General features: G+C 39.0%; 3 protein-coding genes and 1 long non-coding RNA gene across 5 annotated transcripts in view; all 4 read left to right on the top strand.

The window, feature by feature from the left end:
• Nucleotides 1-24,090: 24,090 nt before the first annotated feature.
• Nucleotides 24,091-25,650, top strand: LOC139136240 (uncharacterized). Its single transcript, XR_011553165.1, has 3 exons — nucleotides 24,091-24,313; nucleotides 24,839-25,107; nucleotides 25,373-25,650. It is a non-coding gene; the product is annotated as an uncharacterized lncRNA (long non-coding RNA).
• A 10,012-nt stretch (nucleotides 25,651-35,662) lies between these two features.
• Nucleotides 35,663-37,551, top strand: LOC139136239 (circumsporozoite protein-like). 2 transcript variants are annotated; one of them, XM_070703975.1, is made up of 2 exons: nucleotides 35,663-36,126; nucleotides 36,721-37,551. In XM_070703975.1, the coding sequence occupies exons 1-2, from the start codon at nucleotides 36,111-36,113 to the stop codon at nucleotides 37,128-37,130; spliced, it is 426 nt and encodes a 141-aa protein (XP_070560076.1). In that variant the 5' UTR covers nucleotides 35,663-36,110; the 3' UTR covers nucleotides 37,131-37,551. The 2 variants fall into 2 exon arrangements, with proteins under 2 accessions (XP_070560076.1, XP_070560078.1); XM_070703977.1 differs by having other exon boundaries at nucleotides 35,721-36,070.
• A 5,756-nt stretch (nucleotides 37,552-43,307) lies between these two features.
• Nucleotides 43,308-45,361, top strand: LOC139137573 (uncharacterized). The gene is made up of 2 exons (XM_070705750.1): nucleotides 43,308-43,394; nucleotides 44,160-45,361. Exon 2 carries the CDS (start codon nucleotides 44,171-44,173, stop codon nucleotides 44,840-44,842), a length of 672 nt encoding a protein of 223 aa, XP_070561851.1. The 5' UTR covers nucleotides 43,308-43,394; nucleotides 44,160-44,170; the 3' UTR covers nucleotides 44,843-45,361.
• A 15,877-nt stretch (nucleotides 45,362-61,238) lies between these two features.
• The window catches only part of LOC139137582 (uncharacterized), a gene marked incomplete at its 3' end in the record, with an annotated part of 51,024 nt that continues 40,173 nt past the window's right edge, over nucleotides 61,239-72,089 (top strand). The window contains 2 exon segments of the mRNA XM_070705761.1: nucleotides 61,239-61,616; nucleotides 61,896-62,236. Of these exon segments, the coding sequence (XP_070561862.1) occupies nucleotides 61,589-61,616; nucleotides 61,896-62,236 (369 nt within the window).

Below are 72,089 nucleotides of genomic sequence, written 5' to 3'. Positions count from 1 at the left end.
TGATGTTACTCTGTGCCCCCGATCACCGCGCGTCATTTCAAGAACCTGCGCGGCACGGCTTTTACTGGGGGGGGGGGGGGTTACACCTACTCAGTAGTAGAGCCAGTATCCCGTTTAAATTTTAAAAAGTGCTAAAAAGAAAACGGAAGTATTATGAAGCCAGTGATAAAGTACAATAACTGTTGCATCAACAGTGCCAAACCAGCATTGTTTGCATGCATGCTCTCATAATGTGTCTATTTATTTTTTATTTGTTTTTTACACTTTTATAGCCAGAGAGCGGCCGAATTACTGGTAAAGTAATTTTCATGGGGGCTCATAAATACATCAATGAAAGTAAAAGATTAAATACAACGAAAGCAAATGATAAAGGCACGTTGCTTTTGACATATTCTTTGCGTCGTATTCAATGTGGATCGTAACATTTCGCCTTTAACAGTCCGGGTCAGCTCCAAAATTGGAGACTCATTATGATAATGTATTCCGGCATTCAGCCAATCATCGACCAGATTACATCATTAATAAAGTACAGGTCACGCTGGGTCACAAATTACCCACCAAGTGTGATCGGCAGTTTTGGGCCGCTTATTAAGCCCCTGTCTTGTGAATTTCGACGAATTTCGACAGTCAACATAATCCACGTGTTCTGCAGAAGGTCATGTCCAACAAGGAGTCCGATTAGTGAACAAATATTCGAAATATTGACGATTCATTTCTACCCCAGTTTATCGATTTCGCTCAAGTACCGAGAATCATTTTGTGGATGTTCGTCATCTCTATTAGAAATACTGTTATAAAGGTTATTGTGTAGGTACGCGTATAACATTTTGCAAGGAAGAAGAGCAATGTCAGAGCTTTAAAACGATACCTGTTTTGTAGTTGTCAAACGCAGACTAAAAATGGTACGCGATTTTGAAAATGTGTTGACAGAGTGGCCACACAACTGTTCCCCATACGGTAGAATTTGTATCGCTGCCATCACCGATACAAATGGGGTATTCTGAACGATCTGTGTAGGTACACGATTTATATTTCGCAGGACTTCAAGCCAGAGTCTAGGAATCACAGCGATATATGGGGTTTGGTTGTCTTAGCCAGAATAAAACTGGTACGCGCTTTTGAAATTGTGTTTTGACAGAGAGGCCACACAACTGTTCGACATTATGACAGAATACGGCGCGGGAGTTCGACACAGTATGGCGTACGTAACGAAGGACGCATGTGGAGGTTGCCAGGAAATACAATTTTTACTGATGGCGCGCTGGCCGCTGATTGGCTAATGAGAGTGGGGAAATATTATGGTATAGCGCTCCAATTTTGGAGCTGACCCGGACTGTTTAAGAAGGGGTTGAGTCGCTCGAAGGAAGTCGAGCTTGGCCGTCTATGTAAGCTTGCTCCGCAATTAGACAAATCTATAGTCTATTTTCAGAAGTTGTTGCCAAACTAAGAAATCAAACATTCTCCCAATTGCCATTCAACATCTGAGCCATTCAAATAGGTAAGAAACAACTCCTGTATTTTCACCATACTGTCACTTAGTATTTTCTCCGACATGTAACTTTTGTACGAAAAATATCACTGTAACTTACTCCGTGTTGAAACTTTTTGATCTGTAGCACCTGAGGAAGTCCTACTTTAGGACGAAACGTTGTGGAGATATAATAAACTATTTGAACCGAAGTATACAGATGTTCTCGTGGGAAATTACAGTGCTCGATGCTTATAAATAAATAAATATATATATATATATATATATATATATATATATATATATATATATATATATATATATATATATATATATAGATAGATAGATAGATAGATAGATATATTATATATATATATATATATATATATATATATATATAGATAGATATAGATATATATACACACACACACAAAGTACTAGTATGCGCTTCGACTTGTCCGATACAAAGTGCTCAATAAAAAGTAGAGCGAGGTACACCGTTTAAGTCCTGGTTATTTTATAACAGAGTAGAACAAAAAGCAAAGGTGTTTAAGTTACTCTTCAGATGTTGATTTGACAAAGCTTGCTAAAGTTGGATAATAGGCCTGCTTACAGAAATGTAACCCGTAGTCTTGTCTTCAAAAAACTAAGTTCTTCAACACCAAGTTTCTTATGATCGGTTATATCATTTTTATTGTTTTTGTAAATATAGCTTAATGCACCAAACGCCTTTGGGCTATCTTACCTGCCTGTCAATGCTATACTTTACGTAATTGTACATTTCCAAGGACCGGCATACAATTTCAACTTACTCTTCGTCTGAATTTGTAGATCTCAAAAATGTCACGATCAATGCCTTGAAGCAGTCTCCACATAAAAAACATATCTCGTGTAAATTTCATTATGGTCCTATGAATTCGACCATTGAATTATTTAGCGGTGTTAATTTCCGATGAATTCGATGATTTGAAATCGTAAATATTTTTTCGGGTAGAAAAATTTAGATGGTTTCTATATAGTAGTTCTGTAGAAGAAACGATCGGAAATAGCGGAGTATAAAGGAAATGGACTTAGATCATGTGTGCGAAATGTTTTTGAAAGGAAGCTATGTCCTTGAGTTGGATAACTACGTCTTCTTCGGCCATAACAGAAAATTCATTTCAAGAAGAGCTGTACGTGGCTCGGGAGGTGTTGGCATATTTGTGCATATGCGTTTACTGAACCTATACGATGTAACTGTAATAATATGGAAGGTATCTTGTGGCTTAAACTCAAACACAAGCTTTCTGAAGGCTCTTTTACCGTATGTTGTTGTTACCTACAACCTTAAAGTTCTCCACGGGGAGATATTAGCAATGAATTCTTTGAATATCTCACGAAGATTGTGTCGACTTTCACGTTTTGTGAGGTGACTTCAACGCCAGATGCGGAATTGCAGGACTATGTGACAGATTTACTTGATGTACCACCGAGATCCGTTGTAGATGAGGTAAAAAATTCCTACGGTGATTTGCTGATTGACTTTTGCAAAGATAATAACATGTGCATGTGAAATGGGCGTGGCAATCATCAATATCATGGTTTTACCTCAGTATCAACTTCCTCAATGTCACTGGAAGTTTCCTTGCGCATGCGGCCGAATTACATGCACGTCGCCGGTATGACCTATTTACGCTGCAGTCTGGAACGTTCGTCGTCTCTCTACGTAGAGTTAGTATATGGAAACTCTGCTCCTGTATTTCCAGGCGATTTTGGCATTTCATAGAAACAAGCCTCGGCGTGAAAGCCATCACATTAATTTTGTGATTTTCTGTGAATTAAATTGCAAAATGCTTCTTATTTCTGACAAAGTCGAAGTCGTCGATCGTTTGATCTGCATTGTATCTGCTTCAGTTCGATAAGCCAAAAAAAAAAAATTGTGTGTTTCCTGTAACATGCTCTTCAGAAATAGGGTAGGTAGGTAGGAAAAAAATTTTTTTTTTTGGTAATTTTTTTTTCTCTACAAAAAAGAAAATGTGAAAGTTTTAATACCCTTCGACAAGGGTCAAGGCATCGTCATTGTCAACACAAAAGATTACATACACGAATGCAAAAGACAATTACGCAACACTCAGTATTATACACAACTAGACAGTGACGACACAGAACAAACAGTAAACAAAAGTACACGAACTATTAAACAAAATGTACGAGAACAAACACATCGACCATGATACTTATAAGTATCTCGATCCAAAAAACATAAAAATCCGTACCCCGCATTGGTACTTATTGCCTAAAATTCACAATCGCCGCCTGAAAACTCAACGTTTGCAGGGAGACCAATATTTAGTGGCTGCTCCGGTCCCACTAACAGAATTTCAGAATTCCTGGATTATTTCATAAAACCACTGGTCCAGCAACAACCGTCAAATATAAAAGACACAACAAACTTCATACAAGAAATAGAAAAAACAAATTTCCCCAACATGCATTTCTTGTAACACTCGACGTGGTGTCGATGGACACAAACACAATTTACGACGAAGCGATTCGGCTAGTCAGTGAAACATTAAACTCACAAACCTCGCTTCAAACAAATTACGGCATCAAAAACCACCCACGGAAGACTTAATAGAAATGCTTTCACTAATTCTAAAACACAACAGTTTTGAATTTAACAAGCAATATTTCCGCCAAAACCCGGGGCTGCAGCATGGGATCGAATGCCTCGCCAGAGATAGCAGACATTGCTTTTCATGAACTTGAAAAGACAATAATCGTAAACAACCACACAACAACATTCACTTCTGGAAAAGATTCAGAGATGGTGTCTTTGCAATCTTTCTGGAACACAAACCGAACTCACTAACTTCACTCAAAAATCCACACAATGCACCCAACGTTTAAGTTTTCATACGAAAACTCAACACAAGAAATTACATTCCTAGATGTAGTAGTTTTCAAAGGTGCAAGATACCACAAAGAAAATATCCTCGACATCAAAACACATATTAAACCAACAGACACATTCCAATTTCTACATAGAGAATCGTGTCACCCGACAGCAACATTTAATGGCTTTATCAAAGGTGAAATCCTTAGATACGCTCGCACTTGAAACAACAATGACGACTTTACTAAAAAAGTCGCTTTCTTTAGAAACAAACTACTCGACAGAGAATACAAAAACAATGAAATCACGAATATAACAGAAAAAATAAACCACAGTATTCGTAATACACTAACAAACTTTACAAGTACACGTAAAGAAGCAACAAACAAACTCATCTTCAGTACAACATACAGCCCTTACATAAAAACAAAAGATCTTAAGGGAAGTCTTTTGAAACATTGGGTTGAACTGGAGAAGGACTCAACACTATAAGGAATCTATTCCCAGAAACACCAATCATTGCTTACAAGAGAAACAAAACCTAAAAGACACACTAGTCAAACAAAATTTACAGAAGTAAAGAAACAAAAACAAACAACCAGACCACCAAACGGACTCACAATGAGACCCAAACATTGATATTCTTGCCTCGCTATTCGAAGAGCAAGACCACTAAAATAAAATACATTAAAACAAACACAAACTAACGAAAGAATCTACATTGCGACTGATGAGAAACCACACTCGGGTTTCGAAACGCAAGCGTCAAAGGGCCACTCATCAACTTTGTAACACCATAGGTCCGGCTGCGTCTCGCCATAAGCTTTCCCCACACAAACAAAACATTACCGTACACACTAATCCAAACTTCCCTACAAATATCCGAGGCGAAACAAACATTTTCATTAACACAAAAAATCGGATAAAAATGTAGGAACACATTTTTGAAACGAATCAAACACAAACTCGACACAAAAACATTTTGGATAGTTAGGTGGGGAGCCTCTTTCACACTTTTTACAATCGCCATAAGCTTTCCCCACACAAACAAAACATTACCGTACACACTAGGGGCCTAATCCAAACTTCCCTACAAATATCCGAGGTGAAACAAACATTTTCATTAACACAAAAAATCTGATAAGAATATAGGAACACATTTTTGAAACGAATTAAACACAAACTCGACACAAAAACATTTGGATAGTTAGGTGGGGAGCCTCTCACACTTTTTACATTTTTTCTTGAACGTGATCGCATTTCTCACATGTTACGGAAAACACGCTTGCACAAGCAGTCGCTATTGTTGTTTAATGACGTCATGAAATCACGCGTGATTTAAAACTTTTCCCAGCCAATCTCGCGGGATTTGTTTTCAACGTCCAAAAAAAGTTTAGGGTCGGGGGGTTTGAACTAGGGTAGGTCGGGTTACCGGAAACACACAATTTTTTTTTTTAGGCCTAACCATATGACAGCCCTGATTTTGTGGAGGGACCGTGCCTGATGTTATACTAGCGTACTTTGACAAGACCAAATTCTTTAAAGTATGACAAAAACTCAGATATTACGTTTACATATTACAAGTTTCAATTTGATTGAACTTTTGTAATAAGTTAGGCTATCCATGGATGTAAGCAAACAGCCCAACACCATTGGTCTGGCTGGAGCTGGCCCCTTGCTAGTAACACAATGATCTTTGACAGTTCCCCATGATATTTGATAGCTGTTCTTTCCTTGTCATCATTTATTCTTTAATAAAAAAATTGTCCAACGTACATAAGTTTTGGCTTAACTTTAACTGTATGAACATGATTCCTTTCTCAGGGGTGAGCAAATCATGTGTTGAGTCACAAGCCCCCATAGTCAAGATATTTACTAATAGCAGGCCCGCCAGTGACTCGTCAAATGTTGTAAGGTCCATTCTTTCACTGCCTGCTCACAAAATTGCAAACTATGAGGGAAAAAATTGTGTTTGTATATGTGTGTTTGCCATGAGGATTTTTGCCTAAGTTAACGAAACTCCTGAACCCCAAAATATGGCAAGATACCAATCAGTTCTTTTTAGCGTAATACAAGGCCGTCCTTACGCGCATACATGATAAGCTTATGACTGCACTGTGATACTTTTTTATTGCTAACTACTTCCATGTGATATTTCGGTAACCTCAAGTACTCTCTGCAATAGAAGCATTCTGTCTTTTGATCATACGCATGTATTAATTTTGGAAATGGATGAAATTACAGAAAAATATCACAAATAGCATCGCATACACTATGTTTCAAATTGGTGTCGATTCCGATTTCATATTCGCCACAGTTGTCAATGCAAGTCCAGTCGATCATTCTCTCTTGACACGAGCGATTTCATCGCTCACAGCATGGTCCAAATGAATGATTTTTTTTTTATTTCGAAGACTTATATTGATGAATACAACGAATTTAACAGCAATGTTGTTTTTATTCTGATCTTTGAAAGATCTTTTTTTTCATGCTGCAATTTACACACTCTACATAATACTTGATCAAAAGATGATTTTTCACGTAGATGCTTAACGTTTTCATGCATAACTTTGTCGTTTTTTTCGAAAAGAGGCATTCTGTTCCTAGATATCCATGTATCAATTGTGGAAATAGATGTAATTACAACAAAAAATCACACAAAATAGCATCGCATACACGATCTTTCAAAGTGATGTCGATCCCCATGTCATATCCGCCATAATGCCAGTCCAGCTATCTTATCTCAACTGCCGATCATTTTCTCTTTTCGGACACGAGCGATTTCATCGCTCACAGCATGGTCAAAATGAATGACTTTTTTATTTCGAAGAGTTATACTGATGAATACAACGAATTTCACAGCAATATTGTCTTTATTGTGATCTCTGAAAGATCAGTTTTTTGATGCTGCAATTTACCTACTCCGCATAATACATGATTTTTTACGTGGATGCTTGCCATTTTCATGCATAATTTTGTTGTATTTTTGAGATAAAGTTCAAGCTGTAATTTCTGATAACTACTTTTTTACCCCAGAATTGCATGATTTCTTTTGTTTTGATCCTTTGAGAAGAATATTACGTCAGTTAGGCTTGGCACAGCTATGAATCCACAGCTACGATCGCCACAGCTAGGACGTTGGCAAGGCGACTTCCGCAGCTGAATTAGGTCAAATCGCCATGCAAATGATATAATGTTAATTTAACTTCCGGTTGAATGAGGAAAAGGTCTATTAAAGGTTCTGCTGTAGTTGACTATTGTTTATTACCAGCCCTTGATCTGAATACATTAAAAAAATTCCAAGTGTGGTATAATGCACGAATTTGTGATTAGCTCGGTATTTTTTCCTACCGGCACTGCACTCGACCATTGTGTGGTCACTTGGAATATTTGTGTAGAATTTGATGGCGAAAACAAGGTTTCTGTATCGTATGGAAATCCGGTCACGACATGCGACCTGCGACTTCAAAACTGCGACCTGCGTCCTGCGAGTTTGAAACATACGACCTGCGACTTCGGCATTTAGACCAAGGTGTAACCAGCGACTTCACAACAGCGACCTGCGCCCTGTTTGTCAGACTGCGACATCAGTCTTGATTTGTTCGCACCATTGCTCTGAACACGAGCCTGAAACACACGAGGGACACCATTGCACTGTATTAAAACAGCCGGTTTACCGCATTCTCGCGACCAGAGCATAATTTTCGCACCGCTGGCCTACGCAAAAATCGGCCAGCGAAAGAATTCAACCAGCTATAGAAGTGCACGAAGGCGTGACGTTAAAGAATTCCACAAACGAAGAGCACAAATTTATTTTCCTTCTTACGAAAGGCAAACTGATCTAAAATAATGCAATAGCAATAGGGTTTTAAACGTCTACATCAGAATTAGTTTCTGGAACTTTTCTGCCAACATGATCTAAATTGTTATATACACACACAAAATAATATGTACATATAGTATGTACATATTGGGCTTAAACACTGAAAATAGGATTGTAGGAGGGTTTAATGATGTCCTGTTTTACAGTTTTAACTCGCGTTATCTATTAAGAAAGTCGGTCACTGGCCATTCATGGTTAGCAATTATGTTTGGATTGCACTTCTGTTAATATCAGTATTATATTAACTGCTTTACTTTGCATATGTTATTTGTGTAGACAAATGTAGTCCGAAGTAAACCAGTAAGAATATTTTTATTTTTCCAACTGTACAAAAGTTGGATCAATTCGATTTTTTGACGAAAACGTAAAAATGAAATTAGACGAAAAGATGGCAACATCCGATGATCAATCACTGGACAATTGGAACAAAATTGGAAATGTTAGAAAATGAACGACAATAACTTAAAATTCTAATGTTTGCAATGACACTGACGCAGTTATGATACAGGGGGGACAACTGATGAATTAAACAGACAGCTAGATGGTTATACCACAGTGAAATGAGGATAAATACAAGAGATATCTAATAATCAAAAGGTTTGTCGATAACATAAGGAAAGAAGCGAGGTAAGGCAGACGAAGAATATCTAAAATAATTTGAAATTATAATATAAACATATAAATGCCTATCACGTAGCATATTATCCATGCATTGACACGGACTGTCAATATTTCCGTCATAAAATTATATCTCCAGATGAAAATGAGTGAACTGGTGTGTACATGAATTGAGTTTTGCCAGACATGGTGAACGATTTACCAAAGCGAAAGCAATGGCTTATTAATTGATCGATGTTGAACGTTAAATCTCCATTCTACGTTTTACCCTTTGAGCGCTGTAATTTTCTCCCACCAAAATTTTAGTGCAAAATTTTACCAATTGTATAAATTTTCTGTAATTTTTTGATAATTTTGGACCAAATCGACATCACATTTCATTGGCTACAGGTTTTTCCCAAACTTTTTGCAAAAATTGGAGAAAAATTGACACGGGTTTATTATATAAAGGGGACAAAAATAGACTTTGGCGCTCAAAGGATTAAAGTTCACGCAAGACGCCTCCAATCTAATACCGAGGAAAACACCATGAAATGTTACGTGTTGTTGTCGCATGTTGCAGTTGTGAAGTCGCAGGTCGCAGTTTGACAAATACGCAGGACGCAGGTCGCTGTTGTGAAGTCGCAGGTTACACATAGGTCTAAATGCCGAAGTCGCAGGTCGCATGTTTCAAACTCGCAGGACGCAGGTCGCAGTTTGGAAGTCGCAGGTCGCAGGTCGCATGTCGTGACCGGATTTCCATCGCGCTCCAGTGGCTGTAGAAACGTTGCACCAAAAACAAAACGGGTTTATAGTTCGACCATATTTCAGATGAATTTATGTGCAACCACAACACTCGTATTCATGTCACTAAAATCTTTGAAAATCTCGAACGAGCTCAATTGAAACAATCGGATGTTGACGCTATGTACAATGATATGTGAACTTTCAAAAGTGAGATGGATACGCATCTAGAGTTCAAAGATATATCGTTGAGAACCACGGAACGTCGCAGGAAAAATAAACCATGGTGGTCAACAATACTCTCAGACTTGTAGAAATCAGCTTGTCAAAAAGAGAAACTAAAGGCCCATCTAGGCTTTAAATCAAGACTGAGACAATCATTTATTGAAGCTAGACGGTTGTTTGATTATGAATTAAGGAAAGTCAAACGAAGGTACAATAAATCACAACAACAGAAATTGCTGGATGTGCAGGCCGAGGGGACAAATTTCTGGAAAGACTTTAATGACATATTTTCATCAATCAAACGTATATACGTAAACAACCGATACCAATGGAAATTGTAAATGAGGGTGTGTCATTTACAGATCCTATGGCTGTTGATCAGGTATAAAAACGATTTTGCAAAGTTATTCAGCACGAATGAACTTACATTAAAAGATGACTCCGAAGAGTTTTGTTTTGATGATGAACACCTGTGTGCAATAATGAATAAAGTAAAGCAATTTGACAGCGAGTATGATGACCTGAAACCTTCAAATATATGCTATCCAGACATTTCAGAGTTAAATAAACCAATCACAATTGCAGAAACTGAAAGGGCCATCCAAATAGCAAAATGTGGTAAAGCGACAGGTTTGGATAAAAAACAAAACGAAATTCTCAAGAACAAAGCCTCCACAAAATTACTGCACGGTTTTAAAGACTATTTCACCTTTCGTGAACGTTGCTAGCGACATATGATTAACACGCATGGCCATGGAAATCACACATCCTTCAAGCGACATCATGTCCGATATTTACCAGATGTATGAAACGTGCTTTTCCGAGCATGAATAATACCTCCAGCCTGTGGTAACCGACCATTGCCGAATAATGCCAGATCAACAGAGTTGTATTTTGAGTATGGCTGCTTGATCGATCTCGACTGTTGATAGGAATGCCGACATGCCGTCGTTGAAAACGTTGTTTTCGTGCAGCATTGTGATCGAGTCTGAAGCAAAGAATTACGTCATCTCATTATTTGAAACACGACGGCGCCGATGTTGCAAATTGTAAACACTATCTCACAGGTGCCGTACTGCACCGTTTGACGTTTAGACGTATCAGATGATCCATTGGGTTTTGTTCTTGCAAACTGTCAGATATTCAACTTCCTTGCAGAAAATACGCGATACATGTATCATCGAGGTGGAAAATCAAGTGTACAAATCGAGGTTACGTACACTAAAAACATGAATTAGCCCGGCCCAACATAATACGAAAATTTCTTCAAATTCGTGACATTCAGGCTTGCCCAGCAACCCCTGACACGTTTGTGCGGGAAATTTTATAACTGACAACCTACTTTGACGAAGATTGTTTTTATTGAAGAATATGAATGAATTCCAAACTGACGTATTTTTACTATGCAAGAATTATCTATTGTGTGTACACGGAGCTTCGAGTGTTTTCCAACACGTATTTGTTCGTTTTGAAATCTAGCAGTGAACTGCCTCAGAATCAGTCACAACATTTTTCATTTGCGGTCAAAAGACTTAATTGTTTTCGGATGTTGTCATGACAAAGAAAGATCCTGTCACTGTCGATCTCGTTACTAGAAACATGAGAAAATATTATGTGAAACTTTTTATTGATCTTAGTCTGTAGTACGTCCATGATCTTAGATACGAGTAACCCATGTGTTTTCGTGCCCTGGCTCGTCATTGTCTTCGTCATCGGGATGATGCATTGCTTTTTTATGTGATAGCCCTGCGAACGGATGCTGTTTGTTCCCGGTGTTATACGGCCTGCAACCGAGGCCGTCCGCCGGGAACACACAGCATCGTATACGCAAAGCAATGTTTGTGATAGAGTGGCCTGTATGTCTCGTTGTTGTTGTATCATTTTACATCGCGTCGGTAACTGTTTGTTTCGTGTCCCGGCGTATCGTTGTTCCGCAATTAGATGATAAACTTAGTCGGAGTATTGGGATTAGGAAAAGTCTTTGCCAAATAAACTGAGTTTACCGAAATTGACAAGAACTGCTTCATTAATATCCAATAGTGCTCATTCAAATGAGAGGCGGAGACCAGTGACAAAACAGTGGGTTTCAAAACTATGGCTTTAAGGAAGGCTACAGAACAATTATCCAAAAATACTAGTGTAAACGGTTTTTTTGTAATGTTCGTTCTTTCATCTTGGTCCTTGTTTCTTTAGTCAGATACTTTCTTCTCATGAGTTATAGTTCTCAGCGCACCAAGAAAATGTCTTTACACAGGTTACGTTTTTGTCCGTAAGGTACTCTTTTGTCTCTTGAGTAGATTTAGCTTAGTTTATTTTTCTGGCGCTTTCAAAGTTCGAACAGTTGGTCGGGTGTCCTGTCTGCATTGGTTTGATTTTTTAGTGACCGCGGTTGGTTGATTCCCTTTCAGTAATTCTGTTCAGTGATCTCGTCTTTTTGAAAGTTTTCTCACAGCAATAACATACGAACGCAAGTTTGAAATGACAATATAATCAAGAAAATTGAAATTTCAAAAACCACATACTCAGAAATTTCATTCTTTCACAATTCCAACCCACTTGTCACGTGTTACATTTTCGAAACGCATTCCATGTGTGTAGTAGGCTCGAACATTTGCTATGTGTTGCATTGTCGTAGGTATGCGATTTGAAACATAATAATAGTTTTAAAAATAAACGAGCCTTTTAAAATGAAAGAGAAGACAGAAAACGTGTTCTTGTTTATCCTGTTACTCGAAAATGTAATCATATTAAACAAACGTAACACTGTAAATTTCAAACTTACGGATCCCATCCGCGTCAATAGTAGTGTAGTTTCCGTCTCCAAGGAGTCCTTTATCGGGGAAATACTTGATGTGAATCGGTATTTTCGGAGTAGACATCCTCAAAGTCGGAAAGTTGAGCTGACTTCCGGGAACTTGTACGTGGGCAAAATATCATTTATCGGGAATTGCTCGATGTGAATCTTTGTATTTTCTATACGGAAAGTTGAGGTGACTTCGGGAACTCGCTCGTCGGCAAATTAGCTGGATTGGCAACAGTAGCTTTCGTGCTTCAAGGAAATAGTGTCTATGCATCTCGCTTGGTGACGAGAGATGACGGACAACCCCAAATCTATCTTCACACTTGGTTTGGTATCTCCACCAACGGTCAATCAACACAATGTCGTAACATTGAAAGATGGTGGAACTAACGACGATTGATGATGTAGAACTTGAACTTGTTATTGAATACGGAACCATTCCTAGGCCTCACGGCCCAGCTACTGATACACCAGTCAATGAGTCTGCCTGTGAGTGTCTAGCTGCGTGATTGAGTCCTGTCTCCCTTGCCTGAGTTAGTCCTAGTTATAGTGTGTGTATGTCCATTTAGACAGTATCTTGGGCATGTCGGTTACAAACACCATAACAATAAGTTGACATAACAATACAATGTTAATAACAGCTGAATATTACATACAAGTGGTTGAAATACAACGGAAAATAGGGGTAATACGCAGAATACCTACACGAGAGAGATAGGTTACTGGCTGAATTTGTAAATGTGTAAACCAGTAAGACAATGTTGTCGAAACACTGCTGGTATTTAGTGACGCCAGTATTATAAGTTCCAATTCGAGAAGAATTGCGCAGGTTTTATCGTGTCGAAAAACGATAACGTATCGCGAGGGTAAATAATTAATTCCTTTGCGCCAATTTGGAAAGACTATGACAATTTCAGGCGGAAAATGCTCGAGTAATTTCTTAAGAATTTATAAAAACACTCTGTAACCTTTTGTTTGGTTACTTGAATTATCATGAAGAAAACGTCCACACACGCTCACCCCTCTTCTCCAATTTTCGAAAAATAAATCTCTAGAATAGGTTAGAAAACACTTAACCCTTCTCCAATTTTCAAAAAGAAAAACACTTCTAGTCTCGGTTACACGTCGTAACAAGCTACACTCTAGCTGTCTCTCTGGCGAGTAAAAAGTGACCATCTTACAGCCCATTACACCTCGCTACACTTCGTTACGTTCGCTACACCCCCTTCTCCAATTTTCACAAATTTTACTCCTAGACTTGGTTACACCTCGCTACACGTTCTTAACTACGCTACAAGATTGGTGTCTTTCTGGCGAGAAAAAGTGACCATCTTACAGCCCATTACACCTCGCTACACTTCGTTACGTTCGCTACACCCCCTTCTCCAATTTTCACAAAATTTTACTCCTAGACTTGGTTACACCTCGCTACACGTTCTTAACTACGCTACAAGATTGGTGTCTCTCTGGCGAGTAAAAAGTGACCATCTTACAGCCCATTACACCTCGCTACACTTCGTTACGTTCGCTACACCCCCTTCTCCAATTTTCACAAAATTTTACTTCTAGACTTGGTTACACCTCGCTACACGTTCTTAACTACGCTACAAGATTGGTGTCTCTCTGGCGAGTAAAAAGTGACCATCTTACAGCCCCTAACACCTCGCTATACTTCGTTAAGTTCGCTACACCCCATTCTCCAATTTTCACAAAATTTTACTCCTAGACTGGGTTACACCTCGCTACACGTTCTTAACTACGCTACAAGATGGTGTCTCTCTGGCGAGTAAAAGTGACCATCTTACAGCCCTTACACCTCGCTACACTTCGTTACGTTCGCTACACCCCCTTCTCCAATTTTCACAAAATTTACATCTAGACTTGGTTACACCTCGCTACACGTTCTTAACTACGCTACAAGATGGGTGTCTCTCTGGCGAGTAAAAAGTGACCATCTTACAGCCTATTACACCTCGCTACACTTCGTTACGTTCGCTACACCTCCTTCTCCAATTTTCACAAAATTTTACTCCTAGACTTGGTTACACCTCGCTACACGTTCTTAACTACGCTACAAGATTGATGTCTCTCTGGCGAGTAACGACGCGACTGCTCTTTACAACTTTACTGTTGTATTCCATACTTAATAGTCGCGCCAGCGGCTTACTGACTACGCATGCGCTTATTCATAATATACTATGCGAGTAACCGGAAGTGTACCCTTCTTTCATGGGCGCCGCCATGTTTTTTTTGAGTACTCGTAAATAAAAAAAAACGAAACAAATTACTATTATATAACATGCCTTTTATAAAATATACCTCTTTTATTAGCCAGTAAATGTTATTATGCACCTTGTCGCTGATACAAAATATCGTTAATATAGATAAAGGGAGAAAACTGTCGTGCATATGAACGGGGGCATACGCAAAGAATGCTGGGATTGAATTATAGAAGAGCGCCCCCTGTGTCAATAATTAGATTCAAAAATTGCCAGTTTTTAGACGGAACGCTATAGTTTTCAGCTTGCAAGTGGAAGGTGGCGAGTGCGGTTACCATTGAAATGATAATGATTGCATAATACGTCCCTTGTTTATCGCAATAGGCTGTTATCATTGTAAAAATTGCCAATTTATGTCCAAAATATTTACACGCTACAGAAAATCTATACCTGCCCTGCTGCAGGGGTTGACGTTGTGTACGTACGTGAACTTCTTTCATCAGAGGCAAACTGGGCATAGTTGTCATATAAACGTTTATGAAGTAACAATTACAGTTTATCATGAATCAATACAAATAACATTGCCAATCTTTAATAACCCCTGGCGCGACACCAAGGGCTGAGCCCTATATAATATTATCTACATGCATCATCTCAACATATCTTGAAAATTATCATGTTTTAGCTAGCATCCATCGCCAACGTACCCTAGTATAGTTTTTATATTATTTGTAGGGGTCCCTGGTCCTTCAGACGAAGTTCCGGTGACCCTCTCTCTTTACTTCTCTCAACTTTCTTTCTCTTGTGAAAGGAATAATTATTCACGATATGTAAGTCGATGGGAAGATCGAACTGTTCCATACAAGACACCCTATGTGAAAATAGTCCATCTTAAACAGGCTGCGCATTGATATATTTCCCTGTAATTAGACTTCTTTTCCTAGCCTTCGCTACACTCGCAACACCTAAATACGTAGCGAAGGGGTAGTTATAAAAAGTTTGCACCTCGGATCTTGCAGTGTATAAATTTTGAACAAACCTTCAAGCTCAGGAAGGTATATATTTATTAGGTGTATTCGATTTATTAGCATTATTTATGTATATTGAATACAAATTAGGGTAAATACAGGTTGGATTTCCGCTACCATTGTTGAATATTACATGCACGTTTAAACAAATCGAGTGAAAAAGCAGTTTCTTCCTTCTTTAAACTTCTTTGCAAAACGCTCATTTAAACTCCATTTATGGTCCGGGATTTATGATAATACCAGTCATCCATTTTGAAAACATGTGATATTAATCCAAGCATTATCAATCTACTCCGACCGTATTACCTCTCTTTAAAATACAATAAGGTGAGAGGACAATTTGCGTCTGGAATTTGAAAGCTGTAAACTTTCGCTGATACTTGACTGAAGGGAACTTTAACTATTCTCTGTCAAACACTGGAGTAAAAATCACAGAACATCGTGCAAAATTCAGGATTAGAATAACAAATTACCTTAAGGTAGTGACTCAGTTTCGTTGACACATATTTTCAATCAAAGTTTCACATAGAAAACAGGGTCTCACACCCAACATGTGGTACATTTTCTAATAGGTCTATATTTGAAGAAGGTAAAAATTTTGTTTAGTTGTCAAAACATGCATTGGTATGTTTGCTTAAGTCAAAAACATGTGATTTTGAATTTTTTCACTTAAAAGAGTATAAGTAAGAATTGGCAGCACCCCTAAGTGATCTGTTAACGGCACTAGACAGCTGGATATACAGGGGGAAAAACCGTGTTTTGGATTTTTGAAATTCGCTTTTGTTTCTGCACAGTGAGCCTTGGAAGTGTGAACTGTCGGATTTTCGCATAAATTATCGGCTTTTGTTCACGTTTGTCAAGTTATCGCCACTTCAGGGGGGTTATCAAAAATCTAAGACACGGTTTTTCAGGTCTATTCATGAAGTGTTAGCATGCGAAGAATCGGGGAAATCCGCCCACGCGTCGCCGACTTACACTCATTTGAAAGTGCGTATACATAGCAAAAATCGGAACTGAGAAAATCGACGATTTGTGTAAACGTCCCATTTTTCACACAAAATCGCCGAAAAAAGTCGGATTTTTGTGCGTTTCAAAAAAAAATCATTCGATCTGGGTCTAGGTTAATATTGGGCATCAGGTTAGAGAATTTCTGACAAGTCCTAAACATTAGTTCGCCTGAAAATGATGAAAATTGTGTGTAGAAACGTGAGGCTGGTCATCGTAAGCGGTGGGTACTATTTACACGATAAACACTAGAAAGATAATTCAGGGCATAATCTGTTTGTCAAATACGTATCTAGCTTATAATTATATTAACTGTACACTGTTTGGTAACGGTTAGAGTCTGGTTGCAAGACAAGAAAAGTTTAAAAAAATCATACAGCCGGACTGGTTTACAGGTCTGCGTTCTGCCGACGACGCGCGCTCGCTTTCTCGCAAGCTCCGGTCTCACAGCCCGTAATTTATGCACGTACCAAGTGTGAAATGGTTGCCTAGTTCATTTTAGTGCCGATTTTTGTGCCCATAGTACAAGGCGTCACTTGCTTGCTTTCCGGAGATGAGACGACCAACTCTCGATGCTCAAAAAAATTCTGTAGTTGAGAAGTTCAAGGAATACGGGCAAGTCGCACTTGTTTACGTAGTTTTCACATGTGATCTGCTGCAGTCTTTTTGCTCACCATCAGGAATGATACCGGGTTTTTCGTGGGCTATTTCGCTTTCGACTGTGACATGTACTATTATGGTCCCGGGTATGAAACCAAAATCAACTTCAGTTACACGTAAAAGCGATTCTTCATGACATAAAATAAACGACTGAGGCGATACTCGACAGATTCACTGATTGTAAAATTGAAACGGCGACGTATCGCCTCACCCAGCGACACTCTCTTGACCACAGATAGAAACAGACCGGCACCGATCGTGAAGGGCATCGTGAAGCGACGTTTCGCGTAAGTTGCTGTGCTCTAAACCGACATAACAGTGTCGGATTGACAATTTAAATACTAAGTCCAAAAGATGGGCTGCTGTTTTAGAACGATATTTTCCAGTGAAGATTAAATAGAGTCTCGTGGGGCGGCAGTGTAATCTACAGTGCTGTACGTTCGCGTGTGTATGGAGTCCGGGTATGGAACTATAGCTCGCGATTGTGCAATACCTTAGTCCAAGCTTAGCCATGAAGCTTGGCGGCGAAGCCCAGAAAAATGGTGAGCCCAAGGTTAGCTGAAGCTTATCCTTGCACACCTTTGTTGAAGCTTAGGGCAAACTAACCTTTATACAAGCTTCCAAATATTGTTCTGAGCTTGGGCAGTAACCTTGGGCCGAACTTTACGGATAAGCTTTTTATCGTCCTCGTTTCCACTATAGCATTTGGGTCCCTTGACCCATCCAGCATTTGACCTCAGCATTTTTGCTTACTTTAGGGAGCCGATTTTGCTGCCGAGTCTTGGCAAATTATTGATTTGAAAGTTATGACCCGCTTTTAAGTATAAAATATAGACCAGTAAGCGGGTTTTGGATACAATAAACACGAACGCGTTAAAATTTTGCGTTGAGACCGACATCTCGACAGGAACACCTCTTATCATCATGGTCCCTCTTTGTCTGCACAGCTGAAGAGTGCTGCTTGATCGACTGCATCACGACTTTTATGAATGAACCGCTATATGACAAGTTTCTTGTTGACAAGGTTTAATACCGATGTACTGAATTATATCGAGTATAGCCATAAATGAGCCACGAAAATCCGGCTACACTTCTGAAAATACACGACAGCGAAGAGATGCACACACCACACTTTACGATTCATAGCGACTCAGAAAGTTCGTGATCCTGTTCCTTGTAAGTTTTTGACACAAATCATATTTCTAGTAAAGATACTCCCAAGAAAGACAAAACTTAAATGTAGGTCGTTTAAACAAGTTTAGTCATCATATTTAGGTAAGCCAGTGACAAAAATATACGAGCAGACGATGTATATTTGAAATGATTTATTCGTATATTGACAAAATGTATACACAGTATACAAGTTACGAAGAAGTACTGCACTCACTTCAAGTATTCCTAATCCGCTCACAAATTCCTTTCTAAGATGGTAAATTCAGCATATTGGCGGGTAAGGAAGGGCATGGATCATTCTTGAAGATGAACTGACTGGCACAAGTAATATTAAATGTACATCCGCGTTGCACTCGTACATGCGGCCGTACAGATTTCTGTAGGTTTTCCTCCGGGAGCTGCGCGAGGTCGATTTTGACCGGATTTTTGGTGGGCCTCGTAACTTTCATGAAGGGCTGTGAGTATTTGTCAGAGCTGAAAAATTTCTCACTTTACACACTCCAGCCTATGTTTCACATTTAATGCGGTACTTCACATAAATATAAACATCCTTCAAATTATGGAAACCCGGATTGACATCTTTATAATTAAATTGTTTAATTTGAAATTTTACCACAACCACCCAGTGAAGTGAAATATCCCAAAAGCGGAATAATATCAACAAGTGAAACGGTTGCCATCACTCCTTCGCAAACAACTTACTATATGAGTACAGCGCGAATAATGAATAAACAAGGCCTATTTCTGTCGATTTCCTCGCCAGGGAAATGGTAATAATATGTATGCATGTATGATAAAGGGGTTATTACATATAATGCGTCTGCATTTTGGGTACAACAGTCTAATTTTTACATCCATGCTCGAATACAACGCGATATCGACCAAACTGCGTGTCTGCCTTTTCCGGTCATACGTAACAGCTCCGTTGTTTGTCCTTAGGTGAAGGTTAAAATGCCAAGCTTCACTGAAGCTTAATCCCAGGTACGCTTGATTTAAGATTTGGCAATAACCCTGTTCCAAGCTTTGGACAAAATCCTTATCTCAAGATTTGCAAACAAGATTGGATTAATCTTTATCGACATCAAGCTTGGCCGAAGAGCATTGGCAAACCTTCACCCAAGCTCAGAGTACCGCCAAGCTTGTAAGTTGTAGTAGTAGCAGGAGGATAATCGCGTGCTCAACATGATCACGCGTGCAACCATGTTACCATAGTACCAACAAATGTTTCAATGGCAGTTGTGGTATGAGCTAAGTTCAGAAAGTTTCAAATCGGTCCCAACGCTCGCGTCCATCAGCTTTCCATTTTGCTTCTTTGGCCCCCGTTTACGTTTTCTACACCGCTAGCTGCCATGTTGGAATAGCGTCTTTATGAAGACGTGCGCGCATGCGCAACATAGTGCGTAAAATTTACATAATCTCCTTCAAGGTATAACGATAACGCTGACAGTAATCCGGACCGTTAAAACAAAAAGAAAATAATAACTCGCGCAGTGGTTAGAAGGCCGTGTTTTCACTAAAATTTCAGACCTTTTTTAGTATAATGTTACCTCACAGTTTTCTCTAATAGAAAAATCATATTTCAAGGGTTCAGAAGATGAAACAATCACAAAATTGCTAAAATTGACCAACAAACCTGAGTCACTACCTTAATTTACCAGTACTGAAATTCAAAATATTAGGTAACCCTGCTTTTAACTATACAAGAATATCATAAATAAATTTTCGATTTTTACAAAAAGAAGACTGTGAAACTTCTCCTACTCAACAGGCTTAAAATGAGATTACTAAAGCAGTTTAGGCCATGAGAGTACCCTATGTAAAATATTAAGTGTTGTTCCCAAGTAGAACATATGTGTATCTGTAATAAAGATGCATCACAAGATAGAGGGCGTTTCTAATGGTGGATGATGTCCAGTGGAGACACAAGGAACATGTGGAAAGGATAGAATACATATGGGAGCGACGATTAGAATTGTGTGAATATCATTACAAAATGATAGACTAAAGAAAACAAGTCCGAGTCTGGTAAGCATGAAATTCTGTTCACATAACTAAAACTTTAATCCCCTTCAAAAAAACTAGCACAGTTGAAAAAATTACGGATGCAAAGCAGTCAAGCTCACTTCATGTCATGTACTCGAAGCAGCAGATACAGGCTAGTTTGCTTTCATCCTTTGATCAAGCAAAGGTGTACAAACATGATTCAGACAAGGTCATCGATCGACTATTTTTAGACCTATTCAGCATAATAATAGACAACTGACCGTTCCAGGCACTCATGTAGCTTTATGTGTCACCGTGAAGTTGCGTGCAATAGGTACGGGTATCCCCATTGTTTGACAACATCGATATCATTGATTGTCCGATAACTCCGTATTACTTGAACCATGGAGGTACCTCCCGGCTTTATCCAGCAAAAACTACATTAATTTGCGTCATCGTTATGTGTTCATATGAAATCATTTCATGGCGTTTTCAGAGTTCGTTTTTCCAACATTTACATTACCAGTAAGAGTTCAAACAATTGAAATACTGTTCATCGCACTTGGAATGTTATACCGTACTGTTACACTTAAAATTGGAAATTGGAAAATTACCTTAGAATGTCAACTGAATGAAGCGGCACGATTTCATTTTGTTAGATAACATTTCCTACATTCGCATAGTACAGGTATACGAATAATGTTGCAACTTACATTCGTGAGAATATCATACCAAATCCTTGCATTGTTGAACTCATTTCTGTGAGGATGCTTATTTATGTGCGACATTTCATCAGAAAACCACAGACCTCTGTAAAATATCTGTTGGAGGTAAGGTATCTGTTGGAGTGGAGTACAAGCATCACATGGAACTTGTTCTACCACTGAGTCAATATTTGTGCCTGTACGGTTTCATGGCCGACAAGTGCACAGGTCATCTGATATAATTACTGAGCCGAAGTTCGGTAACTTTAAAATACTTACTGGTAATTGAAATACAGAAATATTTACAAACCTGTGTAAGATGCGTTCGCAAAGCAATGGCAATGACAAACTCAATACTTCTAATTTTTCTCAATACAATCATTGTGATTGTCTCATCTATGTTTTCGTAACTTTTACGATTCAGCATCCGAGAGAATTTTGTAGCATGTGTACCGGAGGTCTCTAAATGCAGTTAATTATTATTATTATGAGCCACTTGCAAGCAGTATGTTTTAAACGATCCACACATCAGACATTAGGTATCCTCCATGGCAAATATAGAACGTCATGTGCGAAATATATCATCTGTGAAAGCGTTCTGTCTATCATGGATTATGAACAAAATATCACATTGCCTTTCATTTTAAGCGATGAAAATCTTGTTCCTGTCACGATTTGATCGTTCGATTTCTGTTGATTTGGTGAATCATGGACAGTTTGTTTTCCTACGGTGTACAGGATAGTTCTAATAGTGCCAATGCCGGGTCGATAGTAAATGAGGTAGCTCACCATATATGGTGACGAACACATTCATATTGATCGATTTTAGCGTCCTACAATTTTGAGGGAAGCCCTTCACGCGAGGGCTGTCACGACAGTCTTTGGTGCATTACGTATAGGATAATGCACGAGTGGAGTGCAATCGTTCAGATATTGAACGGCACGAGGGCCGTAGGCCCGAGTGCCGTTCAATATCTGAACGATTGCACGACACGAGTGTATTATCCGGCTTACAACACGTCAACAACACCTGGTGCAAATATTAACCAATCGGGAACTACGTAGCGCTTGTGAGTAAACTAATTAATGACCTTAACATGCACACATGTATTCGGCTATTTTTATTGGTTGAGAGTTGTCACGTGCTAGCCATGAAGAGACACCTTGGAGATTTCTATACGCCACGTCATTCACTTCACGGCCTTCGAGGTTTCAACATCATGTCAGATAGCGACGACGTCGAGTTATTTATAACGCAAAACACATTCAAAATAGAACCTGACAAGCGGGAAGATGCAAGCGAGGATGACTGGCTTTTCCAGGACTTCGATTAACTTCTTGACGGGAAGAGCTTGCAAGAGTCTGCATTGGCAGAAACTGCAATTCCACCAGGTTTGCCAAAGTCCGCCCCGCTCGCTTATACCGAGCCGACACTGTCTAATGTACCCAATAGTGTTTCTGATACCTCTCGTTTAAACATAAAAAGTGATGCTGAAATACAAGCAATGGCACTCGAAAGAATTCCCAAAAATACCCTGTATAAAAACAAATGGGCTGTGAATACCTTTCGATTTTGGCAAAGTGAAAGAAATAAGATGGCACAGAAACCAGTCCTTAAATATAAGTGTAATCCAACCACAGTTAGAAGAAATGACCAAAGATGAGCTAAATTACGCGTTGTCGCGTTTTGTTTGTGAAATGAGAAAGAAGGATGGGAGTGATTATCCTGGCCAAACAATTTATGAATTAATAATGAGTCTGCAAAATCACTTATCTGTTGAAGGTAAATCCTACCGCTTTTTAAATGATTCGGCCTTTAAACAGCTCCAGGATAGTTTAGACTCTGTTATGAAAACTAGAAGTAGGATGGGCATTGGTATACAAAAACGTCAAGCCGAAGTCTTGACACTGGCTGACGAGGAAAATCTCTGGGAGCAGAAGTTGATCGGGGACAGTACACCCCAAACTTTATTGGATGCCCAAGTAGTCTTGTTTGGCATACATTTTGCTTTGCAGGGGGGGGGGGGGGGGGGCAAGAACCATAGAGAAAGATAGATAGTGGCAACGGGTATTGTTAAAGGCGTGAAGCGGCTACGTAACCCATCCATGTTCGCCTCGCCTCAGGTTGCTTTCGCCTCTCTTTTCCGAAGAGTGCCGACCATGAATCCTTCGGTAATTTTCGGATTTTCGCCAATTGTTAAGCGAAAGTATGTTCTGCAAAGTTTGTGTTGTTGTCGTGTGTTGCTGAGCAGAATTGACGTGCTGGCGAAAACTGAAGTGTTTTGAGCTTCAGGAAAATGAGTTTTACCGTTTTAAAAATTCCTCTCATATTTTTATGAATATATAATGAGTGTGTTTGAACCAATTTGAAAGTCTTTTATCGATACTGTCTGGTTTTACTCAATGGTTTACGGTCAGTCATACCGTCTTTTACACGTGTGTCAAGGAAGGACATGTTTATGAAACTGCTGGCGTGTTATGTTTTGATTGGCGTGAAGCAGTGTTTCTGGCCTGAGAGCTCACAAAGTAACTATGGTTGCTACGCGACTGGCAGTACGATGCCATCTCGTCGTATTTTTCGCATAATCTCGTGTAATTATCAACCACAAACAAAGCCTCCAAAATGTTTAACACCTGTGAAGCTCATTTAATATGAAAAGCCAATAGTCTACCGAGACGACCATGGAACAAAAGGCATGCAAGTGTTGCCACTCTGTGTATATGTTTCTCTGTGGCAAGAACACAGAAATTTACGCCCCGGGCAAATAGTAAAAAGTTTTGCAAATCTGTCGGAAAAAATTATCTTGAGTACACAGAGGACGTGTCGAAAACAAACAGTGGCGGCTTGGCATGTAGGAAAGTGCAGCGAAAGATTACCACGGCATTTGAAAATACCGACAACAAAGAAAGATGCATCGTCCGTTTATACGATTTGTACAACAAACTTTGGTAAGTTCTTGTCCAATGTCATTTATATTCTCAAGTTCCTTAATCAAAAAAGTTAAAATGTAAGAAATTGGCGATTTGTTATCAAACATCGTCGGATTTTCTTGAAATTTGGTAAACATAATGAATTTGTCAATACAAAAAAATCAGCTATTTTTTTCACATGACCAAAACCGGCATTTTCCCGCCAAATTGACATTTGAACATGAAATAAATATTCCAAACTCAAGCCATAATTTTGTCTTCATTTTTTGTGATTATTTATAATGTACGGTTTTGGCGGGAAAATGGAAGTTGTAGATCACGTGACAATGCTATTTTCACTATGTACCATAAAAGATCATCATTATGAACCAAGATGTACACGGTGGCGAAATTTCAAGCCATTTTACACATAACTCATTGAAAATTACTGCAGTTATTGTGTTAATTCATTTTTAATATCGAACAGATCTGGATCAGAGTATTAACTTTAACATGCGCAACTATTGCTGTTTTCGCCATGTAGTAAATAACTGTTTTGTGTAGTCCTCCAGATCGTCCACAAGACGTATAATACTTGCAGCCAGCCAGGAAGATACAGACAAATTGTTGGTATTCCACTACGCCAATTGGAAAAAATACACTTGCAAAAACAGTGGGGAGATTGTGCGAGAACGCTGGGATATCAGGTTTTTACAGCAACCACAGTTTGAGGGCAGCTGCCGCCACACGTCTTTACAGCGATGGAATAAACGAGCAGCTAGCTTATTGCTGAAAAAACTGGTCACCGGAGCGCTGCCATCAGGTCCTATAAGGTAAGCTGGTAGCTAGACAAAATTGAATACGAAATGTCAAACCAACATGGAGTCGATAAGCCCGTAAGGCTGATACTGCGCAAGAACCAGTAACATACGACTGCAAAATTAGAGTACAAGACAACCTATAACTACTGCTAATTCAAATTGTATGCCAAACTATTATAATTTAATGTATTCAGTATCACTCAATAGAATCGAAAGGCTAAGTACTGTAATATTAGTATATTTCCATTAAATGTCTATATTCTTTATACCATTACAGCGTACCAGCATTGAGCAGCAGTTTGAAGTTAGCAAGGTGCTTCAAGGAAACTCGAAAATACCGAAGACCTGTGACTTCAAACACAACAAGCAAACTATAAAGAATGAAGCGGTTGAAAGCGAGAGTGGAGAAAATGAAACCATCGACACGAAAGTCTACAAAATTACGTACACGTGGAAGCTGTTATCCCAGAAAATGGAAGCTTTTCTTTCAAATGACTAAAAAATGATCGTGTTTAACGAATAAATTACATGTAATAAAGTCGCATGTCATGCACCTGTTACAAAATATTTGTTTACGCGTGCTTTTTAGTGTTTACTCTGGTGCAGGGCAATATCTAGATAATGCCCCGTCAGGAGCATTATCTAGATATTGCCCTCCCGGGGATAAAATATGCACAAAATGGATGCTATATTACACAGAATGCCCTCTTTGAACAAAGACAGTTGACGTGTGTAGTGTTGTAATGTAGTACTATGAGTACCATGCTATTCATGCGTCACTGGAAGAGCATACAATGGACATACGCCTTGTCTTCAAACAGCTTAACAAAGAGTGACCTAAATTCGCTCGATAACCGTCTTTAAACTTTCACGACGGTGATTCATGGCGAGAACGGCTCCACCAAGAAAACTGTCTATAAATATGGACGTTAACTCGTCAAGTAAGCCACAAAACAGCGCAGTTCCTCTCTGCAAACGCGAACAGTCCAGAGATTTATACTGCAGAATACTCAAACGTACGACTCTCCCTTCTGGAAGAACGAAGACCGAAGCAAGCCTCACTTCAACAAGACATCATCCCAGGATTCATTATTGGTCGTATTGTAGCAGGTAAGTCTTTTCCCACAAATTTAAAGTTAGAATTTCTTTAGGTAGACATTTTCATTTGAAAATGCCTTTGCATTAACTTAACACGTGGCAGCAAGGGTCAAATCACGATTTGATATCTGTCGAATGATGGTGTTCATGACAGTGATATTGATATTGCCGAAGGGATGTCATCAGTGCTATCGTCAAGAGCATCGACCTAAGGACAGGTAGGAAATTGTGATCTTCCCCCTCTATCAAATATTCGTTATTTTTGTACACCGAACAAATACTTTTGAGTTTGCATAAAAAGAATTCACAGCGTGAAATGTTGTAACACAGTCCATCTAGAGGGACTGTGGTTGTGATATGCAGAGTTGCCACTATGAGCAGCTCAAGTTCCCGATATCAATACCCTTAAAATTGCCAGTCAAATAATGGCTGAACACAGAGACAACGTTGATTGTTGCAAGACAATCATAGTTTTTACTGTTCAATTAAGCTGTGACGTCTAATTCATATCTAGTTAACTTTGGGGAGCCATGCATGCCTTTCTTGGCAACAAGTGCGTGCATCACAGCTTGTAATGCGCAGAAGAGAGGCGCACTGAGCTCAAATGTGTCTGCATCCCGCAAATTAAACTATGCTCTATCACCTTTCGCTATGCCAACAATCGTAATGACCGAATAATAAGTTGGGTGCAATAATATTTGAATGTCATCATTGTAAACGCGCAGTGGGTCGGAGAATAGGCAATCTTCCGCTTCACTTTCTATGGAAGGAGTTGAAGATAAGGCAAATTTTGTAACTATTTCCGCTAGTTGATGTAAAATATATTTCAACAAATAATTACCTTTTAGCTCCATGGGTAATGGCATGTATGGAGAATTGGACATAAAGTTCAAGTTTTCGTCGAGTTATACGATAAGATGAAACGATACTGAAACATGGTGGAGGGTGGAAAACTAATAACAAAACATTTCAGACCACGTGATTTGATAATTAACATTATAGTTCAGATTACAGGTTTGTTTATATGTGTCACCACTTACCTTCGTACGTTTTAATGTATTTTGCGACGTCATTTGATCTCCAGTATTAGTAATGAGTTTTGTGGAATAACAGATATACCAAAAGAGTAGATATGCTAGTTGTTCTCTAATTTTGGTTTTTGTTTGTTTTGCAGAATATATTAAACATGACAATGGCACGTTATGCTGTATCATTTGCGTTAATACTATACAGCACGACTCTGTTGGTACATGGACTCACGAACGACGAACTGGCCAAGTTCAGAACAACTGGAATTGCCGAGTCAAACACGAACCAGATTGGTTGGGTGTCAGTTGCCACCGAGGGCGATCTTCACATTTTCACCAGCAACGTTATCCCCGACCATCAAACAGGATCTTTCCCGAATCAAGACAACCCTCACAGTATCATAGAACAAGATTTCCAGATATCTGTTCCGGTAACTCCTACTGAAGCTGAAACACCAGGCTGTTTGCCGATGGGATCGATCGCATATCTGTGAATGGCATCCCAATATTCAATCTCTTCAACGCTCGAGGTGAAGACGCCACTGAAGTTGAAGTATTCCATGTATGCAACGGACACCCTGACCCAACAGGAAGGTATCATTATCATGATTTGCCCACGTGTCTTCTTGATCGTAGCAATGACGAATCAGAGCTCATTGGTGTGGCCATCGATGGTTATCCAATTTATGGTCCAACAGATGAAAATGGCAATAATCTCACTTCAGCTGATATAGATGTCTGTAGTGGTCGATATGTCGATGGGTTCTATCAATACCATTTCACAGAGCACTATCCATATTCCATCGGTTGCTTGAAAGGTGTCCCTGCACAAACCAATTTCATGGGTCAATGCTATTTTGCCTGCAATAAAATCGGTACAGATCGGGACAGTGATTTGAGTTTCTGCGACAGTCAAACCGATGGAAGTCAGATGCCAGGTGGCCAGGTTCCTGATGGTAACAATCCAGGGGGTCAGATGCCAAGTGGTGGCAATCCTGGTGGTCAGACGCCAACAAGTGGTAGGCGCCCTGATGGCCAGACGCCAAGTAGTGGCCGACCAAGTGGTCAAATGCCAAGTGGCAGCAGTCCTGATGGCCAGATTCCAAGTGGAAACCGCCCTGACGGTCAGACGCCACGTGTTGGACGGCCAAGGGGTTCCAGTGGTCAGATTCCAAACGGCGGCCATCCTGAAAGTCAGGCGCCAAGTGTTGGTGGTCAAGATGGACAAATGCCAAGTCTTAGCCGCAATGATGGTCGAATGCAAGTATCAAGTGGGTATTTTCCGAGTAGATTGCCAAGTAGTTACTTTCCTGGAGCTAAATTGCCAATTACTGATTATCAGGCCCGACAAATGCCAAGCAACGCTCTCTCTGATCGTCAATTACAAACTTTAAGTAATAAATACTACCAAAATAATCTGATGCCTGATGGTGGCTACACTGGCAGACAGGGTGCCGACGGATACTACAACGATATGGTCGATGGATATTACCAAGGAAACCAGATCGCGAGTGGTTACCCCGAGGGAAGACAAACATTCGACGGTGATAATATTGGTAACGAGATGCAGAGTGGCCAGTATTGGGATGCTTTCAATCAAAAACCAGAATTCGATGAAACACCGAGCCGGCAGTTTGGGCCACACGGACCAACTCAAAATTTGAACACAGGCAGGCGATTTAAGAGATCAATGCTAAGACGTGTGCTTCTAGGGTCATAATAAATTTATGATATACATGGACATTTTATACTTAGTGTTACGTAATTTGTAAGTTTTTAGGGTTGATAAAAAACTTAACAATGTTTTACCAGACTGAGTCTGATACGAACTGATTTTAAGCTCCAGTGATAGAGACACTTTCAAAAGACGCGTACGTTAAAATACTGTTCAGAAGATAGAATGCGTTGCCTGATGCAGCACTTAATTGATTTTTTTTAACTTTGAAATGTAAACATTGCCATTTTTGTCACTGATCTCAACGAGCAAAGCTGGTCTTTGCGATATATTTTTATATGAATTTGATCTATTTGCTGTTATTTGATCTACCAATAGTATATTGGAATATTTGAGATGATATGTTTTATATATGCTATATGTCTTTTTAAGAATAAAATCATCTCGAAAGAGCAAAACTCGGTTTCAGAAGCTGTTTATCTATTGGATATTTCTTGAACTTGATTCTCAAACTTCTTCTCACTTTTATTAAGTTCTTAAGTCTCTAAACCCTTAAGTTGACAATGTCCCGTTCATTGTTGACCAGCAAAAAGTTTGCTAAGAATATTTCCAATCTTCAATAGTTGAATTTTTCACCCGAGTTTACTCATTAATTCCAAGAATTAAACGAATAAAACGCCTGCAAAAATAACTCATAGTCTGACACGATTCGTCGAACCGATACATCAAGCAAGTCGATTTTCAAATCATAACCATTGGTGTTTCTATGTTTAGTATACTATTCTACCATGATATTATTTCACAAAATTCAAATATTCATGCGAAAGGAGAATTGTTCGCAACTGACCCCCCCCCCTTTAGATTACAAAATATTCCCTTATTGTTTTCCTTGCCTCATCCCAAACTAAGTGAAATGCTAGATGATTCTTTACACATCATTCAAGCTGTAGACAGTGCTCTCCCGGCTTCAAAACGTCCCTCCAACGCCTGCCCCTCCCCCCCCCCCGATAAGTCAAGAAACCGATCCTACTGCAGCTCTCACAGTTTTTCCTAACTGCTGCTAGCTAAGCAAGGGAAAACAGTCAAATGGGGTCCAAGATGAATTTCTCTCCCGCCCCGCCCTTTTCTTGCCGGCAGATAACAGAAAATTGCCCGCGCGCCAAGAATCGATTTCAAATATTGTATTTATACACGTACAGTTTAATTTGAGAAACAGACAGTGTAACAACACATGGCTATTTTATTCACATTGTGTACGTAACTCAAGATGTTTGCAAATGACAACCATACTCTACAGCAGACGACGATGACAGACGAAAATATGTTAACAAATAGAACGACTTTTATCATCGGGCAGCGCATTGATATATTTAAATCACTGTTATGTGGTATATCATTTTTTTCAAACATAACTAGAAACCGAATTTTCTATGTAAAAATTTAATTTTATCATTTTTAAGCCCCTAAGTTGTCCAGCTGAAATGACATTACATGATACCACTTAGGGTCGTAGGTCGCAGTGCGCCGGAGCGCCCGCACGCGACGGAATCTTTGAGTCTATGCACAGTACATCGCTTTAATCATTACATTGCATTCACCAGACATAAACAGGGCAGCCTTGCTCGTTTGCAAAATTCACAAATATTCATTGTGTAATTTTTTCAGGAAAACAAGATTTCAATCCTTTGTGGCACCCTTATCATAGATTCAAGACAGCTTATTTGTCTCATCGTGACAAATTTGGCTTGCTCATATTTACATTTTTGTTGGCCAGCAGTCCGTTTAATTTTGTACATACCAGTTTAATTTTGTACATACCAGGTGTACGGTAAAGAATAATATATGACGGTTTTCCTCGCCGCTTGTTTTAACTAGATAGAATGTATTATGCCAATAATTGTGATTGATATGTAACTTTTGAGAGCCCTGTTACCTAATTTCAATACAAGACATTCAACACAGATCCAGCTTAACAACCACTGCATGAAATCAATACAGCGAGAAACATGACAATTTCACATCAAAATGTCTTTATAGTACAAACATTGATGTTTTAAACAGCTTCTGAATTTTGCCTCTCTTTTTATACTTTTTTCATTATGGCATTATCACTTTATTTCCCTTTTCCTACTTATTGCAAATAAAACTTCAATTGTGATCGAATTTTGTCTATTGTTGATACTTCTATCTGATAGCTGAGAGGGAAAAGACAACAAAACTCAATAATGGCAAAAAAAAAAACATTTTTTATTGATATAAGATAGACAAGCACTGATGCTATACTGCAACGTATCAAATGAGTGGCGCTGGACTCCATGCAAATTGTGATTGATAAATGACCAAGTCAGTGTGGTACACCTTCCAGTGATCATTACCTGCCTCATCACTGGATATACTGTGCCGAGAAAAGGACCATTCCATCTCAAGTGAAATGAGTGACGAAAACACCCTACCCGTAGATCATTGCGAGAGATTGATAAGTTCTCCCGACAGGCCTCATACTCACCATTCTTACAGCGTGGCCAAACTCAATGCTTCTTGTATGGACGGACACGGAAGGGCAAAGCTGTTGCTGTCTGTCTTAACACAGTCCCACACAATGAGCCTGTATTCATCCGCTGTCCTTTCAAAAGTCTTTACTAATGGTCTTACCTTAACAAAGGGAAAAGAGGTCAAAATAATTATTTTGACAAAGCTGTGGACAATCTTTCCTTTCAAACATTATGTGTACATGTTCAAAGGTATCGGCAGCAAGTGATGGGTTTTCACATGATTGTCACACCTTTGTGAGAACTACCGTGTTCATAAAGTTACATACTCCGCTACGCTCTATTAGCGACATCTCGCATGTCCACCGTACACCGTCTTAATTAGTATTACGCAAGGTTTTGTGCGATGTAGGGATGTCCCCATGTACATCCGTATTCTATTGACGAACTCAGTCAAATCGAAACCGCACCAAACCATCTTATTCATAAGCTTCACGCACGACTTGTTACGTTATAGCGCGTACGTGGACCGAGGGGAAAACAGGCTGTTCCACGTATAAAACGTACATTCGGGAAACCTTCTGTGATTCATATTCACAGGCAAAAGAGTACTGCCTTAGACGAAACAGTTGTTGCGCTGTTGCCTTGTCTTGCCTAAATTTTCTTCACCGAAATCAAAAATTAAAAACATGGAGTGTAATTTAATCGGTATTAACGATGTCATCATGTGATCGCTTTCAATCCTATTTGTCTGAAACTTTTTCTACGCGCACCGATGTAAGTCAGTGTATGCAATCGCAGGGGTTTTTTTATCAAACGGACAGCAATATTGTCCTCTATATCATTCAGATGAGGATTCAAACTTTTTTAGCCTATCGCCCTTTGTACAAAAAAAACTGGACATTCAGTAGCCTTTTTTCCCTTCGGTACCGATACAAATCTCCTTTCGGTGAGATCATGGATGTAACATCCATGGTGAGATCTGGCCTATACTCAAAGATCACGTGATCACTCCTAGGTAGATGATCGTTTTCAGAGATGTGATGTGCGAGAAGTTGAACGAAAGCGATTCATTACTACTTTCCGGGTTATCTTACGTAATCTGTCAGTGCATGCAAGAGACGAGTCCACCAACTCTGTCAGTCACCGATGTCTCTTCATTGGGAACGCGTATCAAGTAAGCTGAAACGCAGTGGTACGCGTACATCGCAAGAAATTTGGAATTTCGATTTAAATTTTCAATGTTTTATCCATACCACTTAAGGAATTCAATTTTAAGGTTATTACTACTGACGCGTCGTGATTTTGCGTAATACCCATAGTCGGTTTTTTTTTTCTTGTTTTCTAACACGCGTGAGTGTTTTAGAATTTCGTGAAGAGATTAGTTTTCAAGTAATGTTACGCTCAAAGATATTATCCATCAGAATTTCAAAGCAAGATGTTGTATTCCTCTGTGGCAATGATTTACATAACGTTGTCACTTAGAATCGAGATGGTTTATCAATCACTACAAGTCATCGTGTATTCATGATACAGCGGGAAAGTTATACAAAAATGGGCATCGTATTTATTGAATTATACATTTATTTATTTTAATTATTTTTATCTGTTTATTATTTACGCTTTTAATAAATGAACGACCTACTAGGAAAATCAGTTTTCACTAAAGAGAAAACCTCTCGACGTACTCAAATGTGAGGAAAAATCAGAGAAGCCTATACAAGTAAAGGGACGATTTTCCTTTATAAACAATTTTAATTTTACTTTGAAATTACATTTTGAGAATACTAGTACTTCAAATCACAGAGCAAAGATTTGGACGGGTTCTTTCAAACCTGGATTACTCTGAAAGATTTTTACAAGTAACATATAACGCAGTGAAAATTCAAATTTTGTCCAAGTAGGTAACATCAGAGTTTGGAGCTGTCATGATTTACTACTCTATGACTTCATAATATGTGTGTTTCAGAAAGAGTTCTTGATTGTCCTCCCAGGGTTTATGACACGGTGATATTGCCTTGATAGGATATGGCTGTACCGAGAGGTCTCTAAAAGGGACTATCTGACACATGGTTTAAGTTACAGTGAAGTATTTTCCGTAAGCGCCTAACTTACTTGAGGAAATTTCGAAAATGCGAAATACACCTAGCTTTTGGCCCTCGGCAATGCTAACTTCTGTTTCAAAACTCTGAGTTTTATATGAAGGAATTTCGATTTTACAGAACATGATTTGGAGCTACGAAACCTCTGATTAAAAAGACAGTTGCTGAACAAAACAGTATCTGATTTTTATTTATAGTATACAATATTATGTTACTTTTGTTTTTATCTGTTTGAATTCAAAATTAACTGACGCTAACCCTTCTTTCATAGCAACAAGTCATAGGAATATAAAATAACGATTGAGATGGCTGATGACTCAAACTTAAAAACATTGTTATTTTCTTCACAATATCGATGATTCGACAAGAGTGGAGAAAAATCGGCGTTCCCGGCCCATTTTACTTCTAAGACACATCGAACAGAAATACAATGTACCCTAAGATTTTGCTCCATGACAGCCTTCAGCCCTCAAAGAGGATGAGAACTGATAATAAACACTTCAGCATTGTCCTTTCCTTTAGGGGTGAATTTCTAAAATGCTCCATTACTGGTAGCTTTCAGATCTGTTCGAGTAAGAGTCGCTTACTTACCTAACGATCAAGATGTCTAGTGATAGTATTTATTGAAAGCGTCAGGGATAAACTGAGGCGTTGGTCATCGTTTTCTTTAACAGTTTCTTCGAATTTTCTATTTCATCTTGTAAACTCTTCATGGATTAATCATGCTATTGTTGTTTTTTTGTATGAATTTACTTCTTTTTCTTATTATTATTTTGAAACTCTGTTTTGGTTTCTTCTGAGTAACTTCCTCATTTGTTTTTCTAACGCTTTTCTTCCCTTCAGAGGGAATTTGTGTGTCTAATAATATAGTTATGTATGTAGAATAGTGACACCGATTTTGAATACGTTTTTCACAGCGGCTTTTCCGACCGAGTCCTTTTGTAAAAATTTCAAGAATGATATTAACGCAATGCCATTTTTCTATTATATCATACGAATGTAAACGGAAGTATTTAAACAGCACTAGCTATGGGTAGTCATCTGCCTGAAGTCAGTGAAGATATGGATATTTTACTGGGTAACCATATTTTCAATTTTTTTTTGGACAAAAACAGTCATTTTTTGTCATTTGTAATAAATGAGGTGAGATTTAAATTTTTCAGTCATGGCGTCACTTCTTCGATGATATATTTTTTGAAACTTAAGCTGGTCTGAAATCTCCTCGAAATCATTGGCTCTGTGAGGGGGTTTTAATTACTCGTCAGATTGGTGTGAGGGTTACTTATCAGGCAATGGTAAAGCTATGTGCTGTAATACGCCTGTTGGCTTCTTGTCGTGTACAATGCCATACTTGTGGTAATTCTTGTAGGCCACTTGTTTGTCAAACTAATCAGGTGATATGACGAAGAAAAACGACAAAATTGTCACCACTCAGTCACTTTTTCTTTTATTTAATTCGCTTCATAATAAGGTCACATCTGCTCTCTGCCAAAAAAGTTGCCCATTGTTGCACCTTACGAAACAATTTTATTCTGCTTCTGGGGAAAGTTTGTTTAACGGTACCCGACTCAAACTAACACCGTAATTGTTCGCCTCTAAAATCACAGGAAAACACCGCACCAATCACCTCCTTAGAGTGACTCGTACACGGAACTGGTGGACATAATGGACCGTAAATATTTGGGATTGGCCCATTTCCAGCATCTTTCTACAGTTAGGACAAAGGACGCAACACATCTTGGCCTTTGACTCCAACCCTCATGCCAAAAAGGGCGATGACCAGATCTGTAGGTTTGTTTATCAGTCATTTGCACGTGTTCTGAACATGGTGAGACAATGCCCCTTACTTTACATACTAGTTGTAGTTTGGTCTGATCAGCAGGCAGGTTCCGCTATCCGTACCTGGTACCGGATTACCTCTAACTCATAAAAATTCTAATTATCAACACATTTCTTTTGATTTGTTCTTCTATGCCTATAAAAAGACAATGCATTTGAAATCAACTAGAATTTTGAAGTCGACTTATTTATCATTCACATGAAGGACATGAAGAAAAAAACAGAAGAAATAAACGTGTCTGATTTCTTTCTGTATCATATTTTAAAGTAGTAGATTTGAGTAGATGAGTAGATTTGAAGCTTGTGCCAGTCACAAGTTTGTCTCTCTCCATTATTTTGTCGACGTCGTTAGAAAGTCAAATCTGCGACAATGGTCGCAAGAGCCAAAAGCCCGTAAGTTTGGCTAATTCTACACCATGCAGTTACATGATAACGTATTGCTCTATATGTCTCACGTTTATAAAGACATATAAATGGGAGAAAATGACGATAGGACTGGTTTGTATAGTGAAAGTTATTTAGTGTGCTATACAGATTTTTGAATTCAGAATCGTGTTGAGTCCGACATTGCCTTGAAGTTCCGTGTCACGGTGACTTTTTTAAGACGTTACACATCTGATCCCTAGGGCAAATTCAAATCTATTTCTTATGCAATGAAATAGGTGGTCACCATTCACGGACGGCACACACTGGTCATTCAGGAAGAGGCTCGCTGATTGTGAAGAGTCGTGCACAGCTATCACGGTAATGTTGCGACGCTTTTGCTTTTATCTGCTGGTTTCAGATGCACGTACATACTGGTAAAGTTTTTGTAGTCATCGTAGTCGTTATATTCTCGTTGAATTTATATGTTGTAACCGTTGGCGCTTAGTGCTGCATGAGAATGGTTTTTATCCGTTAATGTACGATTGCCGTTTCACGTTTTCTCCGACTCGAGCTTGGTATTGCTTTCTCCGATGGTCTCTCTCATTTTGTCCATGCTTGAATATCTGGCGTTGTAACGACACGTTTTCATATTTGTCTGTAAGTTTGCCAGTCCTATCTGCAGTCTGTTTGTCTCTGACGGTGGACATATACTCTCTCTCTCTCTCTCTCTCTCTCTCCTCTCTATCTCTCTCTCTCTCTCTCTCTCTCTCTCTCTCTCTCTCTCCCCCAGAATATTTCGTACGGGAATTTGAGAAAGAGCCGATCTTATTGTGATCTTGCGAACTGCATCTTGAAAAGATCGGTACGCCATGATGACATTGTATTAAGCTTTTATTTGGATTTGGATTGTAATGTAATTAATATTTCTATCAGTGCTTGGATCATCAACTTTAATTTATAAAACTGCCAGAAAACTGACCGTTATTATTCTAGGGAAGGTTAAAGATTTCTCTCATTTATATTTCCAGGTTTTACCATAATGAGGCTGATTATTTGCTTGAGCTTGCTGTTGGCAACAGTGACAGTATTCGCCCAGCAGAATGACGTGCCAACGATAAATGCAGGTGAAGGTGGAGTAGGGGGAAACACCGGAGGAGAGCCTGGACCAGAACCATCTGGCGGTGAGCCTGAACCACCCGCAGGTGAGGAGGGAGAAGGTGGCGAAGGTGAACCCGAACCACCAGTTGATGGCGAACCCGAACACACAGCTGGTGGCGAACCCGAACCACCAGTGACGGCGAACCCGAACCACCAGCTGGTGGCGAACCCGAACCACCAGCTGGTGGCGAACCCGAACCACCAGCTGGTGGCGAACCCGAACCACCAGCTGGTGGCGAACCCGAACCACCACTGGTGGCGAACCCGAACCACCAGTTGATGGCGAGCCTCAACCGCCGATGGAAGGTGGACCCGAACCACCGATGGAAGGCGGACCCGAACCACCGATGGAAGGCGGACCAGAACCACGGCTGGAGAAGGCCAGGGGCGGGAGGCGACCACACCGAAGGCCAAGACCTAATGGCGGTCGTCGTCCAAGGGGACGTGGAAGAGGAAAGGGTCGAGGTGGACGAGGTGGTCGCGGGCGCAGAAACTGAGAAAAAATACCCAGTGTGAACTCTGTACCGCTTGTACCGTCATCCTTCTGGTTGGCGTTGTTTGCATACAGGACAATATAGACGAATACAACCGATGCAATATATGGACTAGTATACCTATTGCAACATATTTACGATACTCGGTTTTGATTTGAATGATATTTGTTGATTATTGGTCAGATATTAAATCCATATCAAAGAGTATTAACAGGCTATGATTTATATGTTTTGACGCATGAAAGAAGTAGACAAGTGTAAAAAAAATGCTGACAGTGGCATCAGAGTGATATGGCTCTTGGGATTCGGAATTAGATATGTTGTGAAATTGTGTGTGCTCGATGAAACGGGGAGATATGAAAGTGTGCGGCAAAGTTTCGAGTTTAACAATGACTTTGACTTTTTGACTCGGAGCTTACATGTTATTAGAGTGCCCTGAGAAACAGAAGAATCCGTCTTACCGAATAAGCAAAATCAACAAACTGGAAATGATACTGATAGTGACTTGTTTCCTTAAACCACACTTGAAGTGTCTCTCTCTCTCTCTCTCTCTCTCTCTCTCTCTCTCTCTCTCTCTCTCTCTCTCTCTCTCTCTCTCTCTCTCTCTCTCTCTCTCTCTCAGGATGGTAATCAGCTTTGCTAGCACATTTGCTTTGAAGACAATAGATCTGTTCCATAAGCTACCAAATGTATAAGTAAAGCAAACATAACTTCTTAGCCTTGTACTGTAAATTTATATAATATTCTTAAGAGAGTTTAGTTTGAGAAGTAACTCGAATTCAAATGCTGTGTCTGTGTGACATAATCAATTCACTCTCAAGGTTGCAATTCAAATTTATGTCATACAAACAAACCTAATTCAATCGACAGGGGAATATAATTTCAAATAATGTCAAATTGATGACCTTATTTTCAACTTGCAGTACGTATCATAAATGCTGTGCCGATGTAGTCAAGTCAGAAGAAAGGTGTGTTACTGATTACATCACGCGTTTCTTGAATAAGGCACTTCCACTCGCAGAAATCACAAACAAATTAGTTGCCCCAATTGGTCAACCTTCGTAGATTGGTACTAAACGGCACCATTCGTTTAGGAAGAGCATTTTGTTTAAAAAAACTCTCTAACTTGAAATACTTCGGCTTTCAATGTATATTTAAAATGCAATGTACAATGTGTTCTCGACAGATATTCTGAGTATTTTACGAGATGTTTTTAGTCTATACCAATGGTGGGGATCCATTTTCTAGCTAATGATGTAAATATAGTTTTCGCCTGCTCATCTTTGTGAAAATCGAAAACGCTATTTTCCCCAAAGTGTGAATATAGGAATGTCGCACAGTTTTCATTTCGCGTGTCGGTACTGTGAATGTTGGTCATTCGTCTCTCTAGTACCAAATTTTGCATGGTAACCCCCTGAGTTTTTTCTTGATTTCGTAAGGAAATCGTTTACAGTTTCAATGAGGAAAGTTTCGACAAAAGTTCTATTCTTTTAATTTCGAGGTGCGAACTATCTTCATCACGATTTTTGCCTGATATTCATGTATCTTGTCCCTTTGATAATTATTGCTACATCTATTCAATACATAGCGCACAAGTGGTTTAATATATATCCTGAGTGATCTTAATTTACAAATAGCAAATATTCAGCGCACAAAAAAATATCTGGCCATATGTAAGCAACCCAATATCATAGAGGAAGAAATTTTTGGTGAGTAGGTGCCATAATCTTCTACGTGACTGATTTATCCATTTTAGATAATTACGATTAACTCCTTCGAGTACATTACGTATCTATGGACTAAATTATGAGTGTGACGATAAAATATAGTATAAATATAAAGCAAGTGATCAAACTGAGCAAAGAATCGATGGGAAAACAGGCCAATTCGTCTCAAATTCCAGCTGTCCTGCTTTAAATTCATGGTAGATGATAATTTCTAATTAAAATATTATGGAATAAATATTTAATTTGGCAAAACAATTCAGGAGGAGCAAGGCGAAGTGCCACAGGTAGACAATGTTCTTGAAACTGGCAACATTAACGCGTCATCGAAGTGGTATATTTAGGTCTGTCGACAGCAAAAATGTTCTATGATTGTACAGATTCGCTAGAATTCTGCTCTCGCTTTGCCAGTAGACAGACAAACGTGTGACGTAAGCATGTTTACTTTGTGTCATCCCTGTGAGCGTTCGGACTAAACAGCAGGAGACCAATAATGATGTATTTGGTCTGCAAATGTTTCATATTTGTCCCGAGGTTATGTACACACTGCATATCTCCCAATCCCCCATTCATTACGGAATCACTTCCTATAATTAAATAGCAACCACTCTTAAAACCAAACATTAGCTCTTTTGAAGAAAAAAAACATCAACGAATTTGATTGATTCCTACTTCAAACGAGAAGACTTATTCAAACTGATGTTTTAAACCCACCCTTTTTTCACTTGCATATCAATATGTGAGGACTTCGTCGTGCACGGTCGATGTAAAAGTGTATTCTGAAATGTGTGCGACTGCCCATTCACGATTTCATGAAATGAGAGCACAGTTTATAGCCTACAGCCTCGTGCAATTTTATCGATATCAAAACTGAACATTTTTCTTACCCAAATAGTGTCAATATTTTGAAAGCGGTACCCTACCAAACAATATCATTATTTCGGCCGATTGCGTGCAGGATTTTAATCTTAATTGCGATAATAAGTTTGTAATATAGCGGCAGTACTTGCCCGGCAGAATGAGGTGAGCGCTTGTGAACATGGAATATAGGCGAAGCCACAGTCCCTCCACACATGGGACAGTGGCGCAGCTCAGAAGGAAACCGACAAGCGGAATGAAATACGCCATCAGGCGTTCGGCATGAACCACTCAATACACCTGTAGTCACGCATATTTGTCATGCGATGTAAACGTAATGCGATATAAAACAGTGTCACTGAGAAGACTTTTGTAGAAAAGGCTACATTTTAATTGACAGAAAGTCACCGCTGGGTTCTGTGGAGTGAACATTCTGTCACGACAAGCTGTCAGCTAAACAACCAAAATTTATTTCAAAATTCATTTTTCGGATATCACTTTTTGCACATTTTTTCTTGCAAATATTGGGACCATGAAGATCTTGCTATGTATAATACTTTTCTTGGCGCAAGAGGTTGCCTTCTCTCAAGGCATGGCAGTTGGTAAGGACTATAATCGCTTTCTTTGGGAAAATTTGACCCTTGGTCGTCGATGAATGGATGAAAAAACGACAACGGCCATGGTTCCGGTTCCAATGTGCCGAGCGGTGACGGACCAATGAAAGTGAACGGCAGAGCTGCGGACGATGATCGACAGTCGACAGGTGACGAAGGTGACGACGGGCATCACGAACCAGAGAAACCGGTGGATGGAGATGATAGCACTTGGGATGAGCCGCCAGTGGGTGAAGGTCAGCTTGTCCAGAGTAGTGCAGGACCTGGCAGACTACGACCTCCACTTGGTCATCGCCAACTACAGAGGTATAGACAGCGTGGTGGAAATAGAGGAAGAGGAGGCGGCAGAGGAGGAAATTGCATTATCACGTAAATGAAAAAAAAAATTGAGGGATTTGAAAACTCTGCATGCCTTATTCGAGATAATTACAAGATGCTGATGGACAAATAGAATTATGCACATGAAAAAAACTTTAGGTGTCGTGGTCTTCGGTTTTGTGCAGGTTGGCTTGTTACCTTTGCAAGACTACGGGGAGTGAAATGAAGAAGATGCTTACTTTTTAACAAACCAAGAAGTATCATACTTTATATTTTGGAGTAAAAATTTGCTCGATATATCCCTTTGAAAACCTAAATATCTATCAAAACATTTCCGTAGGCCTGGTTTCATTCGGTTTTTTCAGTCATTTACCAGGAAAAGTAAATTATAATAGAACAAAAATAATTAATCATTCATTGATTTATTGATTTTTTATTTATTTATTTATTTATTTATTTCTGTTTTGCAAATTGTCTCAACGCCTCATGATTCGCACAGTTGCAACCTCTGATGGGGTCAGCGAAAAATAAATGTTCGTATTTCTGAACTGACAGCAACAAATAAACATGTCTCTGTGCGGTTGTCTCTTACCTTTATATTCCAATTTTTGAAGGTAACTTACTTCGTGGCGGGGAATGCAGGCATACTCACGTATGAAAATGAGAGGACCAGTAGGCCTAAGTAACTTTATTGGTCGCCGCAACCATGAAGGTACGCAGCGCAAAAAGTTCTATTTGTTCGGGAAACTGGCCAAACTCATTCATTTATTTATCTTTTTAAGCATTTCTGGCATTAAATTCCTTTATAATCTATAACTTCACATGTTTTTCTGTAATCTTATGTGTTTACCTGCAGAAATCTGCCATATTGAAAACATGGCCGACCCCCTGAGACTTGTATGACACTCTTAGGTAGCGTGTTTCTGTCAACGGTAATGTTTTGAATTACATTGTAGTAGCTTGGATTTATCGTTGACTAAAGGCGCTCTTAATCGAGGTCAGGGATCAGTTGTTTTTATGTCAGCTTAAAACATGACGTCATGGATCAGAAATGAAATTATTAAGGTAACGAAACGCAAGTACAAATGTATGTTTCACAAACTTTCAGCTTTTCTTTCTGAAATTCTACCAATGATTTCTGACATTGCAGCAATGATTTCTCGTACAGAAGTGAAAGTTAATTAGAAAAAGTCTGAAAGTGAAAAGAGTTGATCCCAGTACACTGAATCACCTCATGCATTCAAAAGCACAATGACACTTTTTAGAATACAAACTTTTAACAACTCTGCTCTACCTTTCATCGAATCTGTTAAATTTCCTTTCAAACAACACAGTATTCGGCGACCATTTGATATTTTAAATGCCACTGTGCGGATGAAAATACGAAATATGTTTTAGTTACTGCCTAATGTTGTATAGCGTACCTCTATAGGTGAGCTTTAAGTGAGAATCAGGAGATTAAACCTAAACCAATCAAATGCTACTTTGATTCAACATAGGAGTGCAAAAACAACCCAAATACGTAAAACCTGAAATCTTGTGCCATAGAACTTCTGTAATACCAGTTGGTTGCTAAGTCACCATGAATTCTTGGACATTCTTGATTTTTGTAGACATAATTACTGCTACGATTTTTTTTTCCAATCAATTGTTGAGACGAATATGAAAGACACGTTTTCTTTGCAATTTTTTTCGGCTTCGTTGCGGTACACTAAGTTGAATCTTCGACTAAACTATTTCTACAGCTCGCAAAGTATCGCAGAAACGTTTCATAGCGTGCCTGGTAAATACCAGTGCATTGGTAATGACGTAATTGTTTAATGTGTCGATTTTACGGCCGTCACATGGAGACAAAGAGACCAAAAAACAAATAATTACAAAAGTTGAAAAGGGAAGGTGATATCAGAAGGTGGCGGCGACGTTCCACAAAAATCAATAAAACTCTATTGTGATGTGAAGCCGTGCCATCCACCGCCGCGGCTCACCACCAGGCACCGAAATAGACCCCCTAGGTGGACGGGGAAACACCAAAGAGCCTTGGTAGAGCTTTAACGAAAGAAAACGCTACATTGTTCTTTCTGACATGATTAATTTCGTAGAATCTGCTTTTCTACTTTCAAACGAGATAAACGGTATTTTCAAGGGCAAGCTCTCAGACAAATTGTTTATCAGATGCGCGAGGGTCGTTACAATATTCTGTTCAAACGCAGAACAGATTTGAGAAATTTGGCACGAAATTTCACCTTCCGCATCTTAGATAGTGTGATGAAGGTATGTACTAACATGTATTTTGATTTTGATGGAAATAGATATTTTCCTAAACATATCATCCGTTGATCTAAGATGAATGGAAATATAACCTATTTTTACTTCTCTGGCAGTGTTACATAATCTACAATGCAGAAGTAGATAGGTGGGCCTATATACAAATATGAGTATTGAGTTTACTGGAGAAGATGACTATATAAAGGCGAACCAACGACAATATTTTTATTCAAGACTGGTGGACGGCTGTGGTAAAGGTGGAAATAAATTGGTAAGGATAATTCAGCTTGTAATAGTAGTCTATTTATGTTGCCCATATTGCCGAGCGGTTTCGACTGTGATGTCTTCGCTTGGTGACTAGGTGCCGTACGTTGTGAGGTTTGATTCAATTGAAAATCTCCTGAAATTCCTGATCTAACCTTACTGTTAAGATAAACCTAATATTAGACGAATACGAATGTGTAGAATTTCGAGTTTTGGCTGTTATTTTGTTTTTGGTTTCTTTGACGTGTTTCCTCTCACCGTACGAAACTCATCAAAACTGTTTTGACGATTTTCCACTGTCGCGGTGGGATTGTGCCCTCGGCAATCTGAAAACACACAATACATAGCCAGGCAACCGTGCCATCATGGAAACCTAAACCAAATGTTAAATGTCCGAATTCTGAGAGAAACTGTTTCTTGACATCAATAAATGACATCAAGAATCTACATTCAGTATCAGAAAATTTTAATACACGTTTAATAAAAAAAAAATAAAACCGCACAGCACTTATTCTTATTCCAAAGAGCAGATACGCAGTCCAGTGTATTTCAACAGTAGATTCGTCGACCGTAGTGTGCATTGCTGCTGTCACAGGCTCTGTCATTATGACATCGCTTTCTCAACCAAAGTAGACATATTACACTGAAACGTGCCTTTAAAACTCAAACAAATCAACAAAACAAAATCTGCGAAGAGATGAGCTTTTATTATTTGAATGCTATAGACCTTTACACGTCTTAAATCATTCTCAACACTCCTGTTTCGTTACAGACTTCGACATCATGAAGTTCACTTTGGCGTTTGCAGTTCTGTTGACTGCTGTAGTTGTGTTCAGCAACGCGGCGTCGATCGCCAGTGACGACGATGACATGGCAATGAAGAGCGATGTGGACTTGAGCGAAGAAGACGAGAGGATGCGAAGTGAAAGGCCAGAAATGGATGACGATGACGATGACGATGATGATGATGATGATGATGATGATGATGATGATGATGATGATGATGATGATGATGATGATGATGATGATGATGATGATGATGATGATAGTGATGATGATGATGATGATGATGATGATGATGATGATGATGATGATGATGATGATGACGAAATGCCCGAAGACGAGAGACCTGGAGACAGACCGGAGGACGACATGGGACCTGGAGAGGGAGACGACATGGGACCCGGAGAGGGTGACGACATGGGACCCGGAGAGGGTGACGACATGGGACCCGGAGAGGGTGACGACATGGGACCCGGAGAGGGAGACGACATGGGACCCGGAGAGGGTGACGACATGGGACCCGGAGAAAGACCAGAGGGTGACGACATGGGACCAGGCGGTAAACCACCAAAGGGCAAGCCACAAGGCGGTGGAGGACGTAGGCCAAAACCATCAGGAGGTCGAGGCCGTGGCAAGGGCCGTGGAAATGGCCGTGGTGGCCGTCGCGGTTAACAAGGACACGCCATGAATGGCCGTCGCGTCCAGTCGCTGATGCATAATGTTTCTTCTCATTGTTTTCTACTAAAAACTATTCACAAAAACTGCAAGACAAGATCATAGTTGCCATTCACTCAGTAGAACTTCCGTCGAGGAATCGTTTTAATATATATTTCAGGAACATTCTGAGTTGTAGTCACCGGTCCTTTTACTTTGAAAAAATGTCAATCTTCTTTTCAACATGTGCAATAGCTCAAAGTCCCCCCTTCAGAAGTACGATGGAAACTGTCTGTTTCCGGAACTAGTAGGGATGTCCTCTTCCATGAGCAATCTCATTCAAAATTTAATGTATGTCCATGAATCTTACCATCGCTTAACATAACAGCAAACGGGTTAATCATGATCATATTTTACATTGAAGTGTCGAACAGAAAAACTGTCTATCACAACAACTTTGAGATAGCAAACGTTACATGCTGGTACTGTGACATAAGTTTTTTCTCAGGAAATAAAGAGGTATTAGTGAGAAGGAAATTTACACTTTGGTTTGTCTTTTATGTATGTATGTATGTATGTATGTATGTATGTATGTATGTATGTATGTATGTATGTATGTATGTATGTATGTATGTATGTATGTATGTATGTATGTACACTATTGTATCTATGTATCTTTATATATATATATATATATATATATATATATATATATATATATATATATATATATATATATATATATTTAAAAACTATCTACTGTTGATTGACCAATCAGAGCGCTCAATTCAGGGTGTTTTATTTACTCGTAAAGCCTTGGTCACCAAATTCCAGAAACGAATGACAGCGCCGTAGTAAAGTACTGTCCAATCAAAAGTGAACATGTCATATTCTGTAGACATCTGGTACGTTTTAATAATCGAATTTGGTAACACAGCGGAAACCAGCTGCAACACAAAATCTGCTCTGCCCTAGGGCATTTATATAATGTGCCCTAGGGCATTTATAGGATGTTCCATTACATTGAAAGGCTATTTCACAAATAAAAGTTTTAATTCATATCCTAAACATCTTACAGTGACAAAGGGGACGGTTGACGTAAACACATTGAAAACGAAAATATATCAGTTAGGGGCGATAGTTTTTAAGTCGGATAAAACCCTCGTACTCGGGCTCTTCCGATATATAAAGTCCAACCCAACGATAAATGTCTCGGCCTGCGGCCTCGACATTTTATCGTTGGGTTGGACTTTATATACCAGAAGAGCCCTCGTACTCGGGCTTTATCCTATACATATATATATATATATATATATATATATATATATATATATATATATATATATATATATATATATATATATATATATATATATATATATATATATATCATCCATGCGTTGGCGCATATCTATGGAAGTATATATATATATATATATATATATATATATATATATATATATATATATTACTTCACCCATTAAAGGCAGAAAGCGCCTCTGGGACAAATATTAAGATTCTCAAATTTTAACGATACTGCTCTTATCTATCGCTTGTGTGGTAAATAATGATTCCATTGTCTCATTTTACTTAAAATCGAAAAAATATTTTTCCAATAGAGATGGCGGCCATTTTGAATTTGAAGCACATAATTGTTTCTCTAGTACCAAATTTGCCCAGTGACTCCTGATTTTGGAAAGAGACTGGTTGTAAGTTTCCTTGAAAGTTAAGCAAATTTTTAACTCATTCATTTTGAGGCCCATACTCCCTCATTTCATTTATCCATCCATTCCTTTCATTCATGTATTCCAGTAGTCTCATGTGCATTGCTTTTGATCACTGAACATCCGCACTGTCAACAGAAAACACTTAGCCTGGTGCATGCGCACAAAAAAAATTGCCGTTAAGGTAGTACGGGCCTAGAAAGTGAGAGACATGAATATTTGCTCAAACTTTCCTCAATGAAAGTTTCCACCATACTCTTACCAAAGTAAGAATGAAAATCTGAGGTCACCGTGCAATTTTTGATAATAGAGAAACAAATTCAATGAAATTATCCGACATTTAACGATTACTTGAAATTCAAAATGGTTGCCATCCCTGTGTTAATTCTTCGAAGCTATAAAATGAACCCCCACAAGTGGTAGATCAGAAAAAGAATTGTAAAAATTTGAGAGTCAGAATCTCTGTCTCGAGGTGAATTCTACCTTAAATTACGAATATTTTGATTCTATGGTATTGACCTCTCTAAAGTCCAGGCATTGCGAACGAGCGGTTATTTTGAAGACGCTAAGACTTAAACTTTCTACCATAAAGGTAAGAGGCTAAAAAAACCACGGGGATATCGCCAAGGTTTTCAATATTTATTTTACTAGCATCATTGATAAGTTTCGTCAGCATTTTGACAACACTCGTGATCTCAGTATAACCAAAGCTTGGGTTAACTCGTGCCATGGTAACTCTTCACCAAGCTTCCAAATTCCTCCTGTCACTGTTGACTTTGTGAAAAAGCATCTTTCTTTGCTCGATGAAAAGAAGTCTCCTGGTATTGATGAGCTCTCCTCAAAATTTCTGAAGATTGGTGCACCGTGTATTGCTGATTGTGTTACCAGTATTTTTAATATGTCAATAACAAATGGGGTCTTCCCTACTTGTTAGAAATGTGCCCGTGTTGTTCCCATTCGCAAGGGTGGTTCGAAAAGTGATGTGAACAACTATAGGCCAATTTCGATTTTGCCCTTCCTTTCTAAAATCCTGGAAAAGCTTGTTTACATTATCCTTTTTAACTATTTGCATATGAATCATTTGATTGTTGAGTCCCAATCTGGCTTCAGAGAACATCACTCATGTCACACTGCTCGGATTAAACTGACGTTTCATTTATTTTCGAACATTTATTCTGGTCTCTTCAATAGTTTATTATTTTTGGATCTACGTAAGGCCTTTGATCTGGTTGACCATGATATTCTTATAGATAAACTTGCTATTTATGGTGTTTCCGGGTCATCCCTCCGTTGGTTTCGCTCGTACCTGACAGACAGAACTCAGCTTGTTCAGTATCTTGGATGTGAGTCTGAGGTCTTGCCAATTGTTAGTGGCGTCCCTCAAGGGTCTATTCTCGGCCCTCTGCTTTTTTTGATTTTCATCAACGACCTTCCCCTTTGCCTTAACACGGGTGAGTTAGATATGTTCGCTGACGACCAGACTTTGTGTGTTTCAGGTAATAGCGTCGATGAAATTACTTCTCGTATGAACGATAATGTTGTCCCAGTCTCATCGTGGGTCCTAATAATGCTATGGTTGTCAACACAGAGAAAACTAAAAGTATGGTTATTGCTTCTTGCCCTAAAATTAGACATGTTACTAACACTGAGGCCTCTATTTGTGTCACAATACAAGAAACAATTATCTCTAATGTCTCTTCTTACATCTGTTTAGGCGTTTCAATTGATTCTACTTTAAGTTGGGATGTTCACGTTGATAGCCTGTGTAAGAAACTTTCTATCAGAATTGGTATCCTTCGCAAGCTACGTCCATTTACCACTACGAGTACTCTTTTGGTTGTGTACAATGCACTGTTCCTTTCTTTGATTGATTATTGTTGCACTGTTTGGGGCAATACTTCGAAGTCAAATCTTCACCGTATTTACAAACTCCAGAAGAGGGCTGGAAGAGTGATTTAGGGGTTGACATGAGTGTTCCCTCACGAACTATCTTTTTAACTTGCACTGGTTGCCGATTGACCTACGTATTATCTATTTCACCTCATTATTGACATTCAAATCATTGAATGGCCTCGCACCCTCTTATTTGAGTGTCGTTTTTCATCGAATTTCATCAAACACCCGTAATGCCAGTCATGGAAATTTGTGTGTTCCAAAATTTAAGACTACCACAGCTCAAAAATCTTTCTCTTTCGTGCTGCAAGTACTTGGAATACAATTCCCCCTGCGATTAGAAATACCTCAACTTTAGCCACTTTCAAAGTAAAGTTGCGAGATTATCTTATGACAAAGTTTACAAATGAGGGTTCAAATTTAGATTAATTTATTTCTTTTGTTGCAATGAAGATGTTACTCATCCTTTTTTGAACACTTGCTGTATTTACATGTACATTGTATTTGCTATTTATACGCATGTACTTTTTTCGAGCTCACAGAGGGCTCTGATGTAAATTACAATTTGTTTTGTAACTCAGATTATATACCCTCTTTAAATAAAGTCTAATAATAATAATAATAATAATAATAATAATAATAATAATAATAATAATAATAATGAACTTATTGTACAGTGTAAGGTAGATGTTTCCTATGAACTTCGAGACATTTTCATGCTAAACTGTCATTTTCAACAGGACCTGATACCGATGTTGTATGCAAATTGGTGGCTGTCAAGCACAATGAGAACACGAGGGTGTCTGACCTCTTTTCTCCGTGACTTACTCAAGGTAGCCAGTTACATAATGTAATATCAGAGCCGCGCCGTGTCCTGGTACCATTTGACTACAGACTGTCAGTACTTTTCCGACAGTCGTGATCACCAGCATTTCGATCAAACAGTTATTGCTTGGTTCCGTTTAAATGACATTAAAACTCCCATCAAGTAGTTTACAAATTCGGAAGATTGATTGTTCTGTGGTTAATTTTTCATGAGGATGTACCAAGTGAGCTCACCATAATTTTGCTTGAAATAGTCATAAAGTACTGTTTTTACAATATGACACGTAACAACGGATAAATATATTCACGGTTTCACGCTGGAGTGATATGGATGAGGCCGATTAAAATATGATATTTGGTACATGGTACTCATAAAATTCAATGTTAGCTAGTATCTTTCTTGGTGCAAGCTATGTGTTTAAAGCGATTTGTTTGCGGGGCCTTTCCCCGTATCAGCAGGCAAAGGCCGCTAATCTCCAAGCCTTGGCCTGGTAGAGCGTGATTTCTTGGGTTTGTCGATGGCGAGTGCATAAACATGTAGCAAAGGGGCAGAGTAGGGATTTGATGGATTGGAAAAGGCACGTTTCAGAGTAATATGTCTACTTTATTGGAGAAAGCGATGTCATAATGGCAGAACCTGTGTCCGAAGCGATGCACACTATGGTCGATGAATACACTGGACTGCGTATCTGCTCTTTGGAATAAGAATAAGTGCTGTTCGGTTTTATTTTTTTATTAAACACGTAGGGATTTTTGTATGTTGGGAGAGAAATTGGTGTTTTTTCTAGTATAGGAAAAGGTATGCAGGGAGGTTTTTTAACGGGCGTCTGAAAAGAAGAAATTTGATTTTCCAGAAAACTCCCCTGCCTCCCCTCTCAGTGTAAGGGATGGAAACACTCAGTCTATTAAAGTGCAACATAAGCTTTGTAGAACAGCTGAAGATTTCACTATCCCCTTCGAATTTTACTTTTATTCAAAATGCATGAACACGCACAAATCTTGCACGTGTTGTCAGTTGTGGCCAGGGTTGTCTTTCTCTCCGTATCAGTTTTTGTATCATTGTTCTAACTTTGACGAAATGCAGCCAACTAACATAAAACCGAATCTCATCTCTTGTATGCTTTCAGCTTAACCAATTCCTCTCGTGGTAGAGATCCAAGTTACAATTCGAGTGCTCTTTCCACTTACTCGCTTTTACTCTAATTCGCCTGTGAACAAACGATTCTTGTAAACATCGTTATACTGACAAATGGTGTTCGTTACTAAGTTGAAATGGTATTTTAATAACTGACCTGATATGCTTCAGGTTTTACCTTCTGTTGTCGGATTTCTTACTTTGTATTGTTTTTCATTGTTTTGTTAGTCTTGAGTCTATATGGACCACAGTGGAAATAAGTCTTAACTTTAGACTTTTCTGTGTAATCCATGCACAATTTTGTTCATTTTGTGGTGTTTTATGTATCATTTTGTGCAAAATAAATAAATAAAATAAAAAAATAAAATCAATTTTCATGTCCGCAATTTCATAAAAAAAAAAAGGAATTATGATTCAGAAGATCTTGTCCATTACCGTCGGGTACTAAGGCATGGTAATCAATTGAAAAATAATTAACCAATCGTATTTCACCCGATCTCGACGAAATCGAAACTCGTGTATGTGCACTCCTTGAAATTAACACAGGGTTGTTTCCATTACATGTAAGGCCAGAGAAAGTCGACTTTTCACACTGGACAAATACTATCAGTCTATTGCTTTGTTTCTGTCAAAATGCTACAAGTTGATCCGGTCATTGTATCTGGGATTCACTCTGGTACTTTTAATAACATCTAAAAGTCGTTTACGATTGGTTACCTAACTGAACGTGTTGAGACGTCCAAAGCCTGGCACCGATTGTTTCTCAAGTGCGTGGGGATCCATTTATTTGCACCCTCAAGAAACAATAATTCTTCCAACACCATTCAGTATCTCACGGCGCGGGTTAATGTTGCAAGACAAAAGAACGATCGACAACACGGACATACTAGTATCTCCATGACAGAGAGCATTAACGCAGTGTTTTTGGCATGGATATACGGTAATTCAATTCAGTGCAACTTTGTGGCGATTCCTGCGATAAGCAAATGACTTGCGGTATAGAAAGGAAAATCTAGGGACATTTATCCTTGCTGAATAGCTCAATAATACATCCGGGTAATTGTACAAGGATACTCTCTGGATTCCGTGCAATGTTTTGCTTAAAAGGTTGCATGACCTTCTGCTTCCCGACCTGACATGCAAGCCGTTTGCGTAGAAAGGTGCACGGTGTTGGTGAATGGTTCATTCGCCGACGAGGGGGCGCATTTCTTGCTCTGATCGGAGGGCGGGGAAGTCTCCTTCGTTTCCTAACTGCCATTGAAACTTGAACAATTCAAGAGGCGGACTGGGAATGTAAGTCGATTTTACACGGCGTTTGAAGTTGCTGATATGAACTGGGTAAAATAACGTGGCTGGGAGAGGGAATTAGACATGTTATGGAGGGGGGTATCGGAAGTGGTCCGAGTTCTTGTAAAGAGGAGAGAGCCAGTGTTTAGTTCTCCAGGTTGAAAGTGAGGCGACCCGAGGAGAGAACTGGTGGGACTCGGAGGATTTTCATATTGTAGCGGGAGGACAGTTGCGAGTAACTTCCATTTTCACTTCAAATTTTCATTTCATGCAATATTCTTTTGAAATAACTCACAATCAGAATAAATTTTCAATAAACAAATCATGGATTGACCCTTATAGACCCTTAAACGAGTATATAGCCATACGTACAAATATGTCATTGTCACAGTGGTAGGGAAGGTTTAGCGTACTCGTCACAAAAATGATAGCATTCTTTGCTGTGAAATTGCGTTCCGGGGTTTACACTCCTGATATTTTCATACGGAGTGTGAGCCGCCCAAGTTGAAAACATCTACCCATGTAGATTCCAAAATATGACCAATTGTTAGGATTTTGCTCGACATTATTAGGCTGGGGAACTTCCACCTTTATTCTGTTGCAGGTGAAGGTTTTTCTCGAGGGTCTATGGTTTTCCTAAAGCATCGGACATTTGCTTTGTTATCGACCCATGCTAAGGGTTTTCCTCTGATGAAATTTGACCCATGTTTTAGGGATTTTTCTTGAAAAAGTGACCTACTCTGGCGGCACATCCCCATACACCATTTCTATGGGAGTACCCTCCCCCGGGATTGCGTTATAGATCCCTGGAATCATTCGTTGGTAAGTATGCAATCATGATAACTTTTGCTTGAAGTTACACGTTTCATTTGTTTTTTTAAAATAAAATAATATATATTAAGGGAGCCGTCATTATTTACGGCGTGGGGGTCGGGGAATGTCATCGGAAACTGAAATTTCGATTACCCCCTGCCAACCCTGATTAATTTGAGTAACCCCCTCTCTAATACAGAAATTTTGACTGATCCCCTCCCACTTAGAAAAGTTAAATATAAAGACATGGGGGGTGTCCCTCTCTCGCATCGAAAATTTTGAGAAATTGATTTGTTAGATGGTGCAATCTGAGAGGTGTTTAAATTCATTTTCCACCAAAACTTGAGTAACCCCCTTCTTTCTCTCTACAAATTTGAGCAACCCCCTTGTAGCTTTCAGTTTTTGAGTGACCCCCTCACATTCCTCCGACCCCCCCCCCGACTGTAAATAATGACGACTCCCTAAAAAACGATCACATCTAATTCGAGAATCTTACAATCGTGAAACAAATAAGTCATCCTCAGCTGCACACCATACACACATACAAAGGCTTCAAATAATCCTGCATGATCGTTATGTCTGTCGGAACCTCTTCGTACCAATGACGTGAGCCAAGTACTTGTCACGATAACAACTTTTGATTTTATTCCTATTAAATGATAAAATTTCCCGTATGAACGTATTTGAACAGTCGGTTCTCACGCTCTGGCACTAAGAAAATATTGGCAAGCCCGACTAGACCATTGGTCACTGAATTTGTTATCATTTCGAGTATTTCTCATCACTGGATATAACATTAGTAGCACGGAGACCTTGGGACATGTCTTGAAGTTGTACATAGCTTCGATCCAAGCCTTCTATGGACAAAAACAGTTTTGTTATTCGACCGAAATTTTTCTTTGGGAGGCAAAACGTTCTTGTTCTTCAGAAAAAGCGATGGTGTCTACTTCATAAAAGTCATGCGCTTACTATAAGCTTACTACAGCATCGTCTGTTCATCAACAGGAGAGGTCGACAATAAACGAATGAAATATTGAGATTAACCACCAGCGAAATGGGGGCGTCTCACAGATAAGGAGTGACGGATGCGGCTCTCTGTGGAATGTACTTGAAGTGCCGCATTTTAGGCCGCGTTCAAAAAAAATGGTGAGGGGGGGGGGCTGGAGGAATCGCGATTGAAATCTTATTTTTTTTCAGATCCCCCCCCCTCAATACCCTCAAAAATTTTCAAGTCCCCCCCTCGATCCCTCAAAAATTTCAAGTCCCCCCCCAAATTACCATATAGCCGCATATTAATTAGGAATGCACGCAGAGTAAAAAAAACATGTAATGTGTCGTTGTGCACGCAAATGTTCAACACTACCTCTTATCAGCAGGTTGTAGAGCCATATACCTAGGGCAAGTTCTTAAATTGATTCATTTTAAATGCATCAGTGAACTTTTTGGATTTCTCAGTCTAAGCCGACTTGAGTTTATCCAACTGTGGCCAGTTCAATGGCACCAGCTGAAAAGCACACAAAATGACAATCATGAGAGAGTATGAAATTTGTGTATTCCTAGCTACGTTTAACCAAATTGTGAAAAAAAATGAGCACAGTGACCTACCGAGAATTTTTTTTCAAAAGTACAAGACATATGTACAACTTAGATGCCACTTATAAAATGTTTTACAAAATTGACAATACTGGAAGGTTAAAATATTCCATGAAATTAATGTTTTAATCTCAGAAATTTTGGGTGTAATAATGGCAAATTTGATAAAAAATAAAAGATTCCATTTAGTCACACATTTTTCCATTTAAATTAGAGTCTTTACTGTTCAAAGTTTTACTTTTGTGTTATTGGTACAATGAGATGTGAAAATTTCATTCACTGCATGAACTTGAAATGAATGGTTTTATATATTGATTTTAAGTGATTTTAGAAAAACTGACTTTTCATCGTACATTTGTATAAGATCAAGTATGGTGACCCCATCTTTTTTCTCTAATATTTGATTCTTCTCATATGCCAGAATTCAAATATCCATGGTAACTGTTAGTCCCCTAGTCTTCTATGCGTTGCTCTCTGGCTGGATCTTGTGTACAAGTAGATGTATGTTTCACTGTCAATTGAGTGTCCTATGACCGAAACTCTTCTTAAACTACATCAGAGTCAGAGCTACATGTATCACTGTCACTGCCAGTATGTAGTAGCAGGGCAGTAGTTGTACTAACTTTTTATTTTGACAATATTTTTGTTCAGTTTATACAATTGTGTTCTTGTTCTACTCCCTACAGAATGTTGAGCTATCCAGTATTCAGCTTGCCAACACAGCCTACGTGTACCGTGCATTTGCATCATTCAATTATCACCAATATTTAGACAAACGGGCTTTGTTGACAAACTGAATATTGTGTTTTTCAGCAGCATGCTGTAGAGAGACACCAAGAAACTGTGTTGATACATTGCATAGAAATATTGAAAAATTATCAACAGTTGTAGCTCCTGCCCCATTACAAGGCCAACTTGTTTACGAAAATTTAATGGCATTCATACATTTTTAGACTTTTTTGAGATTTAAAGACATAAAATATGACAAAACGGTTCTAGATTTTGTTTAATTATTACTAACATTAGAACCATTGGACGACATCAAAATGTTGGGAGTCAAAATATTTTCAGGTCCCCCCCTATAGGCAGAGCAAAACTTTCAAGTCCCCCCCTCGACTACCCCAAAAATTTTCGAATCCCCCCTGAATTCCTCCAGCCCCCCCCCACCACTTTTTTTGAACGCGGCCTAATAAAAGCGCTTGACCGGGCCATTCGTTCAAGATCCGTGTTTTCTCAGGTCAATAATAGTTTTCGTCTTAAATTTCCTCACGGACAAATAAGGGTTGAATGAGTTATTACATTTTTTAGGTCACACTGGAGTAGAGAGGATGGTGATCGAAGTTGTTTTCTCTCAGTCTGTTTTTTTTATTTTTTTCTGTGTTTTTTTCTAAGTTTAATTTATTCCAACATGGACATGGAAAGCCGATTTACATTACTGTAAATAAGTACAGCAAGGAAATAAAAGTACAAAGGAATGACCCCAGTGATTAGCCACAGGATGTGAAAGATGTAAAGAAATCAGTAAATAATTAATTCTATCATAGGAATGAGTTCAGGGTGTTCCTTTTGTCTTAAAGCCTAAAATCAGCTACTTTGTCCATCATCTTACAAATAAAGTACAAATCATTCATCTAAGATATCATAGGAGTGAAAATTACCGTTAATCCCACCGAGAATAACTGAGTTTCTTATATTCAAAAGTAGGTATTTCACACATGAAGATATGTAGTAAATGACATGTTTTCAACCTCAATTCATATAAATATATATATATATATATATATATATATATATATATATATATATATATATATTTCAGATACCTTGTGGCACTTTCATTTCCTGCCATTTCCGTTTTCGGCGCTATATATATATATATATATATATATATATATATATATATATATATATATATATCAAATTCGATGGGTTCAAGGGTCTCATCTTGGCCATTAAATGGTATTTCCCATTCGCGAGTCCCTTTCACGTAGACTTTTTGGCCTCCCTGTAATTAGGCGTCTATCGAATATTTCCGAATTTCGATTTAATTCATTCATTGTCTTACAATTCTTGTTTATTTAAACAACTCAATAAAGAAATTTTGAATTGCATTCTGGTGAGATGGAGATTCTTTTGGCCAATTTGACCTTTGACTCGATGCCATTTCTAATCAAACATTTTCAGAAAACTGATTTGATTTCGGCATCACTTTTCGTTCAGCCACAGTTCTATACGTCGAGGAGGTCGAAATGTTATCTTTATGTTTTAGCATTGAAAGTTAAATTCATTCAAAGAATACAACCTTCATAGTTGATTTGTCTGCTATCTATCTGCGTGCAAGTTCCCTTTTTCATGTTTCACGTGTGCATTCTCCACAGTGCATCAGGCCTGCAGGTGTTGAGCTTAATATTCAAATTAGCATCTCCCTTTATTTAACCAGGATTTAGGCAGCTCAGTTCAGATCGATAAAATTGAGTGTACAGACGTCTCTGTTCTACACTATTTACGATGTACAGATTTCAGTTTTTTGCTGTTCTAACAACTGGCTATCGTCCCCTGAAAAAAGTGCCATAATCCGAGGTAAGTGGTCTTTTTCTGTGTATCAAAACTTTCCTATGTCAAGTGGGCAGGTCAACGGATATTTTTGCTCGTTCCGTGCTCGCTGATGTGCGATGACGTGGTCTTTATGTACTTACACAGTATGGCTGTCGGGAAACTACTACGGTATCATATGTAGTTAGAAGATAATTTTCATAATGAAGCTGATGCAACAAATTAGTTTTCATTGAAATGTACCAAATTCTTTATGTGTAGAATATTCTTTGTAATACGTTTGTTTTAATTCACTTGCCATGTATTATTTTCACTTACCCACAAATTTATTGATATGAAATTTAGGCTTTTCTTTATTAAGGACTGTATTCCGTACACTTCTTTCTGTATTATGTCTGCAAATGTTTGCGTTCGCGTATATACTAGGAGCACCCTCATAAGACCATTCTAAACATATCATTCGTTTTTAAAAGGCATGAAATGAGTGTGGCGCTTGGTGGCGCGCTCTGCTCTTCCCGTAACACCCGTGTCTAATTTATAATTTCTTGCGGTTCGATAGTATAGAGAGAAATTGATGTCTTCGCGCACGGTCCCTCCACATTTTGTGAAGTGACCGTGCTTCGCGTTTATACGTGAATTTGACACATGGCATTGATCTATAATGCGTGGCCGGGGCTACGGAGCTGTAAGTGGGAAGTTAGAAGTAGATAATCAGTCTAGCCAGACACTTTAGCAGCCAACAGACTGGTTCGTCCGAGTTATCATCAAAAAACAAAGACGCTCTTTTGTTTTACGTATTGAGGGAATGAACAAAAGTGGTTGAGTCCGACACCACCCCGTGGTCCTGTGTTATGCATTGTTTTCGGACACAGGTTTCCAGAGAATTTCCCTTAGGGACTGGTCAGTTTCTTCAGCCTGGGGGGGGCCGTTGGATTCAGGGGGGGGTCACCCTGTTTTTGACTTTGGTGATAGGGGGGGTCACCATGTTTTTGAAATGCCCAATAGGGGGGGTCAGTGTGTTTTTGAATTTTGACACAGGCTCATCATTGCCTAAAATGCTAGTGTCAGCCACAAAATTCATCATTCAGTAGTATTTTTCGGCGCGCCCTTCGGGCGCGTAACTTTAATAATCAGTCATATTTTTCAGCCCGCCCAACTTTAACATATCAAGCATATACATCAGAGATATCTGTATGTTCAATATTTTCAGCGTGCTCTTCAAGCTCATTACTTTAATATATCATACATCTTTCAGCATGCCCTTCAGGTGCATGACTTTAATATACAAGGCATATATATCAGAGATATCAGGATGTTTCATATTTTTTGGCGCGCCCTTCGGGCGCCATACTTTCAGAGATATCTTGATGTTTGCTAAGTGAAAGTGTACCATTATGAAATCTGCATTTCATATGAAAAGGATGACAAATTCCTGATACTTTTCTGTTCTCTCTGTGAGAATTCAGTATGAGAAAGCAACATGCACAAATATTTCACAATATATATTTGATACAGTGACTTATTTTAGAGATAGAAAAATGACAAGATATCTTTCCTTCTCATTGATGCCATTATTTTCCTTTGTTTCATAGGTTTCTGTAGAAAGATGCTTTTTATGAACAAAATAACAGTTAAAAAGGCAGTTTTGTCATTATTAGCTGTGCTTTTATGGTTTCAATGTTACACAAGAAAAGGTCCTCTCAGACACTGTACACATCAGATTTGGCTAAAAAAGCTCTCTATGGCTCCTCAGTAGATTTAATTGGATGGTTGGCAAGTCTTAACACCCATCAAAGTTTTGATTTACTGCTTTTTCCTCTTTGATATTAATGATTGACATCCATTTCTGTACAACAGTTCAGGACATCTGGTTAAGCAGAGAAAGTGTGAAATACATTCACAGCTCATTCAAAATACAGCTCATTCAAAATGTACTGTATATAAACTTTGAGATTGACACTTTGAAATTCCTATCTTACAACTGACATGTCAACAATTTCACTAAAACATAGAATGACTATTTAAAATATAAATATATGTAAAATGTAAAATATAATATATATATATCTATCTATCTATCTATCTATATATATATATATATAATATATATATATATATAATATATATATATATATATATATATATATATATATATATATATATATAATTTATGTCCATCTTTTGTTTTACCTTTGTCGCGCCGGGGGGGGGGGTCACCCTGTTTTAGAAATTTGGAATGGGGGGGTCACCCTGTTTTCAAAATTTGGAATAGGGGGGTCAGCCACTTTTTGACGCGTCGGCAAAAAATAATCCACCGCCCCCCCCCCCCCGGCCCCCGGCCGAAGAAACTGACCAGTCCCTTATCTTAGGTTTTTTACCTCTGGTTTTTCCTGAACGGCATGCACAAGTGACGCGGGTATTTCATTTCATTTGCTCCCGCCATTTGCTTCCGCACCCTGGTGTAATGTCACAGGCGCTCCTTAGCTGGGTAGTCTGCTAAGTAGATCGATTTTCGGCTCGATTTATCGATCAAGTAGTCGATATGCCAGCCACTGCAATCTAAATACTCACAAGGTGTGCAACACAATCACTCAAAAAACACCACCCCATTTGTCAACTGGCCGTGCGCAGTGGCGGGCATATCGACTACGGGATCGATAAATCGAGCCGAAAATCGATCTACGTAGCAGACTACCCAGCTAAGGAGCGCCTGTGAATAATGTGTACTGTATACTTTCCTTTTCTTGTCTGTAATAAAGCTGCCCCCCCCCCCTCCCCGGCTGATCATCATTAATGAATGAATGGAGTGGAACGTAATTCATTTATTAGAATTCATTTATTAGAAAGAGAGTATAGAGAAGACTACCATCTGCATATGTTTGCGTTCGCGTATACGAGCACCCTCATTAGACCATTCTAGACATACCATTCGTTCTTAAAAGGCACAAAATGAGTGTGGCGCTTGGTAGCGCGCTGCCGTTCTTCCCTTCACACCCGTGTCTAATATTGTGCGGTTCGCGACGGTGCTCCGGTCTCAATAGTGAGACAACTTTTTGACTCAATTCCGACCAAGCGTCGACATAAGTTCAACGAACTAACCACAATAGAAAATATTAGAGCATAATTTTCTCATTCTTTATTGGAAGTTGATATTAACATTTCTATAATTGTGAGACTGAATGGATAATGTGGTTTTTGTTTGTTTACCAGCTTTTTTTAATAGAAAGGATATACGACGCATGCATTATATCATTTCTTTCCTATCTGGAATTCAGGGCACGTAAAGTGGGTGACTACGCTAATACTAAACTGTCCACTGACAGTCCCCTACCTTAATAGCTACATTCCAACACGTATGCCGGATTATCTATTAGTTCGACGCCGCTCAGTTTTCTGTCAATTCTGCACAAAAGACGGTTCTTGGCGGAAGTTGTCTTTCCTGGGTTCGGTACGTCATTGTTGCCGTCTTAAACTTCCACTTCGAATTAGAATTTAATGGTTTAAGGAAGTTTAAAACAATTGTGCGGCAACCACAACTATTCATGACGTCATAATGGTCAGTCTAGAAACTTTTATATTGCCCTGTGGGGGATAATTCATTTCATCACATATATATGTAAACACAGACGAAAAGAATACGAGCATTTCCGAAACTATCAAGTCATAAATTCTAAACAATGAACTGTTTCCATTCCATACTGATGTTTCTGAAGGTCAAGGACATTTAAGTGTGTGAAAGGTTAAACTCTCGATATTCAAGGATATTTCGTGATCCAGCCGGTTGATCCCCCCCCCCCTCCCCGCCCCTCCCATCCCCCTCTGTGGAAATAGTTCGTGTGACCTTTGGCTATACGGTTCCATAGAAACGTGGTAAAGGGGTCTACAGGTCCTCGTTTTGATTAAAACTAAGTCGCTTTTACAAATCTTCAATCGATCCAAATTTCGAATAAAGAACTTGCTTCACTTGATATCCCCTGTATCATTCTGCTCCAATTATTAGTTTTCTCAATAGTGTAGGGCCTCACTATCTTCATATTAGGCTAAAGCTGTGAACAAAAGAGGATTTACTTGTTGAAAGGTAATGTCTCAAAAGGATTGAAAGAGGAGTTTCTTCATTCTGTACCTTAATTAGAAGTAATTACCGTGTTAATTTCAAATCAGATTCGGTGTGTATTCAACGTCAATCAATAATCAATTTCTGAAAATATCAACTTGAAACGTCTGTACCAAAGGACGATGGTCATTTTTGCGACCTCCTTTGGCACTTAAAGCAAGAAATTAAAGATACTCCGAAGATACCGCTATGCATTGTACTCTAAGTACTGTACAAGCTTCTCTTCTCTACAGCAAGAGAATTTATGAATGTTACATCACAATTACATTCATCTGAAAAGACACGCTTCATGTAATCTTACAGAGTTTTAGAACATGGCATTATTTGCCGCCAAGAAGGACTATTGTATTCAGCACAGCTTGCTTAAAGAAGTGCCTTTCGGTGTATTTTGTACGTAACATGATAAATGAGTTGGCAGAACTCGTTCAGCCTCGGGGTAAACAGACAATAAAAAATCAACCTGTACAGGTATTGTGTGCCGTTAACATTCAAATGGTCGCATTGACAGGCGCTGGGTGTGTTTCCAGTGAGGGTCCCGACCCCTACTGATATACCGCTACTACCGTAACGACCTCTTCGCCAATTTAATCTCCTTCCCACAAAACGCGCCGCCTACACGGTACGGTCGCCATTCCGACGGAGCTTAGAGAATAACGGGACGACCAAACCCTACGGAAGTCCATAGGAATTGTCGGCTATCACAAATCCTTCGGTATGCGAGTATCTGTCAGTGTACTGAACGCGGTGTGTAGCTAAACGGGCCATTGTTGATCGGTATTACACGTACAACAGAAGTTCCAAGGCATGTCAAGATACAGCGCTTCGCAATGTCTTTAGTAAGAGCCGCGAAACACGGTGAGTATTTTAAACACAACACCATTTCACCATACAACTCATTATTTCATGCATACATCATATTCTTTTGTTTCAATCAAATGAATTTCGTATTCTGGATGTAAATGTATGCATATTTAACATTTTTTAAATCTGTTTGTCTTTACATTAATATGAATATACCGGTACATAAAAATTCAATAACAAATCAATGTATGTAGCCACTACGTTAGACAGTACAGCTTCGCATCGTCAGTAGATATGTTGAAGAAATGATCCGTTCTTTCGTTCCCATTTCAGATTTCGAAAACTTCCTCGCCAAGGCCGACTTCTTCCTCTCCGTCGTTCTCCCCGACGAGAAACTCTCGCCGAACACGGAGGAATGTCGCCAACAAGTCGTGGACGCCATGAATTCATTAAAACACCGAGATTCCTTGAAGATCGCCGGGGAAGAAATCCAAGAAAACCCTGGAAGTGTGGAAGATGGAACGGGTATGGGCATTCCACACCTTGATGATGGAATTTTGACAGAGAATAATAACATGGAGGAATGGATCACTCGGTATAAATACAGGGAGCCAATTTCGGATGGAACCCATTTGTCTACGGGCATCTTCCCGGGAAAAGATCGAGGAGACTTGGTGAGTGTTTATCGGCTTTTTCCTGCTTTTCTGCTTAACTTTTAGAAACGAATATTTGATAAAGTCACTTCACTTTATCACCACAAGGTTTGTTTTGGAGCTGTGACCTTTAGTCATGCAGCTGAAAACAACCTATAAATGAAGATCATTTTATAAATCACCGGCGGCTGATCGTTCTCGTGACAAAAATGAACCGCATTCCAAGTGATGTAACCGTGTGTGGACCCTGAGCAATGCTACATGGTGGCACACTGAGTACTGTCTCATCTATTACGTGTTTTTGTTTTTCTCCTTTGAAGTGAGCAGATTTAAAAGTAAGATTGTGGGCTGTAATTCAAACAGGACAATCCACAACAATCAATTGTCAACACAGAAATAGGACAAGTAGTTTGTCAAATGACCCGAGGGGTGAGGAGGGGAAATGTAATTGTTCGGTGAAAGGGACATTTTCTGGTTTCTAATCAACCGTTGGTTACAATTATGACGTACATTATTAGTTTTAATCCGCGTGACTTTGTAAGTAGGTCGCATAATGTCAGAGGTAAAATTGACAACCTTTACGTGGATATTTTACTAATCCTTACGGACCTTACGGTCACTTGGCCTTCTTTATACCAACTGGTTCCACTAGGTTAATTCAAACACACAAACGGCTCTTGAAAGTTTAATTCACGCACAGCGATTTTTAATGGCTGACCCAAAACCGATTTAATTCACTAACGCGGAGTATATTTCTTGAAAGAAACTATTCTTAAGCATACACTCGATGTTTAAGATGTGAACTGCACTAGTACTTGTTCAATGCGTAAAAGTTAGTTCAGATCTCGAGTACCTTCCTTCGATAAATTCACCATCACACTGCTGAATATCGAATGCCATGATCAGTTTAACGTCTGAAATGCGAAATTGTGCGTAAAGGCACCCGACAACATCGTCAAAACAGGCGCACAATGACATGTGTTTACTCTGGATATGCGATTTTCCACAATGATTGAATGAAATTCCACGCTCTGAAAGTCACCGATTGAGCGACAGACAAAGGTGGACATATAGTCCGTGGGTATTCTCTTATACTGTGCTTTATCTGCTTGTGTATACTTTAACAAACACATTTGTATGGAGACTCAATGCAACATCAATTAGGATTTGGTGGAGACCTTTTTGATGCGCTATGATGAAGACTGTACGGAACACGTATCTTGATGAAAAAATGTGGTTTCTTTGTCGCCGACTGTATGGTGTTTTTTTGCCTATGCTGTGCCTTTGTCACTATTCATTGTGGCGCCAGAGATAGTTAAATGTAATGTGGTGAGTTCTATATCTCAGGGCTACAATCAGCGGTTTGAAGTGACGTAACTGGCATGCTTTTCCTCCGGTATACGAAACTGGACTAATGATGTATGAATACGTTGCACACAGTTCTTAGTCTCAGAATATCTGAATGTCGATATAACGATGAACCGTGTGGTTCATATTTCAGTTGCCGAATCACTTTTTTCAAGATAGTCAATAATAACGGCTCATCCCACAAAAACGCATTGTTCTGTTACAGTAATATAAATTACTGTGTTGGAACTTTGCTGAGTCTTGCTCAGTGCACGTGCTTTGTTTACAATAGTCTACCAAAAATAAATAAATAAAACGCATGTTCTGCACCATACTAAACAAGTCCACGACTTTTTTCAACGATCAGAAATACCGTTGATTCCAGCAATAAAACGACGCAACAAATACCAACGGGTTTTGTTCTATGCATCGAAAACGAGACAATTTGAATTGTTTATGTAAGAATACGTCAAAAGAAAAACGCTTGTTTGTTGTTCTCAAAATAGTTGCGCAAGGTCCCTCTGGTCAGCAGTACACGCCTACCTTTTGTGAAGAAAGTGATCTACGATATCAAAGTTGCTAAAGTACCCCTTTGTGGATTTAGTGAGAGGAGCGATGGGTGCCCTCCAGCGACCTCTCTCTGTCTGTCCCTCTCTGTCTTCTTTCTCTCTCTCTTTGAATGTCAGGCACAGCTTTTGTGAACATACATACACAAAAACATTTGCAGAAGAAGATACATACATGTTGTGTAGACAACTCAAATGGAGAGAGAGAGAGAGAGAGAGAGAGAGAGAGAGAGAGAGAGAGAGAGTGTTTAATGTTTTGGTGTTTTTTACTTCTGTTTTGCTGGTAGTAATATCCTAAATGGTTTTATTGGTTTGTCATAGAGTGTGTTATGGTGGCACATAGTAGCTAATCTTATTGGTATATAATCGGATAAGCGGTCATGACCTCACAAAGCACACCAAAGGGTCACGATTCTCTATATTATAAGGCGGAGTACCGGGTCTATGGTGTATCTCATTTGTTCTCGGACATCAATGAAAAGACATGGCTTTCAGAGTTTTATAGTCAGTTTATGCTAGATTGAATTGACATCGTCCTCGTTCTGTTCCCATGGGGACGAGTTATTCTGGTGGAAGAGTTTGGTTGGCAAAAGTATGCATGATAAACCAACAGGGGCCAAGGGCTTCTTTTCGGCAATGAACTTGCTGACAGTGTCACAGTATAAAGGTGCGGCCGTATTAGATCGTGGAAAAGCGGATCACTGACCCCAAGCAGTTCGATATCGATTTGGACGAAATGGGCAATGACGAATATAAAAGTGAAAATTCCTATCATAGGTGTCTTCATATGTACTGCATTGTAGTTGTCAAATTTTAGATTTTATGAAAGAAAAAAAATTGGCTATTTTGTATAGTTAAACGGTGTTGGTCTTTCCCCTTCGCCCTATTGCACTGATACATGTCACTGTTTGTGGTTTCAGTGGACCCAAGGGGAAAAACTTGTATACAGTTTCAGTTAAAAAGCTCAAGAAAACGTTTTGAAATAGTTAATTTAATTCACAAGGACGAAAATTTAGAGAATTTGTGGTGCTTAAAGGGCCAGTATCTATAACGTTTCACGAGTTTTTCACACAATTTTCCTTTGTATGTCAATTGCAGGTTTTTGTTCTACTCTCTAACAATGTTGGACTCCATCTGTTTAACTCTTATATTCACGCTAATGTGTAGAATACACTGTTACTGTTTACATTTGAATTCTAGTCCGGACCGAAATTTATCTCTCAACAATAACAATGCAGTCTACTTTTTTGAGTTGACAGGCTGTATACTTACTAGTGTAAATAAAAAATAAAAAATAAATAAATAAAATAAATACTTTGCATATCAATAGGGTTTGGAGAGAAGAACAAGAAACTCTACTTGAAATTGCAAATTAAAATGGTGAAAAGGATTCCGAGGTTACAGCTACTGGCTTGTCAAGTCAGAACCAAAAGAAACTTCATCGCGTTTTTATCTGTTCCTTGAATGGTAAGGCTTCGAAGATATTGAACTTCTCAGCAGATGAGAACCAGGGCCGTCGATGAAATATAACATGCAAAACGTTGTTCAGTTAGTTCGGTGTACGAACATCTCCGTATACAAGCCCCGAAGCGAAACATCGTTCTTATCGATGGAAATGCCGTGGTTTAATATGTTGACTCACAGAATATGGACCCAGAACAGATAAAGTCTATCACCGAAATAAAAACTAATGAAAAGCTTTTCCCCCTCATTTCCCGTTAATCCACGATCCCTCGATTGAACAATTCACCCATTATAATATCACGAAAACCAACTGCGTTACGGTTTGTGTGTATGGTCAGTATTGGTCATTTTACCCCAAGATTTTTCAAGGAGACAGGAAAAATGTAGGCCTAATAGCGTCCCGACAAAAACCGCGATACATTGCCAAAAGTATGGCTTCCATGCGTGTCGGCCTCTAAGTGAACCGCGTATATTTTCAACCACAACAAAAAAGTTTTACGCCGGGGACGTTATATTCTAAGGGCCACCTGTGTTTGGGGACATGGGTGAGAGACTTTATTTATGACTATGCTTTGTACGTGGCCTTGGAACAGTAAGGCTATAGACTGACACATTCACTGAATGTGCATGCTTGGATGGAGTACTGTTCACTTTCAGCGGCGCCTTTTTGACATTGAATCGGCCGCTCGCTGTATACGAGAACAAGCGAGATTCACGGCCTTGCAGCGTGATTTGCAAAAAAAGCTTTCCCAGTACGAATGAACCACTCTATTAAAAACAGTTCTTTTATAGGAGGAAGGCGTCATTGCATACTGATACTTGGCATTGAACTCGGACAAAAAGCTGTATAACACGCTGCTCACTTTCAATTATCAGTGTTTATGCTAGACGTCTGTCAAATTCTCCGAATTCAACTTGCCACCTTTTTCATCATTCCATGTTTGATCCACCCCGAACTTCAAGTATTAGGGGCAATGTTCTTTCCTAGGCGGTACATTCTCAAATTTCTTCATTATTTTCTTTCTATGAACAATTGCTATCATCTTTTTGGGGTTTTTTTTCACGTCTTCACTCTCACTTATCTGAAGCAAGTTCAAACACTTCCTCGCAGGGCAATAGTGTTGGCGTTATCCATTAAATGTGACTTCAGGGTTTCAAGTGCAAGTTTATGTGATTTTCAGCAATGCTTGTGTTTGTAAAACTAGGAAGTCTTGACATAGTCTTTTGTCTCTGTCGGTACCAGTGAGAAGTCAGTTTTTATTGTTTAGCATCTTGAAACACACTAGAAGAGTGGATGAGACAACATGTCTTCATCCTGCATACGAACAGAATGGGAAAAGAATAAGAAGACACGTGTTTTTACTTTTACCTGAAACCTGTCTCCCGTTATAAACTTGGAACTGACGTTGTATCCAATAAAGGTCACGAAAATTCAGATAATCGCTTAGAGGATTATACACGATTTATTGACCGTACCATTGCTGGGAAGTGCACCATTCAAAATACTTTTAAATTGATATAGTTTCAGTGCCACGTAAATATCATGGTACACTGTGTCGTACCATTGTCGATCTTTTAATTAAACGAATTCCTCTTACACTAAGTTCAAACTATCAGAGGGAGGAGAGAAATAAAAAAATATTCGAGGTATAAGCCTTTTGTGTTTGTAAATTAGATAAAACCAGTTAGCATATTCGGGGCGTTTCACAAACCAAATACGATTGTGGTACAAAAGTACAGAATCATTATAAAAAGAGTGAATTATCTACTCTCTGAATAAAAACAAGTTTTAGTATAACTGTGTCATTTAATAACCGACAAAACGGATAGACACGGATCTTTTGTCGGCGACAACATATCTTGAGCAACAATACTTAGTACTCAGCACCGAGGCTGTGAAAACAGTTTAGTCCGCTAAAGCATAGCGCCCTCCATCGGCGCGTTATGTTGAGCAGCAGATAGAAAAGGGTTCCCAAGTTTTCCATTAATTCATCGTCGGGAAGTCGTCTGGGATTAAAAATAACAAATTGTTTATGTGCAATAGTGTAAAATTAAAATTAAAAAAAAAACGAAAATGAAATAAATTAGATTCCATCCGCTCCTCATATTCAAGTAACATTTCTGGCCGAGATAGGTGTTATTAAAGAGTGGTTCAGCTGGGCATGGACTACGCATTATAGTGATATTCTTGCCGGTATCAATTTCCGATTTCAAACTATCATGACGATGTGTTCAATAACTGAAAAAAACAACTTTGATTGGTGATTCTTTAGCTCCTGGCCTTGAAAAGATTAGCCGTAAAATTTACTTAATCTCTGAAACGTCGCAATGATTGTCGTTGTAATTGGAACTGAGGCAGTTTTGAAGAAGAAGATGGAAGTTTTTGTGTTTCCTGCTGAGATATTGACGAAACGGATAACAGACCGAGCGGAAAAGATTCTCTTTTTAATTCTGAGAAGTTCAGTTTCTCTCGCCAATCTACTAGGTGGGTTGCCGCAGGGCGAATTTCCACCTTTAATCTGAAAGGTGTGTGGTCTCCTCAGAGCGATTGTAAAGCAATGATTCCTTCAATTGCTATTGTTTTACCACAGTCCCTCCGTGGGTGGAGGTACCGTGGTTCAACATTCCACTTCTTTCGTGCAGCTTTCAGCTGCCATATAGCACAGGCCGGGTGTACCATTTCGGAAATCTTTTGCCTGAGCTTAACCACGGCCATATCCCGCCATAATTCTCACAATTACAATGGTCACATAAGAAAAATGTACAATCATTCAATTTTATGTCAAAGTCTTTCGTGAATATGGACATATGAGAACAAACACGTTTTGGCACTTGTGTGCAAAGTTCCCAATCAAAGAAACCAACGGTATACAATCTGTTAACGCGATCTTTTGAATGAAATAACTCCAGGATCACAAGACACGCAGGAAAAACATGAGCATAAACATTTCACACAGGTATGCGCATGTTTTGATTTCCGCGAGTGTGATGCAACCACATCAAAGGAAACAAGGTAAAAGCGCTCTTGCAGTTTCAACGAAATACTGACGTCACTGGCCCTGTACCACGCATTCATGCGCATCTGTTGTTATACTTTCGCTCTTTGTTGTTTCATCAAAACTTATTTTCATTCCCGGGCTTGTTATGAACTGCAATATTTGTTTACAAAAAGTTTGATGCAAAAAAAAACAACCCAGACCCTTGCTGCCTCTACAAGCACTTTAACCTCATAGCTAAGTTGAAATTGAGCAATTGTTATCGTAGCCTAGACCCTAAAACTTCGCTTTACGGTTCTAGGTTAGTGTTATTTGGAAGGGGTTTGGATAATTTGCCAATTAACTGCGGAAAACATGACAAATCTTTGAACACGGAAAATGAACACCTTTCATATTCAACAGTCCTCCGCCTTGTAATCATTCACTACGGATTTACTATTTATAGGAGAGCACCATTTATATCAAATTCCCTTGTCTGCAGTTTAGAAAGGAGAGAAGTCGGTTTTTGCGCATAAGTCACTCGAGGTCACAATTCTTTTTGGGATGCCGGGAAATACAGATGAGTGGTGTGTACACGTCTCGCGTTACTGCTCGCTCAGAGGATAGCCAATCGACATTGCCTTCCAACTAAGTTTGTGAACAATGCGTAAACTTTTTTCGCTGCCGAACTGCGAGTTACGATACACGTGATGTAATTTTGGAGGAGAGAGCACTTGATTTGTCATCACAGAGACCATATCAGTGAGAAGCTATTACCGAAGAAAGTAGTAGGCCTACCATTCGTAATAAAGTTGAAAATAACCAGAAGAAAGGCGAAGAAATAAGCCATTGTCAATAACATTATTTGTTTAACGTCTAAAGCTCAGAGGATCGACTAAAATGGTTGGTTGAGTTCAATTTGAAACTCGGAACCAAGCGACACGATTATCAGACAAACATCACGCCCGAGGCATTTTCAAGTCCTCCGGCCCACCGCTATTAAACCTGTCGTCAATGCCTGACTAATTTCTATTGTCAACATCAAACCTTTGTATATTGTTGGCAGCGACATAGGCACTATCAGTTTGAGCTCTAGAATAATAGTCTGTACCCGTAAACGTAACTGTAGGAGGGTTAGTCCCAGTGGAACCAGCAGTCAGCTGCCAGCGAGACACTTGCGTTTGACGCTTGTATCTGTAGGCCCTATGTAGGCTAGCTCTGCGTGGAGGGACTATGCCTCAGGTTAAATTGGAACCCATTTTCTAAGCAAAATGTTCCTTCTTTACAACATGAATAAGCATTTCGCAGTTTGTAGGCAGCTTATTAAAAACTTTCCAAGCGCTGATATCAGAAGTGAAGCGTCAGATCCAAAATTGCTGAAGTGCCTTTACATGATGGGTTATTATAAAAAGGTGAAATTTGTCACCAACATCGATATCCATGACCATGACATGATTAAGCGATTTATGATTGTTGTGTATTTTGTTTCTAATTCACAGAAATAAGTGGGAACCGCGTCAAATTTCTATACTAGAAAGTAAATGTCCGATATATAAACATTGTGCAAAGTCGCACTTTCATAGTAATTTGACATTGATTTGCCTTGGTCATCTGTAAAGATAACACTTTTGTGATTCCTCTTTTCAACGTGGTTTCCACACTTCAGCATTTTTTATCTAAATCGGTTGCTCTTATATTTTGAATTGCCTTCTTTGGATTTGATGGTTGCCATCTTCCCTCAAAGAGGAGAAGCCAGAATCGTTTATGAAAGAGTCAACAATTGTATTGACTCCATCTGCTAGACTTGGTTCAAGTCGGTGAATTAAAAAATAAAATAAAATCATTTATAATAATTTCTCTTATGTCTCTCCTATTTCGTACCGACCTATTCGCACTTTGGCAGGTCCCAGGCCAGGTTTTCCCAGTGCAGTGCAGCAATTGAATGCGTTACCGTTGCGTCTGCGCAGTAGTGAGTTAGTTTCTGCCGGTTTTGATAGAGGTGACCCTTGACCCTAGTGCGTTCGATAGACGGCGGCACTCGCACCGCGCTGCGATATCACAGCTAGCTATATGATCAACATTTTCTGTGAAATTCCAAAATCCAATTTCTTGCACGCAATTCATCTATAACCACCGTAGTCTAATCAAATAATTTAATATCAACAATCAAGCATACATAAAATGGAAGAGGGTACATTATAGTCATATTTTTTTTCATTTTTTGCAATGCCAGACAGGGAATTGTAGATTTAGAAAACACCAGGCCAAAAGACGGTCGACTGTGTAATCGTAGGGGTCACCAATCCAGGTCAACGTTCCAAATCGTACAATGTGACACTTTCCTTTTGTCCAATGCAACTTTGTAACCTTATGACATCTAAAATATGGGTTCGAATCCGATTGAAAACTATCCGTATTTTCTATCCTGGGTCGGTAACACTGCTGGTGGACAGAATTGTCCCCGAGGTTATCGTTCGCCCAGTTAAAGCGATGAAATTCGTTTCTTCGCTTCGATAAAGTGTGTATGTGCGATGTATGATAGTGAGCATGCGTGCGTGAGTGCTTCACGAACTCTACAACGTGTTGAAAGGTCTCAGTCAGAAAAATGTAACAACTTAGCCGGCTATTGAACCACTCTTTTTTGGGAGTGGAGATTTAGCCGACTGGTTCTGTCTCGGGCCTCTCAGCTAGGCGACTGATGCCGTATGTTGTGGGTTCGAATCCGATTGAAAACTATCCGTATATCTCTAAATCAGACGGCGATCGCGAAGAGCAGCAATATATCATACGCTTGGCCAGAAACTTTGAAAAATCATTGCCCCCCCCCCCCGACTCTCTCTCTCTCACTCTCAAACACACACACATGCAATTCAAAAACAATATACAATTTTCAAATACTGGGATCTACCTATGCATTTCAGAATTATTATTAATAATTGATAGTAATTCATCATTGTCGTGATTTTGTATGATTCTCAAAAAAGGATCAAAAACATGCATTTTATCTAGAAAATTGCTAAGTAAATACATGTGATAGCAACACTCTGTATCTTAATTGCCTACTGTAAAAATTATAATACAAATATTTTTGTCATGATACAGTCTCTGAAGTACGATGGTTTGTCTCTGCTATAGGTCCATATATCTTTCTTTCACGAATTGGACTTTGTGGTGTGTACTGATGCTTTGTTGTTTAGTTTGTGCTGTGTTGTGTTCTGTCTATTTTTATAAATAGCTGATAGTGTTATTGGATTATAGATGGGTATGATAGTTATTATCTTGTATGATGCATTGCAATATAATATAATATAATATAATATAATATAATATAATATAATATAATATAATATAATATAATATGATTATAAAAGGGACGATATAATTGCATCAGAAGTATTAATTGACTAGGCTCCAAAATAATATAGTCTTGTCAGTCTTAGACATTATTACAATTATTTTTTATTTCATCCTATTATATTTTCATGTGAATATGTTTATTTATAAACCTGCAGAAGATCGTAA

The sequence above is a fragment of the Ptychodera flava genome, chromosome 7 (assembly GCF_041260155.1).
Source record: "Ptychodera flava strain L36383 chromosome 7, AS_Pfla_20210202, whole genome shotgun sequence".
In the NCBI taxonomy this organism is placed as follows: domain Eukaryota; kingdom Metazoa; phylum Hemichordata; class Enteropneusta; family Ptychoderidae; genus Ptychodera; species Ptychodera flava.
The sequence above is the reverse complement of the archived record's forward strand: the minus strand, read 5'-3'. Positions and strand labels throughout refer to the sequence as shown.

Bases quoted from the DNA above. Each gene is read 5' to 3' on its own strand.
- LOC139137573 (XM_070705750.1), top strand. From the start codon at position 44,171: ATGAAGTTCACTTTGGCGTTTGCAGTTCTGTTGACTGCTGTAGTTGTG.